The 72,089-nt window shown below is 38.6% G+C and overlaps 2 long non-coding RNA genes across 2 annotated transcripts; both read right to left on the bottom strand.

The window, feature by feature from the left end:
* Nucleotides 1-15,095: 15,095 nt before the first annotated feature.
* Nucleotides 15,096-34,650, bottom strand: LOC135314204 (uncharacterized). The gene is made up of 3 exons (XR_010373652.1): nt 34,370-34,650; nt 33,749-33,904; nt 15,096-18,288 (listed from the first exon to the last, which is right to left on the bottom strand). It is a non-coding gene; the product is annotated as an uncharacterized LOC135314204 (long non-coding RNA).
* Nucleotides 34,651-38,151: 3,501 nt separating this feature from the next.
* Nucleotides 38,152-48,571, bottom strand: LOC135314203 (uncharacterized). Its single transcript, XR_010373651.1, has 3 exons — nt 48,385-48,571; nt 41,226-41,298; nt 38,152-38,289 (listed from the first exon to the last, which is right to left on the bottom strand). It is a non-coding gene; the product is annotated as an uncharacterized LOC135314203 (long non-coding RNA).
* Between the last annotated feature and the right edge of the window lie 23,518 nt (nt 48,572-72,089).

Genomic DNA, 72,089 nt, shown 5'->3' with positions numbered 1-72,089 from the left:
TTGTCTTGCCACTTTAGAGCCCCTTGATAGCATTTTCCTTTTTTATTGTCTTTTAGATATAGATGCCCCTCTGCTTAAGTATCACCAAAGCTACTAGTAACAAATACCTAAATATATAACAGATGCATAAGTGCATCATGGGATAAATACATTATGGACAATTAACTGTCATCATACCCCTCAATTACATTTTCACCCGCTCCTGTAGTGTACACCTGTGGCTTGTTAGTAATGCAATAAGTGTTGTAAAGCAACTCTAAGGTTCAAAGGTAGCTCTGCAAAAATCTGTTTTCCTCTTTTCTTAAATGTGCATTACATAAATGTGGAAACAGAGAAACAAACACAAGAGGAAAGAATACTACTTTTTCTTTTACCAGCCAGCAATGTTGATCAAGTGAAAATTGTTCATTTTCCTCTTATGTCACATCTGAAAGACCATTTGTATGAAATATTGGGCCTGATTCTGGTTTCACTAATGAAGAAATTAGCTCAGAGAAGCAGCAACCAAAAGCCACTTTGGCACACTTTGTAATGTTATTTTAAATGCCACATTTCTCAGCTGTGAGGGGATAATATAATAATCGCAAACACTATTTGATAAAATTCTGTAATACACATCATTTTTGGTCAAAAGTAAAAGAACTTGTTAGAAGCATAACTAAAAGTGATACATATCTAGGCTACAGTATAATTAAGTCTGCAGCTTTGCAAAATACATATTTGTATAAGTTAAAGTATCTATTGGATATCCTTACTATAATCACACTTAAATCCATAATAGTTCCTGTAAGGATTATTTGTTATTAAATATGTGAGTGGCATAATTCAGTAAGCTTTGTATGTGACATTGATGGAGTGCCTGTAAAGAAAAATATATTGTACAAATGGTCTTATAATTGTAGCTAGAGGCAACTCCAGCACAGAAATACCCCTCTTGGTTAATTTCCCAATGGCATTAACACATTTGTGTTTCTGCTATGTTTGTTTATGTATTAGTCTTATATTGTCAACATTAAGATTTTTTTATTTCTGTCCTGCATTCTTCCCACCTTAGTTACTACCTCTCTCTGTTAATGCCTCTGGACTACTGCGCTACTTCTTCAGGGAGGGAAACATAGACAATCATAGAATTATTAAGGTTGGAAAAGACCCCTAAGATCATCAGGTCCAACCATCAACCCAACACCACCAGGCCTCCTAAACCATGCCCTGAAGTGCCACACCTACACATTTTTGGAACACCTCCAGGGATGGTGACTCCACCACCTCTCTGGGCAGCCGGTTCCAATGCCTGATCACTCTTTCAGAAAAGAAGTTTTTCCTAATACCCAATCTAAACCTCCACTGATGCAACCTGTGGCCATTTCCTCTTGTCCTAAATTTCTTTCTCGTCTAAAATTCTTTCTGGTTCAAGACTTTCTGTGTAGACAGGAAATAACCAGTCATACCTCTGGTACTGATCCAATACAAACCAGGCTATTAGGACTCGCCAGTTACATTGTCATGGCTTTCTGTCTGACTTTGGTACTGATGGATTGAATCAGCTGAGTAAAGGTAATCTCACTCTTATAGTGGGATTTCTTGTTGGCTCAGGGACAGTGAGATATTTACCTGCTCACCAATAAATTACAGCAGAGGTTCTTAATACTTTATTTCCCTTTATCCTTTAGCCAAAAGAAAGCTGCCTTTTCAAGTCTTCACATAGCTTTTCTCAGGTCATTTATATATGTAAAAGTCACCATGAGCAGTGGTGCCAGCTGACACTTCCACAGCTTTTGGCAGCTTCCACTAATTGTGGTGTTTGTTCTTTCCTTGTCTTTTAAATTGTCTGTGAAGCAAAAGTTGAAGGACAGGACAGTGAGGTGTTCACAGATTACATTAATGTTCTATGTCCCAAGTGACTTACATGAAAGACACTGAGAGGCTGGAAGTTGGTCTGCACAATTAATGAAAAATACTACAGGCCTTTATTTGTAGGTGAGAATCAAATATGTGTGGCTTGACTAACAGTGACTCAGGGATTGTCAAATGGCAACATTTCAATGTGTTCAAGCAGTCCTACAAAGAAGTGGGTTAGTTGACTAAATAACTGCAACTGGCCAGTCAGCATAAGCTGTGATGAGTTATATCATCTTACTTTACTAAATCCATGGTCTCCAAAGAGTTTAATCACAGTTGGACGACACAAGGCGAAATAAAATTGCCTTGCTTAGAAATTACTGTCAGTTAACTTGCCTTTTTTGCAACCACATATGAACAAAGTATCATAAAGCAGACCCTAATTGGGTAGAAGAAAGAGCAAGAGAAAAGACCTAAAAACAAATATTTGAAAAGTGTTAGCACTAGCTATGGGGAAAATACTTAGCAAAAACAGGAGAGGAAATAATTGTTAAATTCAAAAAAACCTTTCTGATACATGCTGTATGCAAATCCTCTGATGTCTGGATGCCTCATTGCATGTGAAAAAACCTAGAGAGGGCCAAAGAGCAGAAAAATGAGTTAAAAGGAATAATCCTGCATGAGCCAGGAACTGGACTGGATGATCTAATATGATACTCTCATTTCCAGCAATTTTTTCCTTGAAAGTGTTTTACTACTTTTGCTAAAAAGCTGGCTCCATTAAAAAAAAGAAAAAAGTCTGCCTTTCCTGCCTCAGCTCTTTTAAAAAGTATTAAAATTAGAAAATTTATCAAAAAGTATCTAATAATAATAAAAAAAGCTTTACCTTCAGACATTGAACTGCACTATCTGAACTGCAGTGCTTTAGGATTCTAACTTCTTTAATGAAGATAGGAAATACTCTAATGTCTATTGTCTAAGCACTTCTATTGACTAGCCAGGGCAAAATTAGTATCAGTAGCATCTACATTGTTCTATAAATGGCCTGAGCAAAATCTCATAACAAATCCACAGTGTAGTCAGAACTCATCTGTTGTTTGCACTTCCTACTTTGCAGATGAGACAGTCTCAAAAGACAGGGTAGGCTGAAGACTGGTTGGACAACTCTATAAGCGAAGTCTCCAGACTCTTGTCATTCTAGCTGTCTAAATTACTTAAACAGGACTCAGAGGGATTTAAAGGGGAGAAACGACATGACAAACAATTATATTCTAACACACTATTTATAACAAAGCCCTTTCAGATTATTGTTCCACTCAGACTGACACATTACTGTAATCCCAGGGATGAATCAAGGGACTTAGAGTTAGATCGTGCACAGCTTGTAGGCATAAAAAAAATACAAATAAAGAACTGACATTCAGGAAATATAGAGCAACTCAAGGATAAATTCTGCTGGGATGAGCTTAATTTATCAATGTCAATAACAACGGTGAACACATCGCAAGAATACATGCATATTAATTGAAAATAACTCAGATTAAATCACTGCAGTTTGACATTTTGAGATAGGCACTTTATCTTTTCAAGAAAGAGAGCACTATAAAATCTTTAATCTGAAAACACATCTTAATTGCATGTTATCACCTCCTAATTGCTTCTATATTATATTAAACATTTTGCTAATTACTAGCCTGATCATGGTGTAAATAGCTTGAGGCTAGAGCTCATAACCAGCTGAAGACAACTGGGCACAATGAGGGCCACAAAGAAGTTTATCACTTCGGTGTATTATCACGGACTTCCATCATTATCAGTGTCTATCACTCTTTATCTCTGCTTCCCTTGTGAGATAAAGAAGAGAGGCAATAATGTAGATCAGAGGTTGGGTTGCATTTCAGTTAATCCATCTATTTCTAGTGCTAGATTTCTAATATTCCCTGGGGACAAAAGTTGTCTGCCTACTGCTGTCACTAATCTACTGCTTGAAGACTGAGGCCAGAATGCTATTTGCTCTTCCACAAGACTGGGTAATGGAGGTGCTCCTGGACAGCTGGAGGTGCACGCTGCATCTGAAACCAGAGGACATGGATGAAATGTGTTGCTGTGAGCAATCTACCCACTTAGTTTTAGACGCAGAGTAATACACAGATGATACACAGGGACAATCTGAGGCAGCAGCTTGTGAATTCATCAGGAAAGAAAATTATTTATGTATAGGCAATAAAAATGCTCATACAAAACTGCCAGGTGACCCAGCAATGCAGACAGTCATTTGGGCAGCAACTAATAATTTAGGTACTGTAATCATTTAGACAATTACTGTTACCTGAAATAAGCCAGCCAAAACAGCATTTTTAGGGTTTTTTGAAAGAAAAACAATTTTATCCAACATAACATTCAGGCATTAAGTGACTTTATGGGTTCCAAACTGTAAACTAAAACACAGCTTTATAAGACATGAACTGCATTTCCTAAAGAAACTGACATTCAGTAGGAGTAAATCAGGACACAGGTAAACCAGCTTTTCTCACTGTCCCCTCGGCAGAACGTAAGTTTAGCCAGTGCAAAGCGGAGGTGGTGATACGTGGTCTATGAATTTTGCTCTCTGTGTTTATAACTAGAGTTTGACTACAGCTACTTTGTCAGGGCTTGCTGTAGGATGCCAGAGGCCCAAGTTTGTCTCTGTTAATGAAAGCTTCTTTTTTTATCGTCTTTGCTCTGTGGCAGCAGCAAAGGATCTATGCCTGGAGCTTCATTTATTAGATGGAAAAACCTCACAACTTTTACTGAGTAGAAAGTTTACAAGTCAGGCAGAAAGAAAGGAAACTGTAAAAGAGGGAATATGAAGTGTGGATGAATTTAGGCCTGAGCCATGAGATGCAAAAGTAAAGCATTCTCAGCTCCAAACTGTTTTTCTACCGGAAGACAATGTTTCATGAAATTGTACAAAATTATTCAAAAATAAAGAAACTTTCTACCCTCCCCACAGGGACTCACTCCTCAGTGATGGGATAAGTGACCCTTTCTCCAGTGAGACAAGGGGTGCCAGCCCTGTTTTGCCATTCCCCTTCCAGATTTCCCCTCTCACAACTCCTGGACTCAGCTACAGGTAATTTTTTCCCCTCCAAGGCCTTTACCACTCTCTCTTTATATAAATTTATGTTTTTCAGGAGCATCAGAAAATAAGTTAGATAAGTACAGTTAAATAATAAGTGCTAACACTGGCCCTTTGCACTATTCATGTCCCACTTGTGGTGGCCGCCACAGCTGCTGCCCACCTTGCAGAATCCATCTCTTTCCTCCCCTGTGGCTACTGTGACTCTCTTGGCTGTCCCGTCTCTGTACCACTCTACCGTAGCAGCACAATCTCCCTTCAGTGACATGAGCTTCAGCTGACATTGACAGGAATCTGGGGCTGTGAAAGACTTGTGTCAAATCTTCAGAAACTGGGCTCCTTGTCAACTCTTTCTGCTGTGAGCATGCAGAGGAATGAAATACAGTGCAGCTAACCTGAAGGAAGCAATGATGCACAGCTGTTTTATTGCCTGGTACAGGTAAGACACTTTTACAGAATATATTCTGTCTTTTAATGAGCCCACAGCAGAAGGCCCTGGATTTATCTCAGCTGCCAGAATCCTCTTACTCTTTCAGGTTCTTATGATCTTTCTCTATTTCCTTTTCTCTTTGTTTCTATGCTGTGCTTGCTTAAAGCATCTCAGGCCCTTTCTTCAGCTCCTAAGCAGTCCTTATAGGCACCTGTGTTCTCCCCAATAATTACTTAATTTGTCATCTCTGCTTCCTCTTATGTCTATGGGAAAGCCGTGCTGTATTTTCATCTTTCTTCATATCCAAAGTGAGGAGAAGGAGACATTTCCCTGTGGAATAAATAGAAAAACCTGCCATGACAGGTTGGTGCAAGGATGTGTAGTGGTAAGTGATTCCAAGAATACCTTGTATTTAAACACAGGGGTGCACGCAGACTAGAGGAAAGCCTGTACCATGCAACCCACAACTCTTCCAAGGGCTCATTTCTGCGGTTGTATTTTAAGCCCGTGCTACAGATGAGTTTTATGATATTTGCTTGTTTGTGTTTTCTCCTCTTTATTCACATATATTATCTCCACAGCCACTAATTCTTGATATAAATGATGCTAGGCAGTAAAGTATAGTCCATTAACTTGATTTTTAAAAGTATCTAAAATTTACGCAGCGATTTAAATAATAATATAAATTATATTAAGTATGTGCAGCAGCAGAGGGTACGGCCTCCTAAACAGAATGAATTTCTCCTTGGAGAGCACTGATTAGTTCATTTTTCCTAATGAATCTTTCGTTGTAGTCAGAAGTTCCTTTTTTTCCCCCTCACTGTCTCACTTATGAAACATGCATATGTATATATGTATGTTCCATTTATATATTTGATAGCTAGATTAAGTAATATCCTACTTCACCTCCAGAAAGGGCACAGCACTTCTCAAAGAGGCAGCTGCATTTCTTAGGTGGGGGAAACTGAGGCCAAGGCAGCCCATCCATGGGTCCCTGACATGCTCAACCTATGGGCCAGCCACCTACAAGCATGTAATCCATTCCTAAAACACAGTCTGCAGAAAAGTGGATGAATACTGCTGCTTCTCTCAGCGAAATTTATTGTTGAGGCCAATTAGAAGGTGTTACCCATTAAGACCAAAGTAACTATTATTGCTCCTGCTTTGTCAAAAAAGTGCAGCAGATGGCTTTGCACTGCCTTCTCCAGCATCTAGCAATGCCCTCTGCTTCAGTCCCTCACTCCATGTATTCACACTGTTCTTCCCCAGGGCAGGGTGAAGGAGACAGAAGTCCCCCCATTCCCTCACACATGCTTTACGTGCTCCTGGAAGACAGGCTGCCATCTGGCCTAATGAGCTTTGAAACAAACTGCCTTTAAGATAACTTTCCTTTACCTGCAGTGACGCTCCTTTGGCGGTTGTTTACCAGCACCCTGGTCATTTAGGCTGTAGTTTAAGATGCATCACGGTCGTTGGTTTTTTCCCCTAGAAATATCAATGTAAGTAGTGCTTTCCAATAAGTGGACATTAATTCATGCTAAATTACAGTGGGATTCCCAAGAAATTACATATTACATCCACATGAATACTGAAAGAAATCATTATGATTAATGGTATAATTTATATGTGCATGTTGATGAAAGAATCATAATCTAGAGTAAATTAGTAGAGATTTATGTACTAATAATTTTGTTGTGCTCTAAGGTCCAGACGAAAACCAACTAAGAGATGTTGTATTGACAGCCAGTTCATATTAGCATATCTTAAAGGGACAGTATAACAGTACCAGATAAACAATTTCTCATACATATTAACTCTATTTCACCTTTTTTTTCCCCTCTGGAATCCATATTTACAGCATTGCTAGAAATAAGCTTTCATCCCTTTCATTTTCACGTATGTGCCAAAGAGTCAATGTGGATAAGATGAATGAAAAAATTTAAACATAAAATAACTGACTTTTAACAGAGGGAAGTAAATGAACTGACCTGCTCTGTCCATGTGCTTCTGAGTGCGTGAAGGCCATTTGGCTGCATGCAGGGAAGAGGAACCTCATGCCTTTCAAGACAGGTGGTGCAGGTCTCCCCAAAGCCCGTGGTGCCGCAGGTCACAGCCCAGGACAGCCACAATAGCACCCTACGCACACCCTGGCCACCCACCGCCCTGCAGACTGCCGCACCGCACCTGAGTCCCTCACTGGCTACCACAGACGCACAGTGCAATCTTCATTATCTTAAATGCAGCCTTTATTGCTTACTGCAGATAATGCAGCTGTGGCATTTGGGGAGCACAGAGGCCATGAACTGAATTCGTGTTTGATTTTTCCATATAGGAAAACACCAGCAGAAGCAGTCTTATTGGCAATATTTTCTGAAGTGCTTGTTGCTTAAGCTGAATTGAAGCACAATTGAAGCTGAGGGTAGCACATGCTTTTTCAAAACACAGTCTGTGTTGCAGAGACCGTGTACCAGTGTCACACAGTCACCTTGTGGGGTTTGAAACATCGGCTGATGGCAAACACGCAAAGTAGAGCGCATTACTTAATATTCTAAAGAGATGGTTGTGAATTGTTTTACATTAATCACTAAAGCAAATGTTTATAACATGCATCTCTCTGTATAATCACTAACTGATCTTAACTCTGAAATTCTTATGAGAAATAGAAAGTGGAAGGTAGATTAAATTGTCTATGCCAATTTAAATTTAAAAACAAGGATAAATTGCTCACCTGGCAAAATTTGCAATGATTTTTTCCTAGGGGACTCTTAGTACATCATCCTTTTCAAAAAGTTTTTTAAAAATTGGTATAATCTAATCAAAATAATCTTATGTTTTTGCAATAAGCTACTTTATCAATCTATAGTGACTCAGATAGGACTCCTCCCCAAGGAGTTTAGAGCCGAAACTGTTTGCAGTTTCCATGAAGAAAACGTCCCCTGAGCTACAAGTCTGAGAGCGTAGTGATGTGAGCCAACAGCAGCACTACTACTGTATGTTACTAATTTAAACAAGATCCAGAATCCTTTCCCTTGTATCTTCCCTATTAAATTAGATATTTTAACTTTTTGCTGCTGGGGACATACTTTCTTTGTAGCAGAAAATTGAATATTAGAGGCAGTGTTTTAGATTTTATACAAGCTTGGATATGTTTGCTCGTAACAAAGCCTATTGGAGGATTAACTCTCTTATAAAGGGAACCCAATGTCAATTTGCAAAGAAGAAATTACTAATAACAACATTACTAATGACAACCAGCCTGTGTCCATGCATTTTACCTAGCCACTACTTATGGAACCTGTAGCCACCACTATACATTATGCAGAATACCTAACTAATTTTCAAAATCCTTGCTTAAACCTTCATTCAAAGGAAAGACCTCTTGATCTTACAAAAGGCATTATTGCCGGAGATTAAACTGCTTGATGCTATGTATTGTTCTAGCTGTAGTCAAGAGGGAATATTAATTGAGATGTTCCATGGATTACAGTGTGTATTCCACAGTGGTTCACATGTTTCCTGGTGGTCTTTCCAACAGGAATAGCACAAATGAGGGGAATAAGACGGATCATTTTGAACCTCAGTTGTTAAGCCATTGTTCTGTTGTGCACAAAAGGTAATGCTTGGTTGATTTGCTTTATTTCTGAGCTGTTCTGATTTTTTCCCTGTGTACCTAATCTCTGCCACTTCCTCTGTGAGTCATCAGCAGCTGGACCCAGTGAAACCACAGGAACTAGCTCCTGGTAAAGAGCTCTAATGGTGCTATTACTTAAGTTCAATTCTCTTTAAGCCTAGTAAAGAATCATCATGAGTCATATGGTACAGACAAGAGTTCTTTTGCATTTGCTTCTTTAGGAAAATCAAAACCCATGCTTTGCTTTTTCAAAGAGATTACAATGGGTGTCTCCTATACCTATCTCACTCTGCCTGCCCTTCGCAGCAAGGATGAAATGTCATTTTCTTTTCAATTCCTCATTACTTTTTCTTGTACTTACCAGTTGGGCCGCCTATAATTTAAAGCAAGTTCTTAAAAATGAAACAAAACAAAAATTCACCACCATTTAGCTCTCTTCTTTCTGCCCATTTTCATTGCACGGAAGTGCAATGTGATTCACACCTCCGATTCAGCTGATTTGATTAGTTGTTGCTGCCATACACCTGCTGCTGTCACGGCAGTAGTCTGTATTTGTGGCATACATTCCTGCTGTCTGACAGAACAGGTGGATATTGTATGGTAGATTGAAAAGAATGGTTTGAATGGTAATTGTTCTGCACGCCTTCTTACACAAACTCAGCAAAAGTTGGGTCTGTAAAAGAAGTCTCGTGTTTTGCCTCCTGTAACTAGGATGATAAGATACCTTATTTTAAGCTAAAGCCAAATCTTTAGCTGAAGAAGAGAATAAGCTCATCAGATGAACTTTACAGTAAGATGGTTGGAAATTTTTCATAACCTCTGTTCATTTCTGATTCTCAGGCATTTCTATACAAGACAATTTGAAGACTTTGGAGAGCTCTGGGGGATCTCTTTGACTCTTGGTAGGAGTTCCTTTCCTCTCCTTCAATTAAAACAAGTCATTCTTAACATTTAAAAATGGTCCTTATTAAAAGAATGTCTCATAATTATTATCCTCTCAGACTAGCGTTTTGCCTTCTGATGAAGTCTTGCATGCTGGTGTAGGAGCTTTTCTGAATTGTAATGCAATGCTGCTCAGGGACTGATAGTCTGCGACAGTCTGGCAGCAGAAAAAGAAATGGAGTTTATTGTTCAGCTTAACGAACGGAGTGAACTATCTGGCAGTTGACAAAGATCTTGCAAACTGGAGGGGTACCTCTGACCGTAGAGGTCTTTGAATTACCTTTAAAACATGAATCAGGGAGACCCTGAAATCCCACATGCTTCCCAAGTCAAAAATATTTCAGTGAAAACCTGAGGGACAGCATGAGTCATGTTTAACTGGTAGGAAGAACTGGAGAAACCAAATACAGAAAATATGAAACCTCCTGGAGAGATGTAAAATGAAACTGTAGTCTCTAAATCAGATCCTTTATTTATTAGCACAGTTGTATTTAAATGGATTAAGAGCTCCAATAGAGGCATTCCCAAGTTGCAATCCACATACCACAAGTGGTACGCAAGTGTCTGTACCGTGACATGTGAGCCCATGTAGAGCTGCAGGCTGAGGCTGCTGTCACCACTGCTGCTGATGGCAGGACTTGGCAAGTCAAAGTTTGGAAATCATAGTCCTGGGAGATGAACAGTTTTCTCCTTCATGCAGGATACTGATTTTTAGGCAAGTCATGTGTCTCAGCAAAAGTACAAACATTACACCTCTGGTTTGAATAAAGCCAAATATTCTGATGTTTTCATACGATAAATGCAATTTAAATACCAACTTCACTGACAGTACCAAGATTTGGAATCGATTGCTTCTGCCTAAACAAAGGTAGTGCTGTTTCTCTTGATGTATTTCTCCATCTAGCTATTAAATTAGTGGCAGACTGTAAATCACCATTCTGTAAAAGAAAAATCCAACAAATATTTGAAGCCAATATTGCACACATTTTTAATGTGCACTTTTTCAAATATGCACATCTGAGCTGCTGTGTTATGGAAGAATTAATTTTTCTAAAAGCAGGGAAAAGCATAAGCAGGTAAAATTTTAGGCAGACTGATTCTACATTTTGGAAGCATAAACAAAGCTTTATGTGATCTATTTCAAATTAATATTTCATTAAAGTACTTTCACATGTGATCTTTAGAATGATTAATTTGATACTTTTGTTCAGGTTTTACCTTTTATCTATATAGCCCACATTATTGTTTTAAAATTGTGCTACTGACGATTTTTCAACTTTCAGGTACATAAGAGGATAGGGTGGAACCAAAGAGCTTTCAATTTTCATCCAGTTCTAACCAACGTATCTGATTTATAGTAGAAGATGGTTTCATATTCTTAAAAATGTTGTAAACAATTTTCAGCTGCTTGATTTTTTGATGCCATCATAAATATTCATGATAATTTTCCAAATTCTACAAATATAAGGTGACCTTAGACAAAAAATTCAGTCTCGGGTTGTACAGATCATTAAGTTATTGCTTTTTCACCTTTCTAAGAATTACAGAGACAGCTGCAAAGTCTGTGTTCAACATCACATGCAGGGCTTCTGGCAAATGTTTTTCCATGTATTTTAAACAGAACCAATGAAAAGCCATTGGGCCAAAGCTGTGCTAGCAGAGAGTCTGATAACACAGTTGGGCACAGATACAGTGGCCCTGCAAGAAGTCACTGGGTGTGCAATCAACAGCTCTGAACATGACTTTTAATCACTTTAGTACACATTTGTCAGCATGCAGCAGCACAGTTTTCTGGCCATAAGGATGGAAAGGAAAGGGAATGTCAGCTAGAGAATGGATGGAAGAATAAAAAAAAGAAAGAAAAGCAAAGCTGATGAAACTAACTATTCTGTTTGCACACCTATTAATTGTTCAGCAAGTAAAACTGACACCAAAGCACACCAAAGATATATTATGTTGTCTGATATTGTATTACATGACAGGATACTGTATTTTCATAACTGCAAATAAGAGGTACATTTTGCTCACTCTTCAAAGTTCTCTCTTTTTCTTCCCCCCCCCCCCCCCGAGATTTTCTCCTTCAGTATTTCCACACACTATCTATAACACGTATGTTTGTGTTTCAGATGAAATTTTTATGTTTTTAAGACTAATAATAGAGTCTATATGGAGTCAGTAATTGCATCAGTACCACAAGCCAGTCAGGTAAGCCAGGGATGGGAAGGTAGGGGGTCCTGACTAATATGAGAAGATGTAAGAAAAGACTTGAGAAGGTGAAGTAATTCCACTCACGAAGATGCAGGACTTTGAGGGGGTCGATCTTCAGTGGCATAAATTGTTTAAAGTGATGCTGAATTACACCAGCTTGCCTTAAACATTTGGGTCATCTGATATGTAATTTAAGCATGGCCTATGTGACCCAGATTTCTAATGATACAGCTCAGCAAGTAATGACTAAAATGACACATTAGTGACAAAACCCAGGATTTTTACCAAAATTCACAGCACACATTTTCTACTAAAGCACTACATCCACAACACACCTTTCTCCTGGGGTATTCACAAGGTTTAAATAAATTACAGGTAATATTTCCATAAGTACACATACGATTTAAAAATCCATGCCCCATTTTTTAAATTGAAGGAAAATGTTTAAAGTGATTTCAAAGGGACTGAGATGATGAAACACTATGAAAAAATCCTACAAGGCTCCTCTTACATTCAGTATCTGACCATAAATGCTTAGATGTCCCTTTGAAGGTCAGTGAGATCTAATATACTAAGCATCCAAGCTGCTTTCAGAACTGTGAATTAGACCCCTAAATAACATAAGTGCTTTTGAAAATGAGATCTAGCAAAATCCTGTAGACACGTTGGTTTTAGTAAGGGTATCTGAAAGACTTACCTGTAAGTTTTAACAGCGTTAGGAGCCCTTGACAAAACCCCATATTCTTCATGTATCAACATCAGAATGTAAACTGAGTACAGTCCTGCAAAGAGAAAGAACAATATAAGCTGATCTGGTTTTTAATGTTTATTCCCAAATTACCATGTAGCCTGAAAGAGATATCCAAATATTTTCAAAATAAATCCCATGTACTCAGCAATGTCAATGCCATCTGGCCGGCTTGAAACCAAGCTGCACGGTGAAAATTGCACCGCCAACCAACACCGCGGATCTTGTCAATACTTCCTCTACTTTCAGGTTTTAGAAAATATGTATTGAGACTAATGCCAAGTACTTTCAAAACTTTCACTCCAAATAAAGAGATGAAGAATAATCTACTAAGAAGAACTGAAACAAGGTTATATTTTGATGCATTTCTATTTTTCTTTTTCTGATGTGAAGCCTTTTAACAGAAGACAGTGACATACAAGTTATATATCCAATGGACTATTCATCTTTATAGGATACAATACTCCAATATGAAAAGTCTAAATTTCCTTTTTCTCCTTGTGGATTTAATACAATTCTTCTTACACCTATAGAGCCTGGAAAACTACTGCAGTAAATTAAGGAAACAAATTTGACAGTGAGGTACGCATTTTCCAAGTAAATTTTTAACTGTGGATATGGGAAATCTTTGTGATGGTGAACACTGCCTAGACAACAGAATGATCTAAATAAAGTATTCATTGTTGGTATGATAGTAAGGGAGTACCTCTGCCTGATTTTCCGTGAAAATATTAGTCAGGTCAGCCTTATGTAGTGCTGAAGATGCTCTAGATGTATGGATATATTATTTGTTAATGCATTCTTTACTATATGTAGGCAACATGAAATGCTTGGGTAGACATGCAGTTAATATGAAACCATGCTTGGGTACCTTTATGAATTTTTTCCTTAAAGCCCTTAAACCATACTTTTATGAAAACTACTTTTGGAAATGGACAAACTGCACACAGAATGATTTTATTTTAAAATTTAAAAAAAACATTTTCAAGCCTGATTCTCAGCAAGTCACATCCTTTTTACATTTCACAGACATGACGTGTCACTAGGAAATGGCGTTACTCTTGATTACATTGGCATGTCATGTTACAGTACATTAGAAAACATGATGTGCTGACATAACCATGCATGACCATTATCCAAATGACATGTTAAATCCTGGCAGTTCAGAAAGAGGCACATTTGGTTCTCAGTACACATATTCTGCATATATTGTAATCTACACATGCAAAGTATAAAAGATTGGAAAAAAAACACAAAGGAAACTGTGCAATCATGAAGTCAAATCATCCTTTATTCAGTGTTCATCCAAAGTCACATCTCCGTCTCCCCTTATATTGCACATGCAGACTGTTCAGCACAGTCCCTGATTGATCATTTATGCAAAACAAACCTCAAACAAATACAAATAATTATCTTTGAATAATAGAAGAAAACAGAATCACTTTTTATTACCTCCACAGCTGTTACAGTTGATCTTTGTATTTCATTCTTCCTCAACTTTTGGTGAGCGTTAACATCTGGGACTCATCACGCTGTCCGGCATTTCAACAAAGATGATGTCACTGGTGCCAAATACTTTGACAAACATGGCTACTGCATAAATCTAAAGAACTGAAACACCAGACAAACTATGTTTACGATTAGAGACAAAATGAATCGTTTGTACTGTGAGTTTAAGTACTTTAAACACAGAGTTTCTTTCCAGAGGGAAGACATTGACAGAAAACTGTAAAAGCAAGCATTTTTTTTTTTTTATGTGAGAGTTTGGAGGAGCTTTTGATCTTCCAGTGTCCGTTAAAACCTTGGGGAAGGTTAAGTTAACCCTTTGAACAAACATTCCTCCCAGCATCCAATTCACTTGAAAAAAGTAACTTAATCACCAGCTAAATTGAATTCAAACTGCTCTAGAGAACATGAACTGACATAAGTTAGCTCTGACGACAAGGAAATGAAAAAGAGTGAATTTGCTGCTGACATGCACTGAGGAGCCCAAACTCTCGATTCCAATTTTGGAGGCAGCAGGCAGCGTGATTTCATTGCACAGAAGCATTGGTGTACAGTTGGCCAAGGTGCCAGTTGTGCGCCAGTGGTGCAGAGAAACTATGCCACCGACCTCCTCCTGCAATGCTGCTCAGAGGGCAGCGTGGGGCAGGACAGCAACAGAGCACAACTCTGTGCAAGTCTGTCCTTTCCCACCCTGCTGAGAAAGCAGAGGTGGCAACTGCAGAAAACGCTTCAAGTACTGTCTCTTCTCCAGCTGTGCATTGGAGGAGGAATTTCTTTCTTACCCTTTTCTTCCTGTGCACCCATCCAAAACCTAGCAGGCCTTTTCAAGGATTGTTTTGTTAAAGATATAATTCAAAAGGGAATTATTCAAGTCAGTATTGACCACGCCCACCAAGAATTCATAAAAGCAGCATGACTTTACCAGTCTGACAGGGAAGGGATGTAGGAGACTTCAAGGACACAGGTTTATCAAGTGGAATAGCACTATAAGCTCTGCATTTCTCTGCTGCTGCTGTGTACCTACCATTACAGGAATTGTGATCAGTGGTTTCTCCAACAAGAGTGTAAACAAAAAAGGGTAATTAAAGCAGGCACAGAACCGCCAGGTCTTGCTATCAGGCCAAAACCTGGCACTGCAGTGATTCCAAGGGGTGATAATTGCACAGGGAATTTCTGTGACATAGACACTAATTCATATTACATCAGCTTAATCACGTAACCACCAAACAACTGTAAGCAAAAGTACTCTTACTACCTAAAGAGACAGATACTGATCTTAGCTGAGACTCTTCAATCTCTCTTTAGAAAGCAAAATATTCCACAGAAAGATGTATTTCAGATAACATACAAAAGAAAATTAAATTCTAGATAACATATAAAATGGCAAAGAAGCAAACAAATCACAACACAGCAAAGGTGTCAGACAAGAATTTGAGTCCTTTAATCACGCTGCTAATAAAGGCTGAATAAAACTAAGTCACCCATCATTTAGTGTACCAGACAGAGTACAAGTTCAAATGTTAAGCTAAAATATGATTAACTCCACTTTCAGCTGGCTCCGAAAGTATTCATCTGCACTTGATATTGGTGAATACTTTCACACCAGTAACTATTACTTTCAGCCCTCGGGTGTAACATCTTGCACCCAGAAGTAGCAGGAACACATTGGTATTTTTTCCCACACACGGGAATATTAGCCTTCATACAACTACAATATCTCTTTATGCTTATCTGTTCCAGTTATTTCTCTTTTGCTTTCTACCACATGCCTTAGTGTAAAATCTCTCTGATAAAACTAAAAGGACAGGGAGTTTTAGAAAATAGAATAATTCTACTGAACATGCAATCAATTAACTTAAACACGGAGATGGATATTTTTTGAAAGCTCCATACGGGCTCTAGACAAACACAGTGAGATAACAATGGCAAATTGTTTGGCTTACTAATTGTAACCAAATGTATGCCATTCTATCAAAACATTCTCAGGAGGATGTCAGAGACTCTTTTTTAGGTAAACATCTTGTGTCGTCCTTTTACTGAAGTGGAACGAGGGTCTCCAATAAAAATAGTACATATCAAGGACCCTCAAAATGGTTTAAATATATGTATGTATTACTGATCTTTGAAAATGCAGCATGAGAGGTACATTAGTAATTTCGCCCAGCTGGGCAATAAATATTCCTGCCAAAAGAATTATGTAAAATTACATAAACCCTCTTTAAAAAGAATATGTTTCAAGGAGACATAAAGTATAGACTGAGTTACTTCGCTTTTTTTTTTACAGCTGTGTTCTACGGAAAGCATTTTAGTGTGTAAAATCTCTCTCCTTGTAAAATAGTCCAAAGAGAAGCCAAAATTCAAACCTGACTGTAATGCATAATACCAGAGTGGCATATGGTGCAAAATACAGAAAAGTTTAGCAGTAAGAAATAAACAAATCTCAAACAAATGAAAAGGCTTTTCACATCTGAAGCAACTGATAAAATAACAAAGAACAGCTAAAGGCAAACACTTTTTTCATCAAGGCATACTTTAACCTTTAAATACAATACATATCCAAGGGGAACTACCAAATAGTTAAAGTGTTTGATCATTCTTAAAATGTGGATTGCATTGCTGGACTTCTCTGCTGAAAACACAAAAACAATTAAAACCTCACATTTAAAAAAAAACAACCCATACATTATAGCGTTGGATCCAATCTTGGAACTTATATTAGCAAAACATTCAAGCAAGTTCCTATCCAAACTTCACAGGAGAGCACTGTGCTTAAACAAGTAAGATAAAATTAAGAAAATTAAGGAGAAACACAAATGTTTTGCCAGATTTGTCTTCGATAATAATAAATTGGTTCATCAAGTTTGCCCAAGATGACAAAAGATAAGTTAATTTGATTCAAATAAATTGCAAAGTTTGCAATAATTTCAGTCACGCAGAATAAATATGTCAATAGAAAAGCATATGCTGTCATAGGGTCTTAGGAAGTGCTAAGAATACAGCTACAGGGAATTTCAGCCTTGTACAGTGCTGCAATAATTCTTGGCTGGGATTTCTGAGAATTCACAGTATAAATACAACTTAAGAAAAGACTGCTCCATTACAACTTAATTTTCAGAATCAGAAAGGAGCTCCCTCAAACAGGTTTTTAACAGAGATTCTTCTAATGAACCTGCAAAATGCTTTCCTTTTAACTTGCTCTAGAGAAACTATGTTTTATGGGAAAATGACAGAAAATTTTCAAGATCTTGGAAAAAATTATGAGAGATTGCTAGTTACCCACTTATTTCCCACAGTTCTCTATCAGTTCTGACACCCGAGAGCCAAGGCTGCAGGAAATGCTCTTAAAACTACTGAGAAAACTGAGCTGTAAGAGGCTGAGACTGTGACTGGCTGGATTACCAGCCTCAGGAAGGCAGGGATGCCATAATATTTGTTCTTCTCTTAATTTTCTTTTGTCCTTCTGGGCAGTGAACAGACTGTAAACCATGATGGACAGAAGTGTTAAAAGAAATAAGGAACTTTCTTCTTTTTATCCTTTAGAAATCAAACTATCTGCAGAAAACAGAAGAAAAATCAAAGCACAACATAAAAGTTTTAGCATAAGAACAACCAGGCTGGATGAGAACAAAGGTCTCTCAAGCACAGTCCTGCCTCCAGCAGCTGCCAGTAGCAGAAGTGTGGGGAAGAGCAGAGGAACAAGGCTTGTACTTGGAGATCTCTCTGCTTGGTTGTACCTTCCCAACCGCTGGCAAGCAGCATGCTTGGGACTTCCTTCAGCAGAGGTTCATGTAGGCCAGGATGTTCAGTAGCTCTTTCATGGTCCTCTCTTTATGCTCCCTAGCCTGTTGCTACTGTCAAAGGATAGCCTGGGACAAAACAGAAATTATTATCGATGAGAATAAAGAGTAGGAGGAAATTCTCTAGAAAGAGTCATTGTGCTGTGCTGGATCAAGGCCAAACCTGAGCAAGCCCTTAACTCCACATAAAGAATTGCAAAGCCCCGTACAAATGTGAATAAAGGTCACATAGGTTTAGTTGTGTGATACCAAAGCATAACTAACTGTAATGTAGTTCAAATCATAATAATTTTAGTTGTGATTTTTAAAAAATATTTTTTTGATATTAGTTCTTTGTATCCAGAAGAGTAATGACTTGTTGATCTTGCAGAAGCATAGGCAGATGAAATTTCTATAGAAAACTGAATGTTATGCACAGTGGGTGTTCAATGCATGGCACTAAAAAATAGTAACAAGGAATTAAACCATAGTTAAGGGCAAGACCTTCCTAGATGAAAGATAACAAATAGCAGTTTTTTTTTCCATAGATTTCTTTAAAAAGCCATAAAAGAAAATCAACAACAAATGCAAGTCAGCCCTAGAGTTGCTTTAACATTAGTTTCTTTGGAGCTGTGGTATTAGTGGTGTGACCAAAAGAACGGAATAAATCAAGGGGGAGCTGAAATATCAGAGGGAAGAGAAGTATTTTTTTGAAATTTCTGCTAGCAGTACCCAGTAATAAATTTATTAATCAACTGTATAAAATGGCCTTTTGGTTTCTCACAGTTTTTTTTTTTAAGATCTGCTGTTTACTATACCTTCAGGTCTGGTGTTTCCTTTCAGACTTTCCATCTACATCAGAGCTATACAGGACTCATAAGTTCAGAGGGACTATGCAAACACTGATCTAAGTTCCAGTCTAAGTGATTTTACAACCTGAGATTTCACTATGCATTTCAGGTTTGTAACCAACTGCAAAAGTCTAAGCAAAACTTCATCAGAACACATAAAATTAGTGGATTTTCTGAAACAAAACAAAACAACCTCCCCTGGCCCAACTTTGTGAAAAACAGGTTACTTCTGTTGTATTTAAAGAATGAATTGGGAGCAATTCACTTTTTCACTATTTTTTAGTGGATTTTTATTTTTGACATGGCAAACCTGTTTATAAACAAAAAGTCCACATGCAGTTTTGTGGAAAATCAAACCCATTTACTATAATATACACAACTAGATAGATTCACTAGAACTGTCTACAGAAGACAAGTATTTACAGGCGCACAGATGCCTACATGGATATACACTCACACATTTCTATTTCCTACTGGCTCCAAACTTTATGATGTTACAGTGGAATTACTGCAACAATTCCACTGTCAGACAGGACTTGATTACCAAGCGAAGGCAGAATTTATAGCTTCCTGATTTTATATTCCTACAATCTAAGCACATATGTACACTTCAGCTTAAAAGAAGAGTTACTGGTTATTATCATGTTGAATCCGTCAGCTAAGCTTAGCGGGACACAGGGGAGAAGGTAAATAAGAAAAAAAATTGTATTTTAGCTAGAATGGGGGTCATAATAAACAACATATAGATTTGTATAAAAGTATCCACATTCTATACATTTAAAAGGGATCCAGAATTTTTTAACATACACAAACACATATGTATATGGCCACATATCAGAGAAACACAGCCATGTGACAACTAGGACTTGCAGCTACTGAGAACCAATACCAAAATTTATAAAATTTTAAGAGAGAGTTAAGATCAGTTTCCACAAAAGCTGAAACAAATACTTCTTGTGAGATTGTTCTGGGCTGCTCCATGACCAAAAGCATTCAGGGCCTCCATCTCATGCTCTGTGGGAGGCACATCAACCTTCCAGCATTTCACAGGCTCCCACTAAGGCTTTGTGTTTCCAAAATTTCCATAGGTGAAGCAAGGCATGATACAATGCAACAGCCAAAATATTATTAGAAACAGGTAGCAATATTATTTAATCTGACATGGGAAGATGCTTCAGTCTCTCTTTATTTTTTCTTTTACCATAACTTTTTACATAAACCTGTTCAAGTTGCTGTTTGAAAATTCAAGATCTTGGTGCTAGATTCAAGCTGCAATTTGGATGAGCAAAAACTTGGGAACTACCACATGATTAAACGAAGAGTTTTGGCAAGGGGAACTGATTAATTAAGAAGAAACTGCATTTTCATTATATACTAACAGAAATCTAACTGTCAATAAGAAAACCTACATTTTCTTAGGTGGGATTCATCCATGCCTCCACATCACCATAATGACCATGTTAGAATTGCTCAGGTAGATAGCAAGCAATCAGAAATTATTCATTATGACAAATGACTACAACCTTCTGCCTAAATTCATTCCAATTTAGCTCCCTACTACATAAATTATTCCACCGCCTTCACTGCAATTAGAGTTATTGGCCCATATGAGTGAAAATGGCAGAATCAGGCCCAATACAGCCTACAGGAGACAGATTTTTAACAGTTGCTTAGGCATACTTTTGTCCTCTTTGCCAAAGGTTGGCAGCAATCTTTCAGTGTATTTTTCTGAGATACTTTATATGAATGAGTTACAGAATTTTCTGGCTCACAGTCTGGAATATCCTCCACTAGATCTTGGAATGAATTAACACAATGATCAATTAATGATTTCCAGTTTTATTTTATGTCATTAAATCAGCCTGCTATAATGAACCAGTCTGTGGGTTCACTTTAAGTTTTATGTGGATGACAAACTGTATTCTAACTTCAGTGTTTCAGACTACGCTTGAAAAATATAAAGCTCAAGATCCAGACATCATTTTCTACCTTTCCTGTCTTCCCCTCCTCCACCTCCTCTGCTGTATTTTGTTGTTCTTCTCAAAAGAGATTTTCTGCTTTAATTTGTTATCTTCCATTTATGTGCAGCCCTTCATTCAGCCTGATGTTCAGAATGTAGTCCTCTCTTCATATTGAAATTAAAACGCAATTGAATAAATTAAGCAAGAATGGAAGTCCCTTAACAACATCTTCAGATGTTCCTTTCTTTATTAAGAAGAAAAAATATTAATAGGAATTTTAGCCCGAAACTGCACTCTGCTGCCATTGTGGACAGCTCCAGCCTCTCTCTCTGATTTGCTGGGTTGTGCGAGTGAGCGACTGCTACGGCAGCATTTTGTATTTTGGAACAGGTGAAGTATTTCAGTTACGCTGTATGGCCAGATTGGAGTCACCTGCCAAGACACAAAGGAGCGGCATATCTTGAGGGCAGATTTCCCTAGGAATGTAATGGGGTACCTGGTGCAGTTCTAAGTGGCCGCTCTCTCTTAATAAGCCAGTCGCGTGTTACATATGGGATTCTGGATCTATTTTGCAGCGACTTCAGAAATAGCAAAGAGAAATGGTTTCAGCAGGAGATAATGGGCTTTATGACTTTTCCCAAATTATTCCCCTTTTTAGTAGCCATCATCTTGTCGGGTGACATCTGGAATGATTAGAGGATGATATTTTAGACTGACAACTGGGCTGTCATTCACACTGTCAGTCAGCAAACATCCAGGTTGCCCAGGGTTACAAAGCTACTTTATGCCTTTGTCCTGTAGTATTTAGTGCTGCTGATTCTTTACCTTGATTTCAGATGAAGCGGTTCTGACAGCTAGCGCCAGAGGCAGGCAGAGAGCTCATGTTGATGGTGGGAGTCCCGTGGTGCCTTTGTGTGCGACAGTTTTAGCGCTCCTGTGGCAGCCCATCAGGCAGGACATAACCCCAGAGTATTAGGGTGGGTCTAGTAAGTTCATCTGCTTTCAGAAAATGGAAGGCCAATGGCTATCTGTGCCCCAGGAACACATCTAATTATTTTAGGCTTATGTACCTGAATGGGAGCTTTCTTACACAACCCAGTTGTCTGCAGAATTATTATCCTAAAGCAGACCAGAAAACAAACCAGCCCAAAGCAGCCTTGGGGCTGTGAGGACGAGCAGTCCTTATGCTTTCAGCATGCAAGAGCACCCTCACCAAATTGTCAGCAAGAATAAACGTGCTCCACAGCAACAGCTTCACGTTGCTTAACCATCCCTTGATACGCAGTCTAAATTCCTTCCCACCCACTCACTGCCTGTGTGCATCCCTGATCAAAACAAAGGTCTCTGTTTTTAAATGTTTCAGTTTGGGAACCCAGCTTTGCACACCAAAAGCCTGATTTTCAAAGGGAAAAATAACCTGTAGTTCTCAGAAAACTCAAAGCAGTGCTGTGAGCATGTACCAGCTCTGATACTCAAGACCTAGAACACAATAATCAGGAACCCAAGAGCCAAAGCACTAAAGACAGCTTGCCTGCAACTTCCATTCAGCTTCTCTTCATTTGTCTTTGCCTCAATGTATTCTTCTTTTAACAAAAAAATAACATTTCTTACAGACACACAGAATGAATGGGATATTCGCAAAACCTAGTAATTTTAAACTAAGAAACTGATTGATAAATTAAGATAAGGAACGACAAACACCCAGTTTGTTATCAGAGAGCAGGTAAGTAACTCGCTATTATTTTGGTTCCAGACAGGTAACAGTACAAGCAGTCCTAGCATACTGTGTTTCACAGACCAGTTTGAAACTCACAACATGTGTCTGTGACATCTGCCTTCTGCAAATAGGCTTGCAGCCTTGTCCTCAGAAAATGTAAAATGAAAGAGTGTGCTCAAAGCAAATTTGCTTAAAAATTCAATAAAAATGCCTTAAAACACTGGCAGAAGTTGCATAGCCTAAAGGCAAGGAACTCCTTCAGTAATGTTTCTAGCTAATGTTTCTGAAGCATGCAAAAAAGTAATAAAATTTCATAAACAAGTTGGAGAAAAAGGATGACTATTTTTGCCCGTTGTATGCATCTGAGACCATAATGCCTTTACGCAGGGCTGTATTCTCCCTCCTGAGTACCTTGTTCCTGGTGCTCTACCTGAAGATGCTTACCAATCACAGCAGCAGAGAAGTTGAAACTGGAATGAAAGAAGCATGTAGATATGTGTGGACATGGTGTTAAAACAAAAGGAGGAGAAAAAAAATCTGTTTGAAGTGTGCTTTGGTAGCATTGTTCTGGAGCTCAAACCGACACCCTTCTAAAGAGCAACAGGAAAGCAAATAAAACACTATAATATATTTAGACTAACTTTTTAAATAGTTCACTCTGATTCTTTTTGAGTAGAATCTCACAAACCTGGTTGTTAAGTATAAATTAAAACTATTCAAGAGGTAATATTTGTAAAGCACTTTTGCATCCACAGATGAATGCTGCTGTATAGTATGAGCATTGACATATTTGACAAGGCAACAGAGTTAAGTGTGATACAGAGTCAGACTAAAGATTTTTTTCTTGTCTGAAAAGCCCTTGTTTTGTTACTAATATTAGAGCTACAGAGGCCTATTTGACAAAAAGCACCTCCTAATTTGAGAGCTGTAGCTCTTAAGCTCCATAGTAGCAGCTATTTACCTGGTTGGCTCACTCTTCACAAAATGTGCCCATTAAGCTCAGGGTATAAAGCTAAAAAAAAAAAAACCCAGCCACTCGCCACTCTAGTGAGCATGACTGAACAAGTGACTGTGCTGGTATGCGTTTGATAAGAAACAGCAGAGGAAAAGGAGATAAACCTTGGAGTGTAAGACAGGAGTTTACATATTCCATTTAGAACAATAGGGAAAGCTATTATTGACTTCATTGGGAATAACTCATAGGTGCACAAATTCTCTCTGGTTGCAGGTGTTTGGAGGATTTTCCCCGAGGGAAGCTTTATGATATACATACATACTTACGTATACAACACCAGTTTATGTCAAGGGAATTTATGCATGCATTCTCAGCCGAGAGTAAATTTTAGCCCTTTTCTTGTTCACTGATGTTATACAAGCATTTTCCCAGCTTGGCAGGGCTAAATTAAATTGGGCAACGTTCTGTGTGTGTGTTTGATGTCTGCTAAATGAAGTGAGCTTCCAATTCGTCATATTTACTCAAGCTCACTCAACTCTAGTAAAAATTAAAATGTTCCAGTTAATTTAACGAGATAATTTAGCTCTCTCAAATCTTTCTTGCTCAACATTTGTTGCTGTTTAGAAGTCAGGGGTATGTGCTGCCATGTAATTCTTTGGACAGCTCTGAGGACTTAATAGTGAACAGTAGACATTTTAGACACTGGACTGACATTATGTTTAATCTCAAGCAAGTCCCTGAACTGCCACTGGAGAGGCGAAGTCTAGGATCAGGCCCTTTGGTTTCATTATTTAAAGAAAAGGGATCACACAAAGCCATAGAATATTTTGGGCAGAATCAGTGTGGCTAAGGTAGCAATTGGAAGATGAGAAGTAAAAAATTGTCACGTTGAGTAAGTAACTTGGATGGAAATAGAAAGTAGGCAAGGGCTCCAAGAACAAAAAAAAATCGAAGTATCCACACATAAAGCTCTTCATGTGTGATACTTGGAAATAACAACTCTGTCTTGAGATGAATGTCTGCCTTGATCTTGCAACTCTAGTTTATGTCAATGCAGACAAGGAAGCCAAAATATTAGTGGTACATACATGATAAAGTCTACTGAAATTAATGCTTAATGAAATGAACCAAGACCAAGAATTTAAGATTGACCATATCAGTAACACTGAGATTTACTCACAGGAACTTGTCACATTGTCTCTCTGCAAACCAGTATCATTAAACATCTGTGGGTTTGAGCACTATAAAGACAAAAAGGCGTAATAATGACCAAGTTCAGAAATCCCCTCATTACCAAAAGGCAGGTCACTCAGCGGACCAAGTGATGGATGGCAGCACTGAAACATCTGCTATATAATAGGCCCTCAAAGATCCAACGTATAAGACTGCAGACATTACTGAAAAATCTCTTGTCCCAGTCATCTGGGGCTAAGAATCAGGGATAGAACGAGGGTTACTTTTACTGGCTGGTTGTATTGAATCACAGTCAGGTACTGGTAATCCTGCGCTAGAAATCACAAGGCACTCTATGAACATCTCAAAGGCCTTTGCAAGTATTTGTACGGACTGAAGGGATAGAGTAGTGGATTGTGTGTAGCCTTTCTCCTCCCCAGAGGTGACAGGCTGTTTATAACCTGGATCAAATCTCCTTCTGCAGAAGCTGGAAGACCAGGGATGCCACAGACAGAAGGGGTTAGTGTATTTGGTACTGCTTACTGCTTCAGTGCACTTAAAACACTAGTCCTTCTCTTCATGGAGGATATAGGAAACCTAGAGAGATCAGCCTCCTAATGGAGGTGGATGTCTAAAGCTAAGCAAAACTACTCTAAGTCCCACATACAGGTGCCTCCAAACACTGCTTTCACTCTTTCTACAATTTCCTATGAGACTGTGGAAGACACAGTCACATTTTGGTAAGAATTCATTAAGCATCTTAGCAGCCTGGCAATATTCAGAATACCCTGAAGAATATGCAGACAGGTGAACTGCAAAAAGCTAGTACACAAGTGCAGAGTAATTTAGGCAAAATAGTGCTGGGGACTTGAATCAAAATTACAGCTATGTGCCACTCTTGCTCTAGAATTAAAAACAATGCAGAATGCACCTGGTTTCATTATACAAACCTTGGCATAGGTTTGCCAAAAGGTTTGCAGACCTTTAAAAAAAACTAGGAAGAGCTTAGCATTTTAAAAGAAACCAAGGAGCTGCTAAATACCTCCAAAAGCGAAGGATGGCTATGGCCCACCCTTGGAGAGATATAAGTTAGATGGGTGAAAAGGTAGCACCATAATAAATATATTGTAATGTGCAAATATATCTGGTTTTTTTCAGTGCTTAAACTTTTTTTTTTTGTTGTTCTAGTGAACTTTAAAATGTTTTCAATTAACATGCATTCAGGAAAACAGATGACACAAACATCAATAACAGTAGTACTGAATTGCAGTGAAAAACCAGCAAAAATGATGCGAGAATATGATGGCAAAAATAAAAATATCATTAAATGGCTCCATTTCAAAAATACAACATTATTTCTGATCACTTTCTATCAAAATGGATAAATGCAGAAATAAATTGGGAGCTGATAAAAATGAGAATTAAAATAGCCAAGAACCTAAAAAAAATCCCCAAACCTCTCACCTGAAAAGAATTTGAAAGCACAGGGTTATTTACATTAGAAAGGAGACACATAAGAAGGGCATGATCCAAGTATGAAAACTGAATAGCTGGGAAAGGTTAGGAGCTTCCCCTAAGAACAAAGGATTTACTGAAATGAAAAGAGGGCAAATGCAACAATAATAAAAAGAAACTTATTTTCGTTTCATAATTAAACTATGGTGGAGAGCTGAATAAATTTTTTTTCAGTTTTCCGTTGTATAGTACAATGTCGTAAAAATGGAAACATTGTATATAAAGCATCCATAACAATATCTACAAATGTTATAAACCTAGCAAACATTTTCCAGATAAAGTATTTCATTTAAACTTTAACACGTTGACTCAAATTCTTTCATTGTATAAGATATTAGATAAAAATTAAAAAGAAATAATCAAATGGTATCAAAGTAAAGTGTTTCAGTGATCATGAGTTAACATTTTCCACCAAAAAATGGGAACTGGGAATTCTTGAAAATTTTTTATTTTCAGTTTTATATTTCATTTCTTGCAGAATGGAAATTCTCATTTCCAACTACTTTGGAGCTCACCAACACTGGATTTATTTGAGAGCAAGAAATTGCTCCAATTAAACTTTCTACAAAATGAAGAATACCCACAGTGAACAGAGAGAATGAGAATTAATATTTTGTAACGAACATTAAATCTCCAGGACTTTTCCTAATTTCAGACACTCTGACTTGGTTCCTGGGGCAGTGCACTGTGTTTCGCCACTAAAAGGCCTTCATATCCTCTTCCATAGCAACTGGTACAGGACCCTGGAGGAGGAAGGATGTGGGGCTGGAAGGAGCTCCAGGTGGTGGTGTCTCTGTATTAAAAGTGCAAAGGGCTCAAGGCCCAGCTAGACCAGCTCCCCAGCCATGCACTGTTGATTGGAAATCATGAGATCAGGATTCCAGTCTGTCTTTTCTGTCAACAACAGGGAAGCAGCACCCTGGGATACTGCTGAAGTCTTGCAGCTCTCTTGTGAATGGAGGAGAGAACTGATATGAAAGGAATTTGGCAAAACGCTATCCTTTTGTACCTGAGAACTCAAATCTGGTAACAAAAATGAGACAATGAAACTGGAGCCAGAAGTGGAGATAGCAGAATAAAATACATTTTCAGTTCCTTCCAGGCTGCAAAAATCTATTGTTTGGCCCCTATACTGAAGAAGGAAGAAGAACACGTGCACCAAGTTCATAGACTGTGTTACTTGCCGCTCTTTCAGAGGATGAAAAATGCAGATGAGGCTGATAAGAAAACTCAGGGGTTTCTGCTGGGTGCTGCAGCATGAAGAGGTTGCCTTTCATACAGGACAGAAAGCCAAATTATGTCCATGTAACTGTTCAAAATTCATTAGAATGACCTTAGTTAAGCTTTGCTTCCGTGCACACTATGGTATATGATAATATAGCCTGGAGCAACAGCCCTGGTGGTTCTGGCACTTTCTGAAATATTTCCATTACTTGAAAGCTGTTGGATTTGTTAAAATTTCTAAAACGATTTTAACAGGATGAACTGTTTTTTTTCCTTTTACTTTCTCCAAGCCAGCATAATAATATTACACAGAGCTTTTAATCTTCAAAGATCTTTACAAATCTTAGCAATTCACAGTAACTGAACAGTTACAAAAACGTAATATAACTAATTTTTGCTGTCTTGCTAATTTTTTCTTATTATTTGTAAGAATTAACTTTAAATAGCAACAGCTTCTTTAACTGGGCTGGTTCTGTAAATCTAACATTAAACTTAGTAATAAGGGAGTTTGAACAGTCAAATCTCCCATACAATCATTAGTCATAATAATAAAACCAAAATATTTTCTGACTCCCTGCATTTCCAATAGAAGATAGCAGCACTTTTCTCCTTTCAGTGTAGATAGTTAATTCATTGCTATTTTATTATTTAAGCCACAAGCAGGAATAACATTGAAATAAGTATTACCAAAGAAATCATCTTACCAAATATAACCATATCTAATATCTGTGGCATTAAGAATATGAAGAAATAATTTTATTATTCGCTTTTATTTTCTGAGCAGTTGCTTTAATAACATAAAATGTTCCCAAAACTTTCAAGTCCCTGGTGCACAACCAGGTAATTTCTCTACTTAACACTAAAGGTCTATGCTTGCCAAGCAGGGGCAAATGCCCTCTGCTCTTGCTCACTTCAATGGATGCTGAAGGCACCCACCAACTGACAGGGCTGACTCTTCTGGGCTTTACTTCACATCAGAAAAATACATTGCACAACACGAGGTGCTTCTCAGTGCAAGGAAGGGTATCTGCATCCAGGCCTTGATGAAGCAGTTCTGTTCACCTGAAGTCTCACAGGCACCTTTGCCCACTTATTCCCAACAGCACGTGGGAAGCTCAAAGGCTGCTAGCTTGCTCCTGGAGACCTTACCGATGCAAAACGCCTATTGAAGCTGGAGCACTTTCTGCTCCCGGCACTATTACGAGTGTCCCAGTTTGAACAGTCTAATAATACTTAGCAATAACTTCTTTGAAGCCAGAGAAGGGGTCAGGCTTTTGATGGCCCTAAAACATTTCCCAACTGAGGTCTAATTCTGCAGCCCTTTCTCACACCAAGTAGCACTTAGCTGTCCCAGTGATGCCAAGGTGACAGCTTGCACAGAATTGTCACTGCAGAAGCAGGGAAAGAACATGTAAAAATTAAATTTACACGTAAAAATAACTGGTCAGGGATCAAATACCTGAGTTTTAAACACCACTCACTCGTTCTTCTGTCTTAGCTTGCTCCACAATAAGAAGGTATTTTGCATCATCAAACTGTCCTTTGCACAAGGGTCCAACAAGGTCCCATGAACATTTAATAAACGCTAGAATTCCTGCTCTAGAGAGAAGGAAACTGAGGCAACTGCTCCTCCAAAGCAAGCGGAATTAGAGCAAAGAGGAGAGAGGTAGGATCTCCTGGCTTTTGGACCAAGGTTGGTCATGTAGCTCAGTGCAGACTGTGGAGAGTAGCTGAATGAATAGCAGACTACATACCTAAAATAATAGAAAACAGGAGAGTGGCAGGTCATAAACATAAAGAAGTCTGCAAAGAACACCCCCACCCCCCTTTCTCTTTCCTTTTCTTACAACATCCTTGCAGTATGGGTTTTTTCCTGCCAACTGATTCCAATACTGAACAGTAAAGCCTAGGGTTTGGCCTCCTGGTAATAAGTAATTTGCAAGAGCCTGGTCACAGAGAGGTCAGAAAACCATGTAAATTGCTTGGATGGGAAAGCCTCTTTCACAGGAGGAAGCTGTAGGTGGTAGAGAGGCTCCCTGCCACAATTTTGCATTCTCTGGACATAGTGATATAGGAAGAGACAAGAGAGCAATGCTGATTTTCTCCCATTGGGCACCTTTCGGTTGCCCTCTGTGGCAGGGATGGGTGCCAGGCCTACAGTAAATAGTAAGGGTGGTTTCTATCCTTTCTAGAAACAACCTCAACACAACATTTTGGCAAGCAATTTTTTGAAAGAGGGTCTTAGGGCTGAAAATGTTATAGTGAGTTTTACTGTACACAGTTGCACATATTTAACTTTTACTGTCACATACCCAGAGAGGGGATGAGATGATATACCTTCCAGTATTTGACAACATTTCCTTCTGGGGGATTTACTATGGTGTTTGCATTTAATTTCACTATCAATGCAGCCTTGTTATATGGGGAAAACAGAAGCTGCAGAACATACTCTGGGAGCCCTTACTTCTTCAGCTGGAGTTACTCTCATCCACATGCAGAACAAAGCCAATGGGTTGATCTGGGGTAGCTCATTAGAGAGGAAGGTCTAATTCACAGAGAAGTGGCATTCTCTCATGCTTTTCACTTCTGGCCTACTTGAGAGGACAAGGACTCCCTCCTCATGGGTCATCTCTCCTCTCCTGTGCCACACCACACACCTCCACCATTCACTCTGCAGTCCACCAGCAAAAACGGCTGGGTCAACATAATGGGCAATACCTCACTAAGGAGCTGATACTGCCGTGATGTATACAACTCACCACGAAGTCAGTTATGCAGCTTCCTTCCACATATCAAACACACATTTCACATTGAGCATACTGCAAAATGAGCACTCAGCCTTGCAAACTCCATTGTTCAGCTGCATCCCAAAACCTGCTTGTTTGGTGTTGGAACTATAGCAATCTTATCGAGATTAAAATATTTTTACCTGTCAAGATACACATCTGAATATTCTACTATAGATCTCACTAAATACACAAGAAGCCACAAAATATTTCAGTCAGCATTATACATCATGTTACTATCCAAACACAAGCATTAGAATTAAATGTAGCTGTAGTGTAATAAACACCATCACATCTCCCTTCTAGGGACATTTTACAACCAACCTTTGTGCTAAAATCAACATGGTTGGTCTGTGTTATTTAATTAATATCTAGGCTCAAAGATCACCCTTTGCTTTTCTTTAATTTGAAAAAAGAAAAGCCTTTTTTCTGGATTAACACAAATATAAAACGGAAAGACTATGGAACATAAAGGCCATGGGTTGCATTCTGCACAGGATAGGTTCTGGTTGAATGAGATCTGGGACGTGTGCCAAATTAATAGAAAAAATCCTGTTCTTCCTCTCCAATAGCCACAATGTTCGTTATTAAGAAAAGCATATGAACCACAGGATTTGATTTTAATAACACCAATGTCTTCATTAATCTGTACTTTCCATTTAGCCTCATTATTGAGTAAATGCTGAGTTAATGCTGCACCTATTATTGTTGGATTTTCCATGATAAACCTCCTTTTCCTCTTCTTTTTTTATTCATTCAAGGACTATCAGGTGTGTGTGTCATGTTTTTAAACAGGCCGTCTGCTGTCAATGGCTGTTTTCTTACCTCAGGTCTATGCAGCTACTCCAGTAACATGTGGTCTACAATGCAGACAGTAACAAAAAAAAACAACCAAACAACCCGAGAGAACAAAACCCCGATGAAACCACTCCTAACTCAAAACCATATTTGTTTTGGTGTTGTTTCAAATGCTGTCATGTCAAGGAGCCTCTTACTATCACCTGCAACTGAGCTGATCTTTCCTGGATGCTCCATGCAGCCTCCTTCTAAATCAAGATTGCTGATGGCCAACACCGCTTTGTATCTGCCGAACAAATAGTGGCCTTTTGTCCAGCACAAGTTCCTAAACAAACTTAATCTCTCTAACACTGTGACAGATGACATTTAGATGTCCTTGTTACCCTTAAAATGAGTTTTATTGACAATCAGAGAACAAAAAGAAGGCCCAGATAAAGCCCAATGTTTTATAGGCCTGCTAACAACATCTTAGTTCTTAGTGCAGAGGGTGTAGAGAAAGCCCAGAGTTGCCCCCATTTTCCCCTGCTTTGCTATATCACCATGACAACAGATATAGAAATCACTTAGTGACTCCTAGAAAGAAAACACAGTGACACAGTACCCCTTGTATGGCGAATCAAACTAAAGCCTTCATTCAAATGGCTATTCAGCTTGGGCATTCATGTAGAGGATGGGGTGGATTTTACACAGGTAACAACAACAGAAAGGCCAGCAAGCACTCCAGCCACAGCATATGGTAAAGTCTCTGTTTAATTAATGCATCCTCAATAGAATTTATCCATTTTAAATTTGTTTTCTTTTACTTGAAACATCATTAATGTAAAGGGCAACATTAATCAACATCTTGCAACTTAAAAGGGCATTAAAAAGTGATCTTCCCCCCCCCGCAACAGAATCTTTTCAAGTACTTTTGCTCACTGTGACTGACTCCAGGCAGTCAGAGTCCTTCATCATAAGCCAAATCTAGAGAGGCCTCTACTGGCCAGACCCTCCATCTGCAATTTTTCTATTTTTAAGTGACTTGGAAAAGCAAGCAGTGGAGTAACTACAAGCTTTTATCTTAAAGTTGCACACAGAACGGATTACTGATAAATATATGGTGCAAAACAGGATAATTGTGCTTTTTTTAAGCTATCATGTATGGTATAACTTTGCTTTAAAAAAAAAAAGTAAGAAGACTAAGATTTATCCTGGCTGTAATTTATTTGCCTCTATGACATTTTGAGACATTTTAAGATTATAGGTCTAAAAATTAATGGGTAATCATTTTTCTTTGTGCAGAGGGCTCCCTTAAAGTTGGGCTTAAATCCATTTATGTTTTAAATTCTTGTATGCCCGTGGCATTTTATATATGCATTTCTCACAACTAGAATAAAACATATATCAAAGCACAGAGAAATTAAATCAAGAGCACAAGAAAAGGAAGTTATTGAATGATAGAGAGTCGTGCTTCTCTGGACTTTCTACAGTGACAACACAAAGACAAAGAATTTCAAAATCCCCCATTTAGGTAAAGTTAAACATTGTAAGCAATGGTCAGTGTGCTATGTGCTAATATCAGAAGTTTCTCCTGGACAAAAAAAGAGTTTCTGCTGTATAAACAAAAAAATAAAGTGTGAGTTTGAAGATACTTAAAACGAAATTTACTTTCTTTCTTTAATTCCTGTTATTCTAGTTATTAACCACAAACCATGGGAATAAGAAATATCTACTAGGCAGAAAATGCGACTCGCTAGATCTTAACTGACTGCTGTGTAGATAGGAAACTTCTTAACCCCAAACTCATGGAAAATTGGCAAACTGACAGATCTGGTGAAACAAATCCCCAAGCTGAAGGCTGAAAAAAGATACTAGAAATAAAGTGCAAAATGTTGATGGTGAATATAATTAACCATGGAAGCAGCTTACCTCAGGCTGTGGTAGGCTGCTCCAAAACCTAAGCCTAACTTACTGAGATTTTTTCTCTGTGTAGAATACACATCATTGTAATTCCTAATCTTAAAAGTAACCCTTTATTATTTTTTTTTTTAAAGTCTGCAGTCTCTATTAAATTCACAGGAAGTCACACAGATTATGTGCATTGTAGTTATGGTTAGAAAACTTTCAATCCTTGGGTGATCTATAAATATACTCTTTTTGTCTTTAATAGAAGGGGACCTAGTAAATATCAACTATCTTAAGACAGTATTATTTAGTAAAATCTTAACATTTTCACAATAAATCTCACATTACATTGGTCCTTCACATCAAAGAGTATTAAAATGAAAAGAAGTTATATCGTGACAATTTCTCCCTAACTCAGAATAATTTACAAGCACTGCGAGAATAGGAAAAAACCTACTTTAACAAGCCTGGACTAGCTTGTATTTCTTAAGGCACCCAGTACTCTTGTCTTGTCTTGTTAAAAAACCTTTTATTTGTCTATACCTCTATATAAGCCACCAGCTAATTTTACCTGTGATTACCTTTCCCCAGAAGGGCTGGGGCAGGGAAGGAGATGTAATACAGGTCAATTCCTACCTCATGGTCAGTGTAGCCTTTAAAAAATAAACAGCAGATCTGGAGCTCACCCTGCTAGTCCCAACAGTGACACCTCCTGGGGCAAGCGGGCTCCAGACAGCTGCAAGATTTTCTCTGCTTTGAAGTACAGTGAGAGCTCCACTCTGCAAAGCTGCACCAGTTCCAGTCTGAGAGTTTCTTTGAAGAAACTTTTCAGGACTGAAGCACTGCAGGGAGGAAAACGAACAATCCTGTTTAATTACATCAGTTTAGTGAGGAAATCACAGGAGCCTGCAGCCATGTGGACGGACAATATGACACACTAATATTGTCCTTCAGGTATTTCATTAAAAAAGGGGACTCAGATTTGGAAGTGGTGTTCCAGAAATTGTTTAGGGGTATGTCCAACGACTGTGCCCACAGCACACGGCTGACATTAGACACTGTGGCTTTCTTACTTTTAGTGGGTTTTTTGTTGTTGTTTTGGTGGTGTTTTTTGTTTGTTTGTTTAGATTTTTTTTTTTAATGTGTGTGTCTAGGACAAGCTTACCTATGCATAAAAGCTTGAAACACTTAAACTGACAATCTCTACCAGACTCACACCATTTCATACCAGATTTTTAAAAACTATGGGCCACATAGCTCACAATCTACAGGTCCAGTCCTGCAAACCTTACATAACAGGCACAAACCTTCAAACAACAGGAACCCAGTAAGGACTGGTCATCAAAATCAGATTTTGCAACAAGCCACAGTGTCCTGAAAGAAAACTGATAAAGACAGATTAGAGGAAAAGCATATTCTAAATATGCTTAGATTTAGAATAGCTTTTACTGGTCATTTGTTGTGTGTTTGACTTAAAACAGAAAAAAAATAGTTGCAAATTGAAAGCAAGTCCACCTCTTTGCAAGAGGAGTAATTTATTTCTTTAGATTCTTACAGAATTAATGGTGAATAAAAATATTACCAGTCAGTTCACAATGGCCAAGAAATCCACAGTGGTATTTGATGTCAGCCTAATAAAAATAAATTCTAAGAATCATACATTTCTAGGAATATGGACTCTCAGCATTTCATAGAGGAATCTCTGGCATGTGGTAATTTCCTGACAGAGATAGAATTACACAGATTTGCTGACATCAAAGTGTAAAAGAGCTCACACAAATTGGTTGAGAGGGTTGTTTTTGTTTTCTTATTTCTAGTGAGTTCATTATTTCTATTTAAAAATTCAAACAAACAGTGGATGAACAGCCAATTAATAAACATTTTCAGTACATGAATTTCCAGGAAATGATTCTGTGGACAAAACTAATCTCAATATGATACACAATTCCAGTCGAATCTAACAAGTGATCTCATAGCTTTCTGGTAACTAGCACACTAGAAAGTGCATAGAGCACTCAGGGAAAAAAAAACCCTCTAGAGGTCTGTTTTTGCAGGTGAAGCTACAATATAATTTTCTACATTTTTATTGGAATCATTTGACAAATATGGAATTTACTGATTATAATGAAAAATCCAGAATTAATAAGCTGGAAGTCAGACAGCCATGAAGGAGAAGTTAATCACTACCCAAGAAATATATTTTTTTTTTCAATTCAGCTGCAAATTAAGTAGAATACACTGGGCAAAAAAAGGAAACAGTACAAAAATATATAGTATTCCCCGATTTATTAAAAAGCTCAAGAGCCTTACTTACAAATATATTTTGTAAATATAGTTCTTCCAATTCTGTTCAAGAAAATAATAAATGTGTAAAAGAAATATATATTGGCTGCATAGCAACATAACAATGTAATAGATGGAATAATGTTTAAAAATATTTTAAGATAGCTGTATCCATGTGTTCAAGACAGAATATGCAGAATGATTTACAAATAGCTTATTTTATGTAGGGTTTTTTTGATTATTTTAAAGCATGATTGAGTTACAGGTAAGCTGGGGGAAAACAATCTGCCATTTCTGCCTGAAGTACAGAACTTGTCTTTTTTTACTCTTACAGTCATATTTGAGATACTGTATTTACTTTCTGATGGTGTGGTGTTGCTAATATCTCATAAATACGGTACAATTTAAAAGAAAGAGTTTGCAAAAGACCACAGAATACTGCAGCAGAGAAAAAAGACACAGTAAAAAAGAGGTGGGGGGAGGGGGGCGGGGGCGGGGGATTGGCTGGTGGAAACAAGCTAGAACTAACACCTGAGCTTGTACCTAGCTGTGCATTTGTGACCAATATTGCAGCTTAGAGAAGCCAAAAATTGCAAAATGGATGAAGTTTTCCTGAGTACCTGAAGTAGTAATTCACCTAATGTCTACAACAGCCAGGAAACAGATTCCCTTTCTGCCTTAGAAGAGCCCATTTATCCATTTCACTGGGGATTTGCTCAGTGTAAAGCTGCAGAAAGCCCATGGGCTGACAGAGGGAAATGGCATCCAGCAGCACAGGGCAGCCCAGGCAGCCCATCAAGAGCAAAGCCACAAAACAGAGCCAGAGGCAGCTCCAGGGCTGCCAACACAACTGCCTACAAAAGCTGCCAACGAGCCAGAAACTGCTTGTGGGAAAATATCACTTACCCTTAGCATCTGGGTCCCGTGATTACTGTCCAAAGAAACACAGACTGGTACGATAATGGCAGGATAAATAGTGCTTCATTTCTCCTATTTCCCCCCCTTTACTCCCACAGATTTTTGATACACACACACCCCCCTACTTGTGTACAATTTTAAAAATATTTGTGTTTTTAATCTTTGCGTTACTCATGAAGTAAAGTGAGTCTTCCTGCTTCATCTCTAAAAATAGCTTTCGCACACTTCCCTTGGCTCCCTATGTATGAGACATAGTGGGGCTATTTGTTACCGTTATTGACATGTTTGTGGTGAACTGCAAGCGTGTTTACAGTAGAAATGAAGTCCCTGCTCTCTTGGAGGTAATCCTGGGGTGTCTAAAAGACTCACGGGAGTCCTTGACATGGATTCTCTAAAACGAATTTCTGTTCCCATATAAATAAATTATCCTGGTGCCAAATATTTATATTTTCCTTCTAATTCAAGAAGGGAGCAGATGCAAAAGTTCCTGATGGTTCTAACAATAATGCCCTGCGCAGGCTCTCTGCTAGTGGGGATAAGGAAGAAGGGGAGGAAAAAAGGAAGAAAAGGGCTTTGCACTTACAACTTGCAGTGTAATAGAATGAGAAATGGGGGGTTCGCAATGAGTAAATAGGGCAAAGTGAGAATTGGCTCCCTGAGGTGATGGGTGTCAAAAATGCTAGGGAACCTAAAGGCCAGAGACGCCTTATAGCTAGTGAATTGGCCCTAACTTCCCCAAATTATGCCAAAGTTTACTCAGGATATTTTACAGTTATTAGCTTTTGTTTGAAATTGATATATTTCCATTTTCATGCAGTATCTGTTCACTGAGGGGAGAAAACTCTTTCTATTAAAAATATACAGCATTATCATCTTACCAGCATAGGCTGTTTTTTTCCTGCAGAAATTCACCAAAAGACGTAAACTTTAACCAGAATTGCAGTTTGTACATTTGCACCATACTGAAGTGGACCCAGACAGTCGCTCGTTAAAACTGTCCAGTTATGTGTAACATATATGGGACTTTGCAGCATGCCAGGTGTTAAACAAAACATGAGGTGACATCATTCTGTGGACTGTGCTATAGAAAATACAATCTTCTGGTGGTTTATAGGAAAAAAAACACACTGCTTTTTGATGAACTGCATATAAAATGATGGAAGAGTACAAGTCTTTATTCTCTCTATATTTTGAAATTGGGCAAATCTCTGCCTCTGCGTGTAAAAATTCATGTTTATAAGCAGAAAGCCTACACTAAAGCTTTCATTAAAAATATTCTTTCTAGTAAGGAATAAGGAGCTTAGAGTAAAATAAACAAAATTTATAGGAATATCTGTGGACTGCAGGTATATTTAAGTGTATAACCAGCAAGAAAATATCCCAGGGAGGCTAACCAATAACATAGGAGGAAACTGTAAACTGAGTTCCTGTGTAATAAACAGAGTGATACAGATTCAATGCCACAATCTGGTTTTTGTTTTTTTTTTTTTTTTTTTTAAATTCTCACAGACAGAAAGGTGTTTGATTCCAGCAATGAACTCTTTTGATTGATGGATTATTTCATTGAATGTTGCTGAGAGATTATTATTTCTATTCCTGTGTAAACTAATGAATTCCAAAACTCATTCAAATTTATAGTATTATTTATACCTTCAGTAAACAAATGGAAAACATTATGGCTGAACAGTTCTGGCTCCTCCTTATTCATTGGATGAGGTCTATATTCAAAACCAAATCTATCTCCAGTGTGAGGCTGAGCTCTTAGAGGAAGGTACTGTACATATAATTAGTATTAGCCAGCCTTATGCTTGGAAACAAGAGAAAAAGTATATGTGAAAATGCATCGCTTTCAGTGAGGAAAAGTACAGAAAACTAACCAAGGTACCTGTGATATGCTACGTGGTCTTTGCTTCCAATACTGGGGAAAGATGAGTAGAGTCAACTGCGTTTGATAGCTCTGAGCGTGGTCAAAAGGAAACATACCTTGGTCAACATTGCATGTATGCCAAGAGGTGCTGGGATGACTCTGTTTTATGTTAAGCAGAAAAGTTAATAGTTGCATAAAAACATATTAAAAGGCTATAGCTGAAATCAGGCTTTATATGCAGGTTTTCTATGTATTATCGTGCAATACCATAGTGCTGTTTTTAAAATAATTTGAAAAAAGCAAAGAAGGTTATTTGTTCTTTTTAATAGGAAGTTGACACGTAGAACATTTTGCTTGCTTTTTCTGTCCATATTCAGTTTGTTTGTTGCTTTTTTCCAGTTATCTTAGTGTATTGAATATTTAGTGGCATACAGATCTTGTTTACATTCAACATTTTCATATTTCATTGTATTTTAATTACTACAAAACCTTATGCACAGGCTGCATCATGATATTATTTGCTTCCACTCCACTGCAAATCATGTACATTTCCTTGAACATGAGAATATTTTTAATTTTTAATATGGAATTGTTTGAGAAGGCACACAGTTTGAGCAGTTCCAAACAAAACATGCCAGCTACATTTCAGGACAAAAAGAGGCATTATATCTTACTTATTTTAAAAGAATGACAGTGCCACTACGTCCTTCACAATCTTGTAGTTCCTACATGACCAACAGGGAAATGTTCAAATAGTCACTAGTAAAGACATTGTCACTGGTATCCATCTATTTTTTAAAAACCAAAATGTTTTTCCTAAAATACATGGGTTTTTTTCTATGGAAAGACACTTATGCTTTTTACAGTCAGGCATTTCTTTTCTCTTAAGACATCAGCTGAAGCTACAGAGAACTAGTTAGCTGCACACACACACTCCATGCTTACCCTGTATTCTTTGGAATAACTGTCTAAATTTTATTAGGATTTTGTTATAATGATGTTATATGATGTCCTTGTTGTGATACCTGCGTATGTAGAGATCTTAATATTGATTTACTATGTCTTTTGACCATCCTTGAGCAGTGTAGATAGCAATTACAGCTGTTGGTGGTATCTATTTTGTCTTTTCATAATTGTCATTTCTGGTTCTACTTAAGATTAAAATATGAAAATTGCATCACATGCACATGAACGGGGCATCAGCTAAGTTATCAGCAATATCGTGGCAGTGTCATCATTTTAACCGCTATCCTCTCCATTTTGTTTATGAAAACTGCATACTGTAACATAAACTTTTAGAAGGAATGCATCATCACATGAGTTGCCCTGACAAGATCCACTCATTCAGATCATTAATATCTTCCCCCAAAAATCATCAGGGACAGAGAAACACCTGTACAGCTGCACCAGATGTTTCTGAATAGTTTTGCTTGGGTTGCTGTCTGAGACTGATCAGTTCAATGCTGATTCCTTAGCTTGATCTAAAATCACTTACAAGCTCTGTGCTGTCAGGGTTTTGCTCAGCTGAAGTTGCAAAGGTGCAGTGGCACATGCACTATCTTAACTGCACAATAGATTTTTAAAAAGCAGTAAAAAAGCAGTAGGTTTTTAAAAAGCAGTAAAAGTAAATACATGCTCCCCAGTAATCAAAATAAACCATATTCAAACCGTATACTTGGAAGAGAGGTAGGTAATTTATGCAAAGAAACAGCAGAAAATATTTTCAAATTGCCCAAGTTCCTGTTTTTAGAGAAGTAATTTTCTTTAGCACTAGAAAAAGGAGTCCTTGTGCAGGGATGACTTGGTGTTGGTTTCTTTATAATCTGTTCATGTACAACACACGGCTGAGAAAATGGAGAGCAACCATTACATGCAACATCCTCGCAAGCATCAATGTTATCTACCAGTCCTCCCTAGCAGGGCATTCTATCAATTGTCAATGAACAGAATCTGTATTTAAAATGAAATTGAACAAAGAAAAACAGTATGAGAAAGTGTTTGGTTTGGTTTTTGGTTTTGTGCCCTTTCTTGTTTTTTAAACATACTCTGGCTGGTATTTTAAAAGATCTTTTGCACACATTTAGATACAGCTGAAAACAATTAAATACCCTCTAATAATTAATGTATATGCAATCTATAGCATACATTCTCTTCTTATTAGAGGCTCTGGGGGTTTTTTTTCTGGTGGTGGTTTTTTGTTTTTTTTTTTTTTTTTTTTTTTGCAATCTAGCTAATAAAGGCTTTCTTTTCCACAAGAGAATTTTGACAGGGTTGACTCCAGACGGCTTTCCAGCTGAGGTCTGGGGCCTTGCTGAACCTTCAAAATTTTCCCATTTGAGCTGCATCAAAGTGAAGGAAATTCAAGGATCACTAACGTCTCAGATGGTAGCACTTGCCCTAACAACCAAGGTTCAGGAATTCTTTGGAGCAGGCTGAGGTCATTTTTCTCCCCTTTTCTCCTAATGCTTTTCTCTATTAATCAGAGCTCACAGCTCAGATTGGTCTTCAACTTCCTCCCAATCCTTGCTAAGCCTGTCATTTCTAGCTATTATTTACTTTAATGGACTTTGGCTGATCCCTTATGAAGCTTTGGATCTGAGAATAATAAGGCTGGAGAGTAACGGGCACAGACATGGGTGTGGGTTTGCCTGCAGATTAACCGTGGCAGATGGGCTTTATTGCGGTTTCCTGTGTGCCGAGTGTTGATTGAGAGGGTATAATGAGAGAGGTGGTGTCTGCACAATGGCTGCAGCCACTTCATTGCACCTCGCGTCTAAACAACCCCATTTTTCTAAATCTTTGGGTTGTGAAATTTTAGGAAGTCAGAGCACAAGAACAAGTACAAAAACAACTGTAAATAACCATGAATGTTAATCCAACCCTAATTGGTCCCTTCTTTCATTATGGGTACATTTTGCTGAGCTTCTCTTCCCCACCCCCCTTTTCTTTTAACAAATGAATGATATGGACAGCTATGCATACATTTGACTTTTATAACAGTTTAACTCAAATATTACTTCATATCAACTTATATGATTATTAATATTAATGTCCCATTAGTTTTTGCATTATTAAAAGCAGCAGCAAAAGCTTACCTTGCGATCATCCTGTTATGCTTTAGGTTTTTGTCATCTCGGGGAAATTTGTTTGAATTAAATTATCTATTGTCTAGAGGATATAAAAAATAACAGCAGGAAAATTGCTTAGTATCTGGCAAAATGTGTCAAAAATATGCTTTTCTAAGTCCAAATGCCATTAACTTTCAACACTGATCAGATGATAAATTATTTTCAGCTATAGGTACTGTCAAAAGATCTTTTACAAATTCCCCATTTTAAAGATTTTACTTAATTCCTCCCTTTCACTGATGGATTAAATCACAACTATTGATTCTTTTCTTCCTTTGGGGCTTTACCCATCTGTCCTAACGCTTTCATCCCAGCACCCCTTGGGCTGAGAGAAGTGTTCTACAAATGAACCAGTGAAAACCTGGAGAAGATTCCAGGTCAAGTTTGTGTACAAGAGTTTAAATTTTTAGTGACAGTCTTCCCTTACCGCAGACGAAAGTTTCCACACAGAGCTGCACAGGCTAGCCCCACCAATTATCCTCCTCCTTTGAAAACCATTATCAAGTTTTTCAAAACTTCTTTCATTTCACTGTTGTCACTCGATGAAAAGGAAACTAACCACCATGTCAAGACAACTCGGCTGCCTGGCAACCAAGGGCCACATTTTAATTCTGACTTGCTTCTGGTCTTGACTAATGGAAAGTGACTATGTTAAGCCAGTCAGAAGAGTTGTTTGTCACTTCTGAAATGCAAACAAAACTATATTGTTTCGAAAGTCCGGGACGTGATTGATGTAAAGATTTACAGTAACAGCATTCATTTGCTCTTGTGTTTTAGTGGGATTGATGTCATATCTTTTCATGCTTTATTAAATGCTTTTGGAGAACTCAAATACATGATGCTTTTTGTCCTAAAGAGTCTAAAGAGATTTTTCTTATGCAAGAAAACTGGACTCCAGCTTGTGAGATTTAATGATTCAACTCAACATGTGTCTGTAATTTAATAAGAAACATCAGCTGAGAAATGTGAATATATATCAAACTGACCAAAAAAAAAAAAGGCAAGATAGGAAAAAAAAAATCAACAGTTTGGGGGAGGGGAAGGAAAGGTACACCGCTAACTTACTGGCAATAAAGTTTGTTTGGACAAACTTTCCCACAGCTGAATTAATTATTTTCTCTCCTAATACCAAAAAGAGAAGTTCAAATTCTGCTCCCCACCTCTTTAACTGTAAATATATGCATTCACAAACATACGACCATTCCTCTAAATTGTAACCGAAAACATTGTAAGTAATATCAACACCACTTAAACTGACTAACTATGACAGATTCAAATAGATTTATCAGTTTGTTTCCGAAGTAATTTACAAAAACCCCTCTAAAAACAATTGTATTGCAAATTACTTTTATAAAGGCCAGGTCAACTTTTCTATTAAATTAATGATCAGGACAGGATGAATGAATCTACAGTTCTCTCCTCTGCAACAGGGAGACAGACTCACACACTCTCCATGTATAGATACCATTTTTTGTCATTACCCATGCAAAATATGTGTGTGTGTGTATATAAATATATAAAGAGACAGGAAAACATAGCTGTTGTTGTAGTTTCTGTTCTATTTCAATAATATAAATCACTTTTCAAATGTCTATTATTCACTGAGGCAATAATTAGTGAATATTCAGGGTAACGGGCTTAGGCTTTTACAAGTATATTTATATCAGCATCAATGATATGCTGGAGCTCTTTTCCAAAATAATACATTTCTATTTTGCTGCAGCAACACCTGTTAATAAACAGAACCTTGTAATTAATTTTTTAAAAAATAGATATTAAAATTTAAGCACAGTAACAATATATGCTCTAATTACTGTTGCCACCTAGGATTCTTAAGGATGGTCCACAAGGCATCCACCATGTCAGTTCTCTGGGTAGAAATTTAAAAGTTTTGATGGATAGAAGGTATATGTGGAGAAAAGAGAAGCAATTCAGCCTACTTTAAGTCCTGGTCCTTCTTGGTCCATGGTGGATGGTGATCTTATTCCAAGCCTTCCCACAAATCAAGCTGCCCTATACTCAGCTCATGCAATAAAAAACCCCTGCCTACCATCCTCAGCTAATGAAATGTGGGACATTATTCCCCATGTTATCTAACCTTACCAACCAAATGGTCCAATATATGAGCGGTCAGCTCAGCACCAGCACTGTGCCCTCCAAGGTAAGAGGATAATGGATATTGATTGCAGGTGGCTGCAAGGAGCTATCATGTTGATCCAGTCCCTAGAGTATGACAGTATTGATATCAGTGGTGTAAGCAGCTGTCAGAGACATATAAGCAGGCTTTCAGCTGAGAGCCGTGCTGCAAGAGGTCAGAGCACCCGGCAGAGGACAAGCAGAGATAGCCTAGTGCCAATAATGCTGTTGCTCTTCCCATAGAACCAGGCTCACAGGGGAGGGTGCAGGACCTATTTTACTTGCACTGAATCTGTTGGTTTGTTGATGCAAGGGTGTGCCTGGAGTCTCCCTTCCACAGTCAAAAATCACCAGCCTTCGAGCTCCTCTGGGAAAGGGTAAATTCTATCTTCAAGGCCATGAAGCCACAGCATTTTCTTGTTTGAGTCCAGGGCTCAGCAACGGCCAGCACAGAACTTTGAAGGAATCCTGAATAATTGCACTATATCAAAGCAGTGAGGCCTCGGTGCTTTGCTAACTATGTGAATTCCACTTTGTGCTGATAGTATGGAAAAGGCTATATTAGGTATATGGATTTGTTATATAAGAGAGCTCTGCTGGACAGATGAAGCAGAGAAATAAGGATGTGTGCCTGTCTACCTTCCAGAAAATAATTAAGATCTCTGCCAAGACCTGCTACTTCAGGATTTCTCAATGCATGATTAAGTTGAAGCATTAGTGACCTCAAGGAAGGAGAAGGAGGAGGAGGAAGGGAAGCAGCTGCCCAATCTTTCCACTGAGTGGAAGTCAGGATTGGCTTAGACACAATAACTCCATTGACTCAGGAAAATAAATATGCATTCATTCAGAAGATTATCTAATCAGTCTAGGTCTAGATATTAGGTCAGAGATTACCTCAGCCTACCACCACAGTCTCAGCAAAGCCTGTATCTCCAAGAAGAAACAAATTAAGAACATGCACATTCCAGGATCACAGCATTTTTACAGTCCTCATCATAGCCAAAAAGCAAAAGCTGGGTGTAAAACTGTCTCTCTATAGCCAAATTACACACAAAGTATGTTGTAAATCAGCTTAACCCCAGGGAAGGCAAGCTGTAAACTACCTATCATTTTTACACAGCTACATATAACCATCATGGTGGAGGAACCCCGAAAAGGTCAAGAGATTTTTCTAAACTACCTGCATCTCCAGAGTAGCTCAAGAAGCCACATAATCTAAGGTCCTCAGATAGTATCTGTCTGCTGTTTTTCTCCTTATGGACATGAACGTGTAGCTTTCTAACTGCCTTCAGCTTCTGCTGAATTAAACACATTCCAATGTCTCTAGAGCAGCACTTAGGCAGTTGCACTCCTCTTTGCACTCTCCTGGGTAATCCTTCTGGGGGAAAGAATACATAACAAAGCCCTCAGCTGACAATTCGGGAGTCTTGCCACTGCTTATTGCCATCAGTTATTTTTCAACTGATTCAAAGATAATATGCAAGGGCTGAAAGCTTGTAGCTACTTCTTTTGAGAAAATGGAGACCAAACACTTCCTCTTGATCTTGGGCATTACCCAAGATTTTCCAGTAACTGATCTTAGACCAACTCAAAGGTCAGAAAAAAAAAAAAGGAAAAAAATATTCTTTTTTGCAGTATTTGAAGGCCCATGCTCCTTCCCAAATATAAACATGTGAATGAAATTGCAGTTCAGCTGACTGAAACTTTATACAATAGTTCCAGGTTCATAAACATTTCATGAAATCAGATTCAATTTCAATTACAATACAAGTACTTCTGTGAGCGGCAGAATGAAAGATGCGTATTCTCCCCTGGCTTTGTAGTCATAGTTAGATTCCCTGGGACCTCAGGAAGTGCAAAGCTCCAAAGGAAAGTGCCGTCCCAGGTGAGACATTCTCTGTCCTGCAAGGACTCTTGGTATTTAAGAAGCCTTTCCCACAGAGGGAACAATAGCACATCTTCCCTTGGCACCAATTTCCACAAAGTTTATAGGAACTGGCCAGCAGATTCACTACCTATAGGGCACAGCCTGATACAGACATAAAACAGAGACAGAGATGTGTGATCATATAAAACATATTTACAAACAGGATAAAAACTGGACTTTCTTGGGTCTAGACAGAACGAACAATGGGAAAAGGCCAAGGCTACATAAGCAAGGATTAATATAAGACTCAGTGGTGCACCATTAGTGTCCCTGTCTCTTTGTCACAGAAAAGAATTTTTTCCTTAGGCTTCTGGCTAAACTGCCCTCTATAGCACTTGCCTGGCTTTCCATCTGGTTTAGCCAAAACTCTTTCATCTTTCACCTTTTATACTGCTGCTTTCTCTCTTTCAGTCCTGCCTTTCAGCTGCTGCTGCTGATCTTACCTTCTCCCTGCACTGCAGGCACATCGCCTGTTCTGATCCCCTTGCTAATTCTCATCAGCAACGGCATTCACAGCCCATTCCGTTGCTCCCGGGAGGGCAGGCTGACCCTTCCCAGCCTCTGATTTCAATTTCCTAGGCTCTTCCCAAGCCCTTCACCTCACTTCTGGCAGATTAGGGATCTTCAGCTGTGCTCACACTGCCCCCTGTCCCAGGACAGGTCTCTTGCCCTTCAAGTCTTTTAAAATCCTTATCTCCAGGAAGTGAATCATGACTTCTTGTTGCTCCAGATGATGCGCCAATGCCTCACATTGTGCTTGTTTGTCATCTTTTCATAGTATGTTCCTTTCAGCAGTGAATACAGCTTATTTGTGTTGCACACAGTGCCATGCAAATTTAGGGCACTATTTTAATGCATGATAAATAATTACTATAATTAACAGAAAAACAAAATGCCTCCTGGCAATTTGTCAGGACTAGATACCTCTTTCCCTGCCAGATATTTTCATATGTATGACATGTACATATAAGATCCCTCTTGCCTCTGTGTAGGGACTTGCATCTCCCATTAGCAGTAATGGGAATTATGTGTGTTCACTGAGGGGAGACTGTAGTCTACCCTGGCTGGTGTGCTATGTTAGTCATGCTTTATTGGATCATATGGAGCATGCCAAATAAAAACAGAAAAAGCACCTTTCCATCTTCATTGTTCAGAGAGAAATATATAGGAAGCCCCTGTACACAATCATGCTTTTAATTAAGTGCTATTTGCAGGTGCTATTTCTCTCCAATTTCCGGTAGCCATTTCTAAAGGAACAATAATAAAAATAATCTGGAAAATAAAGTGATTAGGGATAAAAATTAGCTAGAGTTACTAGACTGATAAGAAATTTAAAAAAATGAGCAATTTTAATAAACCACATTTTGAAACTATAAACATCCTTGTATGGGTAGATGCTGCACTGCAAAATACTAAACTTCATTTCACTATCAATTTTCTGATTCATCTGAAGAAGTTCATTATCTGTTAAATTGAAGGCAAGCCTCCCACAGAGGAATGCTATCTAAAGATGGATGTGTTTGTGTGTGAAAGGATAGCCTTTCTTAGCAGTTTATCAAAAAAGACATTCATGGACTAGTTACTATACTTCACTACTTTGTAAATATAAAGTACAATACATACATACAATTGTATGACAGTGGTTCATTTTTGTCATCTGGTTGTGACACATTAATACAAATTTAGTCCAAACATCCAAAGTTATGCTGCTAGGAATGTTGCCATCTGGTTTTAATGAATATCTGGGGTCCATTTTTCAGTTAAGCTTTTCTTATTGTGTTTGTGTGTTGCTTTTTCCAAGCTATCTGCATAATTGCTTAAAGATTTTACTGCAATATTAATATCCTCACTGTGAATGAGGGAGAAGGGCAAAAACCAGGATGACAAAGGCTGAAATGAGGTGAAAGGCAAATTCAATTTTTCCTTGCACCATAGAAACCTCGTCAGGACTAGCTTTATCTGGTAATCCACATTTAAACTTTAACCTGTAGGGGGGCTCTTTGTGTTAGTTAATGTAAGCATAAAAAGAGTCTGAACCACTAATCAGATTAATCATATTTTGTGGGACTCAAAAGCTTCATTAAAAGGACCTCGTTTCCAAGCTACACATTTCAGAAAGGGGGAAAAAAGTTGGCTATGAAAAGGAAAGAGTAACACTGCAATTCAAAAAGACACAGACTGTGTGTCTCCTGGAATTAAACCAAATGGAGTTAAGACCTGGAACAACATCCACCTTCATAAAAAACACCCTGATGATGCCAAAATAATTAGGATATTTTACTATTGAAACTATGCATTCCCTACATTTACAAAGCTTTATCTTATGCACGAGAGAACTATTTATTAGATAAATACCATAAATGTCTTCCATTTCCTCATATTTATGGAAGTCTCCCTCTCCACTGAAACAATCATATTTTCTAAGTACTTCAGGTGGCCCCTCAGAGACAAGAAAATGTGAACTTCAGAAGAATAAGATCTGGAATCTGTCATCTGTAGTCATTCACACAAGAAGCAACCCAGTTCCCTAAAGACCATGAAAGTGGAAGAGCAAGCTACTGTCACAAGTTGGCACAGCCTTGTGCTCCCTTTCAAAAACAACAGAATAACTCTATTTTCAATAAATAAATGGCTTACCACTAAAGAAGTTTCAGTGAGCTGTTGCTCATGCCTATGGAACAAAACATGGTTTAAGATCAGAATCCCAACCTCAAGGTTTTCATCATTAAGTTCAAGAGGAACCATTTGCACTTAGGAAAGTGTGAAACTCATTCAGATCTCAGCCTACCCTGTATTGTTCTGGAGTTAGGGTGCCTCTGAAATAATGAGATGCTTTGAAGAAACAATGATGCAAGCGAATGACAAAGCTGAAAGTCTTATATTCGGAAGATTATTCAACACTGAGCAAATGAAACACTTTAAAGCAGTTACATTCCCCCTAAAATGTCTTGTATTTAAGAGGTGGGGAGAGAAATCAAGACATGACATCACTGGGATAATCATCTGAAATACAGACTCACACATTTTCCAACCATAGGATTGGGGAAGTGGAGTTAGCCTCACCTTTGTTTTCCAAGCGAGGTGAAGCATCCTCATGCTCCTTCACAGCCAACCTGCTTGCTCATGTTTCACCAATATGTTTCCATTTTTCTTTCCCCATAACTTGTCATGATCTCTTCTTGTTTCCGCAAGCTGCACGACCCTCTGCATGACCTGTATTCGACAGGTAAGTTCACTCCTGGACCGTTCAGGTAACCTAAAATACATTTTTACGCACACATTGAATTCTTCACTCTACGTGAGGTTATACACAAATTTATAACTTTCTAAATGTCTGTTTACAAGTTTTGTCCATAATTGCACTGTGACTGTACTCCTTGGCATAGTCAGTTATACCTAAAGGCACTGCTTGTACCCTGGGTAAGGTGACAGCAGGTGAGGAATCTTCTGTACAAAATGACAAGTCACCAAGGTATTGTTGTCACACTGCAAAGCTCAGAAGGGAAGAAAAGAGATTGGGTGGGCTAAGCCCCTCTCCCACCTTCACTCTTTCATAGAGCTGATGTTGCCCCATTGCTGCATGTGCTACAGAGGCTTTAAAGAAAACACAATGGCCAAGTTTTCTACACTTCGTAGACCTACACTTCACACAAAGTTTTACCACAAGCTTTCATTTTATGGCTGCATTTCTGACTGTGTGCCATTGTGTGCCATCCTGTGCCCCGAGGTCTTCACTGTTTCTTCATCAAACCAAGCAGCTGTCGAAATGTGCCTCAGCTCCATCCAGCACACATTCCCCAGCTTTCCCTTCCAAGGAAAAGGAGGGGAGAAAGGCTGGTGAATGCCAAGGTCTTGCTCCAGTGAGGATCTGGGATGTGGCCAAGGGCAGGCCCCCAGGTTCCTAGGGTAGATGGAGACTATGATACCATTGAATTCCTCAGAAAATATCACACAAATCTAAGTTATTTCTGAGCTGAGTTCAGCACGTGTTTGCATCAGTGTAAATCTGGAGCAACTGCACTGGCTTTGGCAGAATCCTTCTAAGTCTAGGCTAACGCAATTTAAAGCAGAATCTAGCCCTTTAGTTTGGATAATAAGCAAGAAATGCTGCCCTAAAAGTACAGACACAAAGAATTTTGCCCAAACACAAATAAAACCAGTTCATAGGTCTTACAAAAAGCTATGAATCCAAATATGATCCAAATCTAACTCCAAAAATTTAGATCTTTGAATTAGGGGAATTAAGAAAAGCACTAGGATGCATTAGTACTATTTACCACCATTTTGTATTGGGTCAGGTTTTCTCAGCCTTACTGATACTGTCTCACCTTGTTTTATGACAAATTCCAGTGGCATCCGTATAAACACTCCCAGAATATATTTCCGTGCAGCACAAATAGCTATAGTAAAAAATATCCCCTATCAGCTTGTCATCTGAGCTGTGGTAATTCCCAGTCCATAGCAGGGCAGAGTCAAAGGGATTAGCTTTCAGCAGCGCTGTCAGTCTGCTAAAATTGCTGGAGATGGTTTAAGCTGGCCTGCTTGCCTTCGCCCTGAGCTGAACTGGGGCTGTTCCCATGCCAGATACACGTTTTAGCTGAGGTTAATGAATAGCTGAGAGGAAGCAAACTACTGCAACTGTTCTGAATACGCTCTGGGTATGTTTCTTGTTTTATAGATTGGGAAACTGAGTCTCAGAGACATAAAAATCACATGCCTGTGCCTACAGAAGTTTGTGGTGGTGACCCTCAAAGAACTAGAGTCTTTTACCTCCATGTCTGCAGTCCTTCCTCCTGCCCGTATGTCATTTGCACTCCAGCCACAGTGGCACAGAGCAGCAAGCGCTGGCTGTCCCTGCAAGCAGGGCTACTGGGGTGGCAGCCCACTAGGCTCGCTTGCTCCTTGCCCAGCACTTGGGCAACTCAAGAGGGCACGTTAGTTTCCTGAAAGATGGAACTACAGTGGCAAAGAAGCAAATGTGTTCAGCAATGGAGTTCAAAGGCTGGAAGGATTAAAATTAAACTCACCAGCTTGCACAAAATATATTCAATAATTTTTTCCCCCTCATTTTAATTCTGGGCTCAGGTAATGGGTTTTCTACTAAAACCGTGTAAAAAACCAGCCAACTCCATAACAAGCTAAAGCATCAGCAATTGTTCAGCCAGAATGATGACAAGTGTCTAGGGAATGCGCATTTGATGATAAGTTTTTCACAAAGATCTTGAGAATCTTGGTGAAAATATGATGATAAACCATTTATGAATGTCTGGCCCTGCCTTGCTTTAAATTTGTGGGTCTGTCAAAACCAAAGCAATTGTTGAGATGGTTGCCTAAGTTGGATGATGCCCACATTTCCTGAGCTGCATAATGTTACTCGTGTCTGCTCATTCCAGAATAAGTTTTTCCTTTTTTTTTCTTAAAAATAAACCACACCAAAACCAAACAAAAACCCCCAAACCAAACAAACACCCCCTGTTTTATTTCCATAACTGTTAGAAAAATTATTTTTAAAAGTACTACAAGCCTTATAAATTCCAAAGAAAAGCAACATTGCAATGCCCACCGGAGATGTCCACAGGAAAGCAGCAGGTCCAGAGCTTTTACCACTTCAAATAAAAATTTCTGTTCTGCAAAAAGAAAATCCCTCTCTTCTGTAATTCCAGACTCTACAGATCATTAGATAGGTAAACTTCGGAGCTTTTGATCATTCACAACTCTGGAAAGAAGTTTCCCACAAAGCTCTCCAGGTTAAAACTCATGCAGAACAAAACAGCACCGCGGAGCTCAGCAGTGTTGCGAAGGAGGAATCTGTGGCACCCTAAAGCCTGATTGTATGAAAATGTGTAATGTTACCAAGAAAGCAGAGTGGGGAAACATTCCCATGACTGCTTGCTAGGGCTTCGCAGCTATGAGGCACATGTGAAGATAGCTTTGCACCTATGAATATCACACAGAGTCTGACCCTCAGTTCTTTTCTGACAACTTAAGTAATGTTCCAGCTGGGGACCCAACTATAAACATTTTTGCACTTAGAGAGCAATAAAAAGAGAACACGTGGGATAGGAAACACTTGGTTAAATTTGCAGCTTTTCTCTACACTATAAATAATGATGTTGCATTTTTTCCTTCCTCCTCCTGTCAGCCACCTTCTTTTTCCTTGCCCTGCTGTACTACCATCTAAACACTTGTATCTGCAATCTTTTAAGTACTGGTTTAAGTGATAGTATCTAATATTCTTTGGGACACAATATGTCACATGGCAGACAAGGGAAAAGCAAAATTAGCTCCCTTTTCTGTTTGGGCTGCCCCAAACACAGTGCGGATTCCATCCTTTAAAATTCCTGATATGTGTGACTCTGCACGGGGAACTGCAAAATTCTTCCATATTGCTCAGTGAGGTTCTACAGAGAGTCTAAACCTATACACTTGCCTAGATTGGGTTTGAGTGCATGTAATGGACAAAAATATAGAAAGCGATAGTTCCTTGAGCATCATAAAAGATTTGGAGGTAAAGAGAGGGTACAAAAGATCAGGACAGGTCCCTAAATTGTCTGGATGCAGTACAAGCCAGCCTCCAGTTGTTTGGATTTCTGTTTACCCTTGCAAATCACAGGAGGCAGTTCACCAGAGAATCCGTTGGTTTGCTATATTTCAGAATGTTATTTCAGCTGGACAAACTATGAGCAGTTTTGCAGCTGCAAACATATATAATGTCTTAAGTTTTTAGCGACAAAGTGGCACTGTATCCTAAAGACATTATATTGCTATGGTATAGTGTTTTATTCAGATGATCAGAGTAATAAAAGAATAGTTTTCTATTGCCTGAATTGCTGTTGAACCAAACAGCTCATTTCTCTCCCTCTAAATGAAGAGAAATAAGGTATATTTCCTGTGTTTGGCACCAGTAGAGTATTTTTAGAATGTTTCCAGTTATGGACCCATCTGCGTCCTGTTCCACTGTTACTGCACAAAGGAAGGAGAAGCAGAACTGCACAATAACAGAGGAGGGATAAAGAAATTACTCCTAGTATCTCCTCTTCTCTTAACATGAAAACAGATTTCTAAATATTATTACCTACCATCTCATTTGAAAGGCTGCACTTCACCAGTGCCAAGAGAATTTGCTCTATCAAGATCATAGTATGGGCACATTGCTAACTCATGTTTGCAAGCTAGCATCACCTAAATTACAGTTTTATGACACAATATCTGAAAAAGAAGGTTATACACAGTGAAACCTGATTTTAACTGGGAATGTAGTAGTCAGTTTTGTAGGGAAATTTAGTCACTGAGGGAAACACGCTTTTAAAACCCATATTGTCTACAGGAACAGATACAGCACTACTTTTCAGACTGTCTCCTCATGTGCCTTAATAATAGCACTTTATAAACAGCTTTTTATAATGAAATAAGCATTAACCCACGTGCATAGATTGCATAGATTGCAGGCCTCAGTCACTATAGCACAATCCCACTCTGCTTCTGACTCATCTTGTGTTGCAACTTCCCTGCTTTTAAATGGTTAAACTTCCCCATAATAGATTTGCTTTTAAATATATTAAACACTTCATAATGCCATGCTTCACCTATATGTTGTGTCTTCAACCCACTAAATGCATGCAGAACTGAGTCCTCCAATGGCCGAATGAGTTGCCTAAGTCTATACAGTAAGTTAGCATGAGAATAGAAAAATGAGTTTCATTACTTTCAGTCCTACACTTAGGCCACAGTTTCTACAGCTACATTTCTATTACTACAATAGAAACTACACAGAGCTTAGTCTGTTTTGTTGCCCTCGGAATTCCTTTTTAAATGGACAGCGATTATTTGCATCTCCTTTCCTAAGAGTATGGATTGAAATCACCTTAAGAAGACTCAAACTATTTGCCTAAGATGAGTGACGTTTTTGGAAACTTTCCCTAAACCATCCTCATTTTCAGTGTGAAAGTAAATACTGGCTTCACCGTGCACCTGGTGAGGCCAAGGTGCTGTGATCCTTCATGTTAGTAGGTGAGCCCCCTCTCATTCCTGTACCACCAGCACATTACTCTTCCCTTCGGCTCAGGAACTGGTGAGAGCTGTGCTCTGGACTTCACACGCCAGCAGCGGAACAACTCTTTCTTCTAGGAAAAGGTGCACTTCTAAACTTAACAGGGTCCATGCAGAGTAAGCCAAAGACGACAGTATTGATACTGGTGGTTATGTGACCTGGGTGAAAATTTGCTTAGTTTAGTACTAAAGATATGAAGTGCTGCCTGAATATTGAGTGCTAAATTAATATGAGAGAGAAATATAGTCTGGGATCTAATGGACCCTTCTCTTACTTTCCACCAATAACTCCCTCAGCTCTCCATACAGATGGAACTTATGTCTTCTTGAAACAATAATCACATGGGTGAATTTTCCAGTAGCTTTTCAAACGATTGTAAAACTATTTTGCAAAGTGATCCTGGGGAAAATGTATAAATGGCCTTCAATGCAGCATAACCTTTTACACCTAGCAGAAAAACAAATACATTCCATTGAAAACCAACAATTTTACAGTGACATATGAGCATTGATTTGCTCAGCTGGCTGGTGGTGGATCACCCACAAAAGAGTTTGGAGGGTCTCTGCGTAAGAACTGGGAAGTTAGGATTAGAAACGTGTCTGACTTAGGAGGAAGTTTTAAGCAATTAACTCTGCAAGCACACAAAAGTGAAGCACAAAGAAACACTAATGGGAAGAGATCATTAATGCAATCCATCCACATTCTCCATCTATACGCTCATTACCTGCTGACAACAGCAGTAGGATTTGCCTATATGAGGAAATGGACCAAAATAGCTCTTGCAGAATAAGCCATTCTTCAATAGCTTTCTGTTTGTCCCTGTGTGGACACTGTAGGAATAATTAGCGCACTTATTCTGTTCTAGAATAATCAGCGCACTAATTATTCCAGACTAAAGTATCTTTTATTCGAAAACACTTTGTCCACAAGGGGAGCTATTGTGAAATGGCTTGTGCTCCTCTGCACAATTTCCATGTGTAAAAAGGACCTAATCCGTGCTGTTGGAATAGCTGTACCCCTGGACTCCAGGAACAAATCAAATTATAGACAAGCTCTGATTCTCCCAGGCTGGTTTGTTAAAGTAAGTGAATACATAGCGCTGTTGTGAAAACAGGATTCAGCTGTATGGCAATGAATAAGCTCTTCTTTCAGGAGTTTTTTTCTTTATAAAATTATTTTAGTTACATTTGCATTCAGGCTTATTACTGAATTTAATGATTGTAGTGTATAGACATAGTAGATGAGACTTTGCCCACTCTTTTGCAAAGTGTGAAATGCTGAAATTGGATGGGCATATAGTGTAACTAGCTAATTTGATGGGGTAGCTTTACCCAGTCTATGTGTTTAGAAACATCACTGATCTAGCAGTTTTTTGTGATGCAATGCAATTAAACTGAAGACCAGTGTGCCTAGACAGTGACCCCACACACTGTTAAAAACCTTTTAAAATGAAGGTTGGAAACGGCAGTGTCAGATCTTACTAAACTGGGAAGATAGACCCAATACTCTAGTGTGCCTACTATCCTTTCAGCAGCCTGGCACACCAATTTTGTAGAGTAAATTGCAGAGAGAGACTCAAGTCTCTCCTTCTGTCTGGTTTTGTTGCTGGTGGCTGTTTTTTGGTTTTGTGGGTTTTTTTTGTTTTGGTTTTTTTTACCTTTTCATTTTATCAAGGGAAGTATAAGCATACCTCAAGAACCAGTCCCCTCCTTCCTACTCAGAGAATGGCAGAATAAAACGCTGGAACTAGGGGATAAAACCCTTTTTCTCTCACACCACATGTGAACTGGCCCAATATTTGAGAACTATAATGCTCAGATAGCAACATTGTGTAATATCCTACTTTGTGATATTGGATAAAAGATAATTGCATGCAATAGATAATACACTTTTCCACTCCCATGTTTCATACAGGTTGCACTGTCTCACCATCCATCCTCTGTCTTTGTCTCACTAGAGGGAAATCAAATGCAATTTGGGATGTATTTCAAAATAAGTGGCATCATTGCTTAGCATGTATTTGCAATGGTCATGGGACATGATTTTCTGAGGTTTTATCAATTTCTGCTGTGTCTGCCTAGGATCTAGGAAGATGTCTGATATTTCTCAAAAGACATTCATCATCCTGAAGCATTCAGCCCCTTCCCACAGTATTATTTTGCTATCAATTCCTCAATCTTTGATCTTGAATTTTATTAAACCCAAGATACACTGTTAACCAACAACTGCTCCAAATTTACTACTAATAAAATTTTCTATAACATGTTGAAATGGACTAAATTACATCGATTTTTGTTATATCATAACCACAGAATTATGCATAGAAAAGTTGTTATTAAATAGCTCCTTACCTGAGGAAAATATTGAGGTATACAACACATCTGTAACTCCAAAAAGCTCTGTGGATGGATTTATTTTCACTTTATGAAACTAAAAGAACAAATTTGATTTGTGGCGAATAACATTTGTCTATTTAAAGCTCATAAGACAGCTTTTTGTTGCTAGTGATTCCCATAATAAGTTTTTCCTCAATTAAAGTTTCTGTTCATTTACAAGATGGATGCAATTAGAAATACAAGATGTTCAGTATTCTTAGCTCAGACTCTGTTATCTTGTGTTTCTCACGTGCTACTCTAGCTGTTCTACCCTGAATTGAACTAAATTATGATTACTAGTTAAGAACTGAAAACACTGCCACTTTTATTTCTTTCTGTGAGTTACTTTATAAATAAATACTTTCAATTACAAAATTGTTCCCAAAGAAATGGGAATTATGTTGAAAGTACCCCACTGCTGCTGTAACAGTTTCAGATTTATTGAATCCTTCTCACTGTATTACAATAGCTCCTGCTGTTTTACCTGGACTGCAGCAATGCCAGATTCCAGCCTTGTATTTTGCAATGTTTCAAACCATCTGGGACCAAAAAAAGAAAACCAACCCCCAACATTCTTCCATCTTCAATCTTGTGATTAGAATCAGAATGGAAATACTAAGAAGAAATTTTGAAATGTCCCTTTCTCATTTCCAATAGCTTGGGTAAGAGCCACACAGCTACATTTCAGTTTTACAGTTACCTCAGATTTTACAGGCAAGGGTCTGATTTTATTTTATTTGTATGTATTAAGCCCAACCCTAGCACAGTGGCACAGACGACACAGCTGAGTGAGGGAGACGAGAGAAGAAACATGTTTAGCATTAAAACAGTGCTGAACTTGGAGAAGCATACTTCCCCATCTGCAGCTATCCTACAGCTAGTGCTCTGCTCTTAAAGTCATTCTTATGAGGAAGTTTCGTATCAAATTTCTTGATCTTATTGTCATAATCATTAAAGTGAGAATACAGGCTCCAGATATGGGCTTTACCACTGTATGAAGGCATGCTGAAAATTCAAATGTTTGGATAATTTCACCATCCTGTTGCTTTAGTACTGGATCATTCTCATTTGTTTTTCAACACAATAATTTCAGAATGAAAGCTATACGATGATACTCTTCCTTCCTTATATCTATACAGACCTTTGTAATCAGACTTTGCCTTAGTGTGTTAAATTGCTGCTTCTTTCCTTTCTGCATATATTTATGTACATTTAGCCATTTTAAGTGTATATCAGAAGATTTAGATCACAGAAATTACAGGCTATTGCTGGTTTACTGACCATTGCATCACAAACTGCAAGGACAAAAATACAAAGTAGTAGAGGTTCCAGAGTGAAGAGAAGCATTGACTTTGGTTTTACACTATAACTAACTCCAGTGGACACTTCTGATGCACCAAGTGACTGCCACAGTGCTTTTTTTCTTCATCTTCTGGTTAAGCATGCTATGTATGTGTGCACAGGAGAGGGAAAGCCTGCTACTGCTTAGTTCTTATCCATTCCAGCACCTAGTATCTAATGCCAAATACTACCCACCCATTTTAATTGTCTCACTGAGGTAAAAGGGGTTACTTACTTGTACTTACTGGTCCTAAATAATAAGTAAGAGAACTAAATGATACTTAGAGATTGTTCCAAAACGATATAAACAGAACCAGATCAGCTGTCTTGCCAGTTGCTCACATGGAGATTCCAGAAAAGCTATCCATAACACATAAAATTCTTTCTTTTTATTTTCATTCTTGACAAACTATTCTTTCATGAACACAAGGGCAGGAAAAATCAACTGCCAGATGGTGAGCTAGGGTACTAGCTATTGGATCCAGTGGTACGCTGAAAGCAGCCAATATTGTCAAGGAAAGACATTTAAAGGCATCTGAAAGAAAAAGCCCCCAGTTTCTGGGAAAAAGTAAAACAGAATGAACAAAATGGACAACTGCAAATTGGATTGCTGTGTAAACTGAGATTAGAAGAAAGTGAAATAGATCCAGAAAAGCCATTCAGACAGTGTCTTTTGTTATAAATTACATATACAGGGCAAGCCCTGCAAACAACTAGCGTTTCATGCCAGGAGGACAGAGAGTATGTACATAAATTTATGCTGAATTTGTTCAGAGGTAGATGACATCTTTGGCTTTTCTGACATTCTTGTTCCTGTTCTTCACTGGTATTCCCTTCCCAAAGTATTACGGAATGCTTTCTGTGTACTATTGCTTGCCACCTTTGCAGATGCATTCAGAGTGCTACACATTACTGAAATTAGCCCTCCATGAGATCCTGGCAGTTTAGAACAGCCTCAAGCAGAGAAAGAGATAAACACATATTTGTATAACTATGAAATGCCTCAGTTGAAGGTAAGCAAAGAAATTAGACTTGGAGAGTTCATAAGGGGAATGCAGATCATAAAATCAACACACTCCCTGAGATAAAAATAATGACCAAGCACTTTAAGCATGTAACACACTGAAGATCATACAAAATGAGCTTGGCAAAGCACAATACACAGAACAGTCATTTGCAAACACCATACCATGCTCAGATCAGGGAACATTCCATATAACCTCACTCATTACAGGTTTTGTTTTTTGATAGGCTACACAGTGAATTTCCAAGTGTACTTTCAAATCAGATCCTAATGTAATCTCTGTTTACAAGCTGGACTCCTTTCCTTTTTGAGTTTCTTGCCAAAACGCAGCTCCCTGTCTAAGATTTAAAAACACTTTAGAGTTCCCTATGAAATGAAGGGCTTTTAAATTTTTTTCCCCCACCACTCAAGAGTAAGCAGTGTCTTTGGACATCAGTTTTCCTTCATACCATCAATGTCAAACAAGAGTAACTCAAGCGACTGCAATAGTGTGACTCCAGACATTCACTAGTTTAATCAAGACAAACATTTGGCCTTTAGAAAACTGGGTGGTTCAAGTCACCTTCTCACAATCTATTTTGAAATGTTTGGTGAACATGGCAGATGTAACATGAAGATACCTCTAGACTATGACAATAAGAAGTTTGAGAAAGATATAAACTTCATACAGGAATCAGAGTTCTGTCTCTTGAATGTTAGAGAAAAATATTATCTAAGGACAGATTATCCTGTAACCATTGATGGTAGAGTTATTTTACTTTCCTCTGAAGCAGGTGCTTCTGGTTCCTCCCAGTCATTGGACTAAATGGACTACATGTGAAATGAAAAGGAAATAAAACGGGTACTTGTATGCATCACCATTTTCATTTATGGACCTAACAAGAAAACGACCTTGTAAAATTACATTCTTCCAATCAGCATCTAATAATTTTCACTATTCTTTGCACACTCCAAATTGAAGACCAACTGATGTCCAGATGTCTCACAGGTTTATTACCATCAGAGAATAGGGAGGGAACAAGGTCCATTGTTACGCCCTTCTACTACTGCACAAAAATGCAGAAGGATAGAAGAGGTGAGGGAAAAGCAGGACCATGGCTGAAATTCATCCAATGTTTTGTCTACCAGAACTGGCTGACTATGCTAACAGAAAGATTTTTCATCCCCTGAAGTGGAGCAGCAAAGGGACAACTTCTTTAGGCTGCCAGGACACCTAGCAGGGCTTCTGCATTTTGAGACATGATTCCTTGAGGCAATATGACTGAAGGGATGCGGCTCCCTCCAGCGCAGGGTTCTGCTTAAATGCAACACTGAGCCCTGGAAAAAGATATTAACTCATTCCTCTTTTGAGCTGCCAAACGTACCAGGAATACCTGGCAGCAGCTCCCTGCCATGCTGCCAACCATTCTAGGTGCACAGCCGGCTATTTCAGCAATTTCAGAAGAACTCAGAGGATTTGCAGCACAGCAGCAACAGCAGCAGAGGAACAAAAACAACATTTGACTTCTTTGCACAAATGTGCAGACTCCCAGACTGGAGTTAAACCCATTTGGGCACAGACCTCCAGAATTAGCTAATGTCCTGCATGACCCAAACCCAGGCTCAACTCCCTCTCTATAAATCAGACAATTAAACAGCCAATACCAAGCAATTGCCTCTCCTATTCTCAGAATGTTTTATGTTCACGTCACAAGCAATCCTGCAAAGCCTTGATAGGTATATTCATTATTTATGATCTGCCATAATTATACTGGGTACTTATAGCTTAGCCTGCAGGAGGCAGTGCCATGTGTGGAAAGCAGAACTTATCAATGCTAATGAACTTTTGCAGGGGATTTTGAAAAACTATGATTTCTTCTAAAAACAAGAAATGCAAAATGGCAAGAGTTTAGCAAGAACATTTGGTCTAGGGTAAAACTGGGGAAGGCTGCCACCAGTTTTGAAACATGAGTTTTTACCCTCAAAATTTGTCCCTTCAAAAAAGAACTTTAGCCCTTCTTAGCTTCTACTTATATGGTGTCCATGCTCTCAGTTCTTTGCACAAACTTGCACAGACTGCACTGGCATGTCTTAATAGCAAGATATTTATGTAGAAGGAAGTGCCCACCTTCAGGCAGAAGCTAGCTACCACCCACTGGTAGCATATAAACAAGCCTGCATTTTCATGTTAAAAAAAAATAAATTAAAAAGGTGATAAATCTGGATGGGAATATCTCTTTGCATTTTTATTAATGCAATGTCTGTGAGTAAAGATCAGGAAAGTGGCTGGCATTCACTCAAACAGCACGGTACCTATTGGTGTATATAGGCCTAGTGATATCTCTCGGATTATACAGAGTAACAAATGTTAAGGTCCAGCAGTGTAAAGGAGGCAGAGGGCTTCAGACAACATGGTACCCTATGGCTGTGGTAGAAATGGTGCACATCAAGACACTGGCAATACCAGTAAGGTTTCAAACACTCAGCTTTGAACTGAATTAGTGAAGAGAGAGATGATAAAACAGACACTCAGCAAAGGCTCTTCCCAGAATGCCAGGCAATGTTTCAGCTTTTTTTTTTTTAACAGTCTGCTAATTTGTGTTTATCAGCACAATGAAAGGTGGGGCATGGAAACATACGCAGAACTTAAAAGCTAAAACTGGACTGCCTACATTTCATTCTCTTTTTATTAACCATCAGCGAGTATTCTGCACAGACACAGCCCATGAAAGTAATAATAGAGAGAAATTAATTAGATGACTGTATTTCAATCATGGGGCTTTCTTGACATTTTATACCAAAGGAATGCAGCTCAAGCAGTTTGTAACTGACAGCAATGCCATGAAATTGCACTACAGCCTTGATAATTATCCTCTTCATTATTTTTATAATATATAAAGAGATAAAGTACAACATTCCCCTTTCATTTTATAATAGTATGCAGGATAATGGAAGCAGCTGAAGGAAGATGTTTGTCTTACAATGCTACAGTTTAAATCTAGTGACAAGGAAAGAAGTATCACATTAATGATGCACAGAGAAGAGCACTACAAGCAGCCATCCTTTATGTAATTATTCTATGCAAACTGTAAACATATGGGATAAATAATATTCCCCAAACTTTTCCCTTTTTCTCTTTCCTTAATATTCAAGAAATGTCAGTGACAACTCACTAGAAGGAAAAATATATTAATCTCATTTACATAAATTTCCTTCTTTGTTAAAAGCTAGTGTCGTCAAAGCTTATAAAAAGATTGATGACCCAGAAAGGCTTGGATGTTTCTTTTATAGAGCAGTTCCAAGCACTTTTGCACTATACAAACCCAGAAAATTAATAGAAATGTGAAAAGTCCTTTTGGCTCCAGGTAGAGACACTAAAGAAGTAAAGGTCCTATCAAGTGTCATGGATAATTTCAGTTAGGGAAAGTAGCAGTAAAGCAGTAACAGTTCCATAATTTGGCAAACTATTTTAGACAATATTTGGAAAATATACGTAGGCAAGTCTCAGCTGGAACATGACAAACAAGTACAAGGAGATGAGAAGTTACCATTTCCCTGTCTACCACAGTGTCAGATCAACTTGGTATATGAACAACAAAAGTCAGCTCCAGATGGCTATAAAAGAAGTCAGTCTGTTACTTTAGTAAAGTGGAGTTTGAAATGAGAATAACTTCAGGAACAGCAACTTTGCAGGTAGTTTCAGCAGAAGCTGCCAAATTAAGCCTGTAGAGATATGAAGCACTTAAAGCAGCTTTGGAGAACAGTAACCTCCTGCCTCCGAGCATGAAGTCAGGATATTCTCTTGGTGCGACCCCTGTAAAAAGTAAAATTTATTTGGTCTAGGCAACATCAGCTTCTTAGTCTGAATTAACTTATCCTAATAACATGATGATACATGCTTCCTTCTGTAGATTGCCTGGCTCCAGCAAAGGAGCTGGATTTTTAATTTACCAACATACCTTGGAAGATGGCTTGTGCATAAACTGAAAAACCATCAGCAACTTCATTTTTCAATGTGAGACCATGATATTGTGAATTTAAATAGGAGTGTTGCAGGCGCAGAATGTTGACTTGGATCATGTTTGCTGCAGTACGAGGACATTAACTTCAGGGTGTATGCCTGAGGCTCATTTTTTATTATCCTCATGACATGCATGTATGTGGGTACTCCATGTCACTTATCATATCTGTCAATTTCCCAGAGGTTTTGCTGTACTCAAGCTTTAAACGGACCTGTTACAACTTTGTGGGAAAAAAGTCCAGCCAGAAATATTTGGCTGTTTGCCCAGGATTTGTATGAATGATAAAACATACCCTTCTGCGTTTCCAAAGCCATGTATTCCTTTAAATATACCTGACAGCTCTAAGTTTTTTAGCAACACATATACTTTTGGAAAGACTTTTGGATAAATTTACAACTTCAGCCATTCACGCACCAGTTCCTGGTCATGCAGTCCAGATGACCCTGTAGTTTCCTGGAAACATGGACTTTTTGGGCAAGGCCCACTCTGCCTTGCTTGCCTCTACAGAACAGCAATACAGAACATGGGGTAGGCGGGATGACCCTGCAAAAGATATACCATACATCTGATCTGTGCATCCACAGCACTGCCAGTGCATTCCCTGCATATACCCCACATGCTTGACAGATCTGATGCTTCCTCATTACAAAAGATTCACTGTGTACGTGATGTAGGGCCAGTTCACATCTGTGCCATGAGTACAGAATTGTCAGATCTGTTGTGCACAAAGAGAGCAGCTCCACGTTAGCAGCACATCTGTCAGACACAACGAACCATTGCAGTCTTTCCCAGTGACACAATGGAACATAGCCTTTAAATGTATCTGAAGTCAATTTTATCACTAGGGGAAAAACCTTTTCTGTTCTAAAACACACTACGGTTATTCAAGAATGTTCTAGTCAGTCACATATATACCTCAGGCAGTTATTTTCATTGTTTTTCGATGGATCAGAGCAGACTAGGGCATACAAAGAATAAGGCAATACTAGCTTTTGATCCTGAAGAACAAAAGGCCTGCATTAACCTATGTGCAAAGACAGGAGGGCTAACAAAATGGGGGGGGGGGAGAAGGAGGGGGGGAAAGAGGGAGAGAATCTGTCATATCTTTGAAGTAACCCAAGGTCAAAGGCTTCCTCTTAAGAATATATGAGCAATGTGAACTTACCCTACCCAGGAAGCTACCTCACAAGGTAAACATTTTCATAAGACAAGTCCTTGAAACTCTTCATAGTGTCAAAGGTTGAAATGAGCAAAGTGGTAGCTAGTTTAAGGTATCTCTCCTTTGAAATGTCCAAACTTTCTTACTTTTCAGAGACATTTTACAGATAACACCAACAAAAGCCCCCTTGTTATACACAAAAGGAGCCTGCACCTTTGGAATAAATAAAGGCATTCAAGTCAAGCCTCAAGGGAAAAAAAACCAACACAAACCACCTCCCCCGGCCCCCCTCCCCCCCCCCCCCCCCCCCCAAAAAAAAAAAAAGCCGGGTACTTCTAAACAAAAAAGTGACCTGAGTATCCAAAAATATGAGCTATCAAAATTGTCCATTAGAACAGAATCAGAGAGTGCTTTAGAAGTAGCTGAAGCATTGAAGACTCTTCCACCCATCAGGTGTTCATTATTTGCCTCAGCTGAATCGCCCGAGCAGCTTCCATGCACTTGCCAGGGCTAAGTCTGCTCACATCAGTCTCCAAGCAGTTTATGATGGGAGGCTAAGTTTGCACTGAAGCTGACAGTGACTGCTCACACAAATCCTTTTAGCAATTTAGCAAAGAATTAAATAGTGGTTACGTAAAGTATCCAAGACATCCCCCTGTTTAAAATTGTAGAGATTTGTTGCCTTTATATATAAACTTAAGAAAATTCAAACTTATGGGAACAACAGTATAACAATGCTTCCAAAAAGTTGTCACTTAAATACCTATACATTTTTTTCATTTGCTCAAGCCAAAGTTATTTTCACTTTTTCGTTGCTAATTCAATAGGATATTAAGCACAAGAAAAGTTTTAAGTACAAAGAAAGGACTGTTAAATTAGGCCTATTCACACAGGTAATACAGCTTCACACTGGCTTAAGTACCTAAAATAGTACCTACATTAGAAAAGAAACAAAGGAAGTAAGTTTCTAAAAATGAGAGCTGAGGGACATAAAGCATACAGGCAGGTACACTATCATATTTCTTCATACAGAGGCACTGCTGCAACAGTGTTGTTCCTTCAAAGAGGTAGCTCCTCAGCAACGTAAAAATATACAGATTTTCAAACACAGTGAAATATTTTCTAATATGAACATCCTAAAAAGAGGAAATCAATAAATGGCATGAAAAACTTCAAAGACGGACCTCCTGTCAATGACAGAGGTTCTTCAGCAATGTAAAGTCTTTGAAGAAGGACTCCCAGTGCTGGGAAACCTTTGAAGTGACAGAAAGCAGACATTTATAATTACAGAAAGGTGCGGTGTCCAGCAGAGATAGTAAAAAGATATAACTGGGGTATGTGTGGGGGAGGTTGAGTGGTGGCTTGGGCCGTGAGTGACCCTGTTCGCTTGAAGCCTAAAAGCCTGCAAGGTCAACTCTATATCCATATGAAAGAGACAATTTGTGAAATGGAGAAGTGGGTAGGGCTTAGAAACCAAATTACTGCAGCTTTCACACTTCTAGCACATGTTTATTAAACAAGGCATATCTCTCTTTTCTCACTACCCCAGATTCCAGCACACACATAACCACACAGTCCATTTTCACTTTGCAGCCTGCAGTTCCCCCGAGGCGACAGCTGGACTTGTTATGTCCATTGGCTTGGAAGCTGGCTGTACAATGAAGTGGGGTAGACCAACTTTACAGATATTTATCTCTATGCTTTCCATGAGTACATCACTCCTTCCTGGAATTCTTACTTCCCTCTTCTCCCTGGCTATTTTTGGATAAAGTGATATAGAAACCAGAAAAGTGAAAAATTATATTCTGGAAAAAAACTGTGAACTGTCTGGATTCTGGAGGGTTGTTTTTTTTTAAATTCTTGGCTACTTGAAAGGAAGAATGTGGCTGCTTAGTTTACAAGAATAGATTTTTGGTTTCTCCTCAGACTACAAGGGCAGTCTCTGCTGTGTTTTTGGAGCAGAACAGGGTCTGCCCTTGCTCTGAGCAGTCTGAAAGCAGAAGCCATTTTGGCATGGTATTGAAATCCTGCTAGTGTGCCCAGCTGAGTGACAGACTTAACAGCTCACATTGTCCCCACCTTTCATATCTCCACAGTTCTTGGCTGTCCCAGGTCTCTTGCACAGGCCCAGGTCTCCTGCTTCTGCCCCAAAGATCACATAGATACATCCAAAATATTCACTTTTATCTTCTTCCTAGTCTGTGACATGCTAGAAATTTAACATTTACAGAAAAAAATTGGCATCTGATGCCAGCCAAGATTTTCTGGGAGGTTGAAATGAAAGACAAGCAAGCAAATCAGCAGTTGCTGCCACCTTATTTGAACTCATTTGGTCTGTCTTGTATACCTGGATCAGAATCTGGAAGCAGGACTGCTCACAGTGGGCTGAAATAGGTCCTCCAGCCAAGAGGTCTGTATTCTTCTGCCCTGGTATGAGAAAGATACTAAAGCATTCTGTTCCTCAATGGCCTATAGCTCCACCTGTGACCCTCAAATCCATACAGTCCCTGGGCTGGAAGAAAATGAACTACGAAAAAGCAAAAACCTGTTCCTTTTTGCTTGTGCTTCCTTGCAGGCTAAATACTTCCAAGCAAAGGTTAGTAAAAGATGGCATCCTTTTAACATTGAAATAAACACATGGACAATGATGGTTGGTAACTTTTACATGGCACATGGCATTCTCAGAGCTCAAATCTAGCAGCTAACCCAGTTTATGAATGGGAAAACTGAGGTCCTGGACAGAAATTGAGGCTGTGTCTGTAGAAAACCTTAAAGTCTTAGCACAAATATACCAATATTTATTACGGCAGGAAATTCAGAGTAGTCAGAATTGAGTCTATTTTTGTCTTTAGACAACCTTCAGTCCCAGGTTAAGGTCAGAACTAGTGAAAATAATACCAAAGTCCAATGCAGTCTTTAGAGAATTGCTGAAGCTTATTTTGAACTCTTCTTTTGCTGGCCAGGCAACAACCATGTAATTAGGATAACTAGGCAATAGTATTTTTAAGGGAGTGCTATAGAGAAAAACTCAAACTACAGTACATATAAAAGCACTGTATTTGTTTTCTCATGCATCAACAATTTAGTTTTTCTTCTGTTCAGGAGGCTGGCCTGAAGGGAATAAGGGAAAGGAAATCACAAAGATTATTACCTTTTTATAACTATCTTTCTAAAAGTTATGGCATCAGCTACATGAGGTGCATAGTAAAAAGGAGAAAAAAATACTAAATACCAATGGAGCAACCGTATGGAAACTCAGAAGCAATTAACATGCAGACAAAATTTTTAAGAGTAGTGATGAAATTAAGTATTGTTGCCAGAAGATGTTTACTACTTAAAATATCTTTCAGGTCTTTCAAAATATTGCTTGGAGGATTTGGCATGACAAAGAAAGCAGATGTCAGATAACACATAACACATCAAGAAAACAATAATATATTCTGAGCTTAAGAGTCCTGCTGGTGATATGGTACAAAAATAAGCCTGGGCAATCTGAAATGGCTTTTAAATAAAACAAAACCAAAACAAATTTGGATGTTATTTTTGAAGTGACTACACATCATGTAAATTTTGTGCTACAAAAAGTTAGGCAACAGACAGGATGAACTCAGCAAAAACTGAGATTACCCTAAATACAACAGATCAGTGGAAATTGTTTTCTCATGCGTAGTATTCCCTAGCTGTGTAATGTGCACTGGTAAGATTCAGAACATCTGAAGTATGGTACATGGTGCTGTTTATACCACGGCTGTTTAATGCCAACAATTTCATAAAATAAGCACCCTAAATCCACAGCTGGACATCGTTACAAAAAGAAGGGTGCAGATGTAAAGACCTTTCCAAACTGGGAAGCAAGGATACCTTCCTCATGGCTGCTGCATGATAATCCTTTTGCATGCTTAGAAATATTACATTCAGTGTGTTCTGGCATGTGATACAACATGTAAAGATCTGCACCCATTAATATACCTGTCTTTTCTCCTGTTCATTCATGTTACTGGGATTCCTTAGGAGTCACATACCAGTTGTCCCTCACTCTCCCATGCTGGATTCTAGGCCATTTCTACAGACAGTTCAGCAGAGCGCAGACTACAAAGAGAAGTGGCTTTCCCCCTGGACAGAATGAGGACATGCTGTCTGCTGATGCCCTGAATTGCAGCAGCAGTACACCTTGAACAACAGCAGAAGACCAGAGGTCATTGTACCCTCACAGTGATTTAGGTAATGCCTCACTTACAAATGAGACCAGAGTAAAACAAAATTATGTTTAGTGCACTAATTACACCACAGGGACATCCTCGTGACATAGTAAGAAAGGGATCTAAGTGATCATCCACAGAGGAACCAGTAGAGAGGCCTTAAGAATGAGGACCAAAACACCCTGAATTTAATACCATAAAATAAACCAGGAGCAGACAGTGCTATGATTCAGAAGATGGAGGTTGGAATACCAGCACTGGTATTTCTGGCAACTGAAAAGACTTCAGGGCTCATTTCGGGGGCAGACAACTGCTGTCACTTGTCTCACAGGTAACAGGAACTTGAACAATAGGCTCAGCTGGCAGATAGGATGGGTTACTGTATTCATGCATTTAAAAGAAATAAAAATTGTCACATTTGGCCATAGTGTAAGGATCAAGGGAAAGAATAGTAGTACAGAATGACCCAAAGTTATATGCCTGGTTGATATTCCTGGTTTTTACTGTAGATGATAATAAGTTCAGTGAGTTTGCCAAGATGTCATCTTTGTCATATTCTTTTTTGCTGTTCTTTCCTTATATTTTGCCTGAGAACACAAGAATCAGATTTATGAAAAATGTATGCTGTTGTCAAGTACATACTAGTAATTTCTGTGAAGTGTTAACTAAGAAGGACTTATCTGCCAAAATTTAAGTATATGTTTGTTTTTAAGCACTTTTTATTTTCATTCTTCTGTAGGAATCATCAAAATATGATAATGTATTGTTTAAATTCTAAACTTCAAATATAAAAAACTAACCTGAGACAGGACCAATGCTGAGAACTCAGTAATTCTTCTTAAACCCATTGGATTTCAGGCACATCTCAAGCTCCCAAATGCCTTTCAGATCCTAGAGATGTCTCGCAAAAAAACCCCCAACCAAACCCCAAACAACCAAAACCAAAACCCAGACTTTTAATTTTTTTGCAAATATCAATCAGAATACGTTGCTTACTTCATTAAATAGCCTTTTCCAAACATATAGGAGTTGCATATCATGAAATCTTGAAATGCTGTATCAGCAGCTGACAGCATACATCTATAAAAACCAGACATTATGAAATTTCTCCAAAACAGATTCAACCATTGTACTAAATTCTATCAAGTAACATCTATGTACAGTTTCTATAAAATGTTCATTTTTAAAAATATTGGTAAGAAAGAAGGGCACGGATCAGGCCTCTATTATTCTTTATACAGCAAACCACAAACAAGAGAGAATCCCTTGCTCTGACAAGTGCACTATATTACAGCTTTATCCTGCAAATGGTGATACATGTGTGAAACCCAAAGTCGGTAATTGTGAAAATAATTTTATCAATATTAGTAGGATTAAATCTACTTTTGAATATTAACTGCTTAGCAGGGTTGACGTAATACATGAACTATAATAGAAAGGAGAAGATAAAAGTCACCACAGAACAGAAAACACTAATCAGTTTAGTTGCATTTTTCTTAGGACTTTTGCTGTTTCTGGCTACAGTCTGTGTGTCCTCTGTGAAAGACAACTGAGTGTTTGAAATGAAAAGCAGTGAACAAGAGTAAGACTTCAAAGATCACAGCATCAAGATTACTAGGGCTTTCCCAGGCATCAAGTATGAAACAGATATTCAGCTATTTAGCGGTGAAAAGGTAGCAAAATAACCTCACAAGGTAGCCTCACACTTGCATAAGAAACTCTGGGCAAGGATCAAATGTCAAGTTGGTTAGTGGTTGGGGTATGGACTAAACTAGGCTTTCGAGAAAATATGTTTGTGGCTTGTCTCCAGCATGTGGATTTTTGCACATACCTTCAGTAGGTTACTTAGGGCTCAGTTCCACTGCCTAAACATGGCTTTGTCTCCAACCCATGGAGATGGCAGATATGGTATAGGACATGCAGACACCAGAACTTTCTGGAATAGCAGCTTGAGGCTAGCAGAATACAGTAAGGCTTTTTAAATGGCACTAGACTGCTATATGGAGGCAACTGAATGCTCCTGCACCCCTTGGTACGTGGGAACTCAGCTCTGAAGTGCAACACAGAAGACACCTCTCACTCCCTTTAAGCACTGATGTGTTTTGTCTGCAGGTTTCCTAGACACACTCTAAAACTTGTCGCTTAATCCTGAGCAGGTCCGTGCTTTGACTTATGATCCACAGATTAGTGGATGCACTGCAGGACCAATCCAACATGCAACTGTATGTAGGCAAATCTCACTAAACATAGTGGCAGCTAAAAGTTCCCTCAAAAACTTGGGGAATGAGGCTTACTGTCAGTCTCACTTCCTTAAGATGACAGATCAGCAGCTGCTGTATTTATGCAGAATCTGGGGGATAGTAATATTGCCTTCTGCAGTAAAGCGATGCCCAGTGAAGTACCCTAGCCACCAGGATTACTTAGATTATCCACCCACAGATGCCTAAGTCTTCTTACGTGCTTTTATGGAAACCACAGGGGCAAGGAACATCAGTCTCTCGTGACGCCTGACCTCCAGGTCACCAAATGCTGTGCTGCTCCCTGATCCACTGATCAGCCAGACTCACTCTACCCTGGCTGCAGGGTCACCCTTCCCTCCAAATCCAGGGTGCAGTCATTGCATGACAAAAGCCTGAATCCCACATCTGGTGTGAGTCAGATCACAGCCTGGCTGTGCACTGAGGTCCCACAGTTCAGGTAACTTCTTACGGTCATACCGCGTCTTGGTGATGGCAATGACTGCCCTTCCTCAGGCACGTTGGGGTGGGCACAGACCCTAACAATTAGGAGGTTTTAGCTACTGTGATGAGAAGGGCTGTCTATGACTCCAGGCAAAATGAATTCAATTCCCACAGTTGCTAAATGACAAAGACTTCAGAGATACCACTCCTTCACTTTGAAGGATAGCAGGATACAGAACAGGAGGGGAAGAGGTGAGTCTCGTCCTAAAGGAAGGATGGCCACTTAAAATCTCCCCTCTGCTACTTTTTTTTCTAAAGGGAAACTGCATGGTCCAAAAAGCTGCAGGTAAAAAGGAAAGCAACAAGGGAGCAGGAGACTGTTCTTACTTCTGTATGCTCTAGATTCCTTGCAAATAACAGGAATTTGTTATGTTGCAGGAAAACTGAGAATCTAGCTGGAGCCCTCCTGCAGAAATCAAGGCCTGAAGTGTATAGGTCTTTGACCTTACCTGATTTTTTCAAGGGCATTTTTCCTTAGCTCCTTTGCAAACTGTGTTAACTCAACTTCAGTGGCAGTATCAGTCTAAAATCCAAAGCACAAAATTCAGTTATCTCCTAAACTGTTCCCTTTCTTTTGTATTTTTCTATCAATATTATAATACAATATGTACAGAGCCTAATTTTTAGAGGGTTTGGAATGAATCTGCTCAAATTGTTATTGTTTGGAGAGCATGCATTTTTCTAAGAATCACCTGCCTCTCGTATCCATAAACTATGCACAGTATGGTGGGTTGATAACATCAAAGGAAGCAGATCTTTTTCAGTTACATATCGTTTTCTGTAAATCAGCTTGAAAGGTATTTTTTAGCTCATTTTGATTTTTATGCTTTCTTTTTCCTGCTGCTTGATGTAAAACTGACAAAGTAAAACTGACAATAAGCTGCAGAGAGATGCAAGCTTCCTAGTACAGAAGAGTAAACATTTCTCTTAACAGATGGAGTAACTTTCACTTTTATTATCATTAACAAACTTCAAAACTCCATGGAAGTGGAAGAGCCAACAAGCTAGCTGTTGTTTCCTGGATGTTGCTTTACAGCTATATTTTTACAGATACCTGTATATTATCTTTAGAAGATCATGTTAGTTTAGAGAGTAACAGCTACACATCTAGAGCATTCCCAAGGCCTGCAGTCCAATACTTTGAGCAGGACTGCAGCAACTGGACTGTGAAGGATAAGACAGACTATTCTCTGAGTCATTAAACTGTTATCACTCAAAAAGCCAGTATTTTCTATCCCACAGCAATGCTGGACTGTAGTTATTGCCTGCTTTCTAGCACAAACCAGCTTCATTTTCTATGCAGGACACAGATGACATTAAGAAAGCAAACATATAGTTGAAAATGGGGCAGCAATGCAAATAAGGCCACTGCTGGAGTGAGGAAATGCTTGGGGGAGCAGGTCCCTTGGGGAGACCTGGTACCCGAGCTGGCAGAGCTGTGCAGCTAAACTTTATTTGCAATGAAGGACAAGCACAAAGAAGTCCACAGGATCAGTTTTTCTCTGTCTCAGTCTTTGTGAATCTTCCCCATGTAAATCGTCTCTGCCCTTTTCACAGCGCAAAGAGAAGGTCATTATTCTCAGCGCACAATCTATTGCTAGTAATGCATATGTTACTGAAAACAGCACCACACAGTGAAAATATCATTCTTTCAATTAGGAAACTTATTGTAAATAATTTTTTTTGGCTGGCCAGTCTTTTTCTGTCTGTAATATACTTTTTTCCCTACCGTATGAAGACATCTAGTATTTAGAGGTGGTTTACACAAATTATTTTTGAGAGGAACACACATTATGAACCACAAGGGTTTTAAACTGCAACTGCATTACCAGACTCATTGAAACTGGCCCAAATTTAGAAATAAAAGCTTCTTGTACA

Source organism: Phalacrocorax carbo, chromosome 7 (genome assembly GCF_963921805.1).
Source record: "Phalacrocorax carbo chromosome 7, bPhaCar2.1, whole genome shotgun sequence".
NCBI classification, from domain to species: domain Eukaryota; kingdom Metazoa; phylum Chordata; class Aves; order Suliformes; family Phalacrocoracidae; genus Phalacrocorax; species Phalacrocorax carbo.
Note: the sequence above shows the minus strand (reverse complement) of the source record. Positions and strands in the feature narration are given on the sequence as shown.